This window comes from Ptychodera flava, chromosome 8, assembly GCF_041260155.1.
Source record: "Ptychodera flava strain L36383 chromosome 8, AS_Pfla_20210202, whole genome shotgun sequence".
NCBI classification, from domain to species: Eukaryota; Metazoa; Hemichordata; class Enteropneusta; family Ptychoderidae; genus Ptychodera; species Ptychodera flava.
This window is the reverse complement of record NC_091935.1, coordinates 7,611,137-7,683,225: the sequence shown is the minus strand read 5'-3', so window position 1 is coordinate 7,683,225 and position 72,089 is coordinate 7,611,137. Positions and strand designations below refer to the sequence as shown.

Here is a 72,089-nt window from a genome sequence, read left to right as displayed (position 1 = left end):
AGAGGAAAATGAAAAATTGGAACAATCGCCCTACTGCATGTAGCACATGACTATTACACTCGAGCTAATGTGACACATGAGTATTACATTGTTTCTAGCTCATGGCCAATTTATTACTTGAGTACACAATATTGACTCACCCTTTGTTGACATCGGTATGCTCTTACAAATGTTTGTTTCCAGCACACTATAATATGAATTCCGGAAATTCCATCAACACTATAACAGTCACAAAGCTTACAAAGCTAATCGTAAAAAAAATGTTTAGAATGGGTTGCTGGGAGAGTATACAGGTATTTCCCATGTATCAACTGGTGGACAGAGGGCAGAAGGACACTTTACCATTCATTAGTGGGTGGGATAGTTTTATTCGCTTCATCAGCAGAAAAATGAAAAAGAAAGCCCAAGGACAAAGATAGAGGGTTCATCTTTTCGGTAGTCTGGAGGTAGGGAAGCGAAAGCACATAGTGGGCACAGGACAACGAGTAGCTTTGTAGTGCACAGGTGACAGTAGAGACCTGCTGTATTGCGGACTAGAATCAGCGAAGAGTTTTACTTTCGGGAAAAGGGAACAATTTCAGGGGAACATTTTCTTATCTCAGCAAAAGGGTAATTGGAAATAATTAAATTGAGTCCCTCAAATTACCAATTTGATCAAAATTTCTAAGAGTAGTATCACGTAACACTATCGATTAGTACTTCATTTCCAAAAATTAGCAAGTTGCTGGATAGAGCTGTCATCCCTTTGGCTGTAGGCGCCACCGGAAAGGCCGGCATTCCATCATGCTGCTAAATTGTTGCAGTGGTCCTAGCCTAAACGTTATAGTGCAATCCCACCTGAGTGTGAAAATTACACCTCACGATTGCAGTTATGAAAATGGTAACCATAGGAAAGGTGGATATGTATAGCTCTGAATAGTATTGAAGTTACAACGTTATCATCGATTATCCTGCGTCCATTCAAGATATGTGATTCACCTATTGCAAAAAAATGTGCAAAGGATAAAAATATTGAAGGAAAGGGGTTTGCAACGATATGACTTCGTCGTCTATACTGTGAACACAACGCGAAGTTGGCCTTATTTTTAGAAGTCCTCAATGTGGCAATAACAGGAAGTTTCGCTGTTGTGATGTCATAAATTTATGTTCCCTATACCTTGCAATTGTCAACACGTTGTAATATTCACTGATTGGTACATGTACTTATTTAAGACAAGATAAAAGCCGTTATATTTTTAAGTCTTTTGTTATGCGGGTTTCTTTGATGGTCCTTATCAATCGGATAGGATTTTCAGTGACATATGCAGATTTTCATGAGGAATAAAATTGCCAAAGGTTATCGTTACTTCGTCATAATGTCAGTTCTTTGTTGATTGTTGCTATTTTTGATATATGGCTGTATCGGGCAGTGTATATATTCAACTATGCAACTTCTCTGCCGATATCTAACTTCTCTGTTTGTTCATCTTATTTCTTTTAACTTTGTAAAGAGTATTTCTGTATTTTATAGCAGCATTTTAATCTTGAGATGTGTTGAACAACAGCTGTTGTCATAGGTTTAAAATCATGTAACAATGTTCAATACTAGCTGACCTTAAACTTGAAATAATGCCAGCTTCAAGAGCAATAGTTACACCCTCCAATGTACATGTGTTTCATTTAGACATTCACAGCTCTCATGTGCCCCCGAGAGTCAAGCTGCATAGAATTCACAACTTTTGTAGTTTTACTACTTATACTTTCTATGCTTACCAACACGTATTGTAGAAATTGAGTTCCCACATCAGAGAACATATTTGACTTGTTTTTTTCTCATTCAATGCCTTTTCATAAGAAAATAGATGTATACAAGTTTAATATAACTATGAGCAGAATTCATTAAAAGTAATCAAAAGTGCCATCAATATTTGTACACGTATGTTAATGTATCTCTGATGTAGCATTGAAGTGAATGTAAATTATTGCTTTCCGCCTGCACAAATCATGCATTCATGTATCAATGAATATTGTCAATACCAAATAGAAATAATGAAAATAACCACCTCGCTTTGCTTGGTGATTATTTCCCGCCAAAAATGCTAATTTTCAACACAGAGGTCTACATCCGCAACCAAATACCCTCGCTTGCCGTTAATAACTTCATAATGGAAAAAAAAATTGTATGTTTCATTGCAGATATGCCCAGTTGCAAGCTAAACGCATGAATGATTGCTTCTATCTTCAAACTTTCAACTTTATATGTGCTTTTATGTTCATTGGTATTCGGAATATAGTGTTATCTATCACGCTTTTTATCTATTTGCATCGTACTGGATTTGACGTTGGTGACACTTTATGTATCTCGATATAGCCTACCACTGAGGATGCATAATTTCACTTTGAGAAGTAACTGTAACAGCGTGTCATTGTCAATTTACTATAGTACTTCGGAATGATATTTTGTAATTTTTTGTTGTTGTTTTGTTGCCCATTGTTGTGTATTATAGCTTTGTCAAAACCAGTAAATTGTGTGACGTCATACCTCAGATTATTACTGATAATGTATCCGATTATACAGTACTGTGGCGCAAGATGTTTAACTACATCTATAAATTCACTGGCATCGCCAAAACTATAAAACAATAGCAATTTGTACCCTCTCCCGGCCCATAATAGACTCAAGTAAACTTTCAACTCCATGATTTGCTGGTACATTATGTCGTGTAAAGTTTCATTTCGTCCACTATGGGCCGGGAGGGGTACATTATTGCTTATAAATGATTTTTGTTTCCTTGAATGCTTGTAGCGCTAACTTCGACAGTTAGAAGTAAATTCCAAGACATAATCTTGCATAGAGATACATACTTTAGCAATAAATGTCAAAACAATGTGCATCCGAATACTAGAATATGTTTTGGCTTATGTTTGCATTTCATAAAGTTGCTAGTTCGATGTGAATATATCTTTTGATGTTCTGTTTTATTTTATCCAAAATTAATAAATGATTGTGCTTGGTAAACATATAAAAAAGTAAAGTCGTAAATCTATTGTGTGCTGCTGTTCCTCATACTGAACCAAGTTCGCGTAATGTTTTCATTGATGTAATAAACTATTTACGCAATGTGGCAAACATTTATGTAACAGCTTCAAAAGGGAGAGATAGTGCAATGACGTAAGTTGTGGCGTCTGATTTACTAATGTAAGATTCGACTCCACATTTTCTTGCAGTGTTTGAAAAACAGCAATTCTGCAATCATTAAAGATGAACAACTTAGAAGTTGTGCTGTATGGATTTCCGAACCTAGGGCGATGCTACAACTTCGGAGTACTAGCACACGACGATGACGTTAAACAACTCTATGAGCAGTACAAGCACAGTGGTAGACTGCCATTCAATCGAAGTAAAGTTATGTTTGTCGGTGATACAAGGGTTGGAAAAACTAGTCTGTTGCGTCTCTTGACCGGCGAAAAGTTTCAAATTGACGAGCCGAGTACTGAAGGAATTGAAAGAAAGATGTATGAAACCAAAGATGTAGACTCTACATGGAAAGAATGTAAGACGTCGACTTCAGATGAGTTTGAGAGATGTGTATCTTGGTGTACAGCAAAAATTGCGATTAAGGCACCGACTGCACCGTTCCAGGAAAGATCAACAGAATGTTATATTACAGGCGATTTGGAAGAATCCATGGAATTCATTACATGGCCCTTTCAGAAAATAATCAAAGTTGCCGCAAAGTTTTTCTTTCTGGGACTTCTATTGTTCTCTTACCTTGAGAATCTTAGTCTACACTATGGCTACGGCCTTCTCCAACTAGCTTGTTATATTTGCTGTATGATATGGAATAGTGATTTCATGATTGCATACCGTTATGGAACTGGTGCTGCTATAATGATATACGTAACTACAATGATATACCTTCGAACTAATTTGACACTGTCTTCAAGTACAGATATATTAATGAACGATGTTTTCCTCAATGTCTTGTTATCTTACTTTCAACCATCATCACTTCCATATGTTCTCTCCTTGATGATGTATCACTGGACATTTTATGTGGTTGGCTACGCCGTGGGCGCATGCTACGGGTTCGGTTTTAAAAATGGTGTTGCCTGGGGTTTATGTATGCTGGTACCTGCAAGAAACATGACCATCACGTTACCTGTATGGTACACTGACCGGACTGTTGTCTCCTCCTATCAAGTATGCTATCCCTTTGTTTTCCTGGGGCTGGCTTTTGGTTGTGTATTGTATACGTACAGACATAAACTGGAAGCTGCGTTTGAATTCACGAATGTCTTGCCACTCTCGATGGTTATCGTTTCTCTTCTGGCTTGCATTCAAACAATTCAATATCTGTCTGTCTTTTTCGTGTTCGGCGTCTTCATCTGGATCAGTACATTTTCGGGTATGACATGTGGAAGGACTGCCGGTCTTCCTCTCAGTCTGGGATATATACACAAGAGACTTGGAGGAATGGTGATCGGGATAGCCATAGGCCATTTGCTTGGCTTGGGCTTTCCTACACATGGACTTCAAACGTTGCCACTGTTCGTGTACGTGATTTCTGTTTTAACTCAGCCAGCTGCAGATCTTTACATGTATTACAAAGTGAAGCAACATACCATTCCTATTGTACACGTCCGAGAAGCAATTATACAGCAGTTGCAGGGTGACAAACGCCTTGCAATTCGTCTCAGTTTATGGGATTTTGCTGGTCAAGAGTTGTATTATTCAACGCATCACATCTTTATTTCTACGCACTCAGTTTATTTAATGGTATTCAGTCTTCTAGACGCTGTGAAGAACAAAGAAGAACAGCTTAAAAGTATTGTGTTTTGGCTAAATTCCATATGTACACACACGGACAGTAAGGAAACTGCCATATTTGTAGTTGGGACACATCGAAAAAGTATTAATTCAAATCAACGTTCAGAAGTGATTAGTTATCTAACAGAGAAGCTGGACGTACAAAGATTTCGTGATCGCTTTGTGAAAAACCCTGACGGCATGCTTGTTTTTGCAATCGAGAATTCAGTTCCATTAGACAAAGATTCTCATAATCTCCAGAGGTGTATATTGAAAGAAATAGAAGATATGATGTACGTGCGTGAAGAATTTCCTGTACCATTCATGAACTTTTACAAACTAATCAATGAACGCAAATTTCCAAACTGTGGCAAACAAGCAATATCTCTTTATGATGACGTTAAAGTCCTCGTAAAACATCAGTTTTTAGTCGAAGAAATTGAGCTTCGGCAAATGCTCTGCTTTTTTCACAAAGCAGGCGAAATTATATATCAACCAGACGATGAACATCTTAGTAAGTATGTAATCTTTGATCCAAACGTGCTTGTCAGTTTGATGAAAGTATTGATAACCATTCCGCCTGCAAAGCTGAGACACCGTCATTTAGCAAACTCATGGGACATGATGGATAAACGAGGACTTGCGGACACCAATCTTATCAATAATATCGCAAAATCACTCTGTATGTCAAAAACGCTGGTCCTATCCTTGTTGCTTGCCTATGATCTGGTGTGCATAGTACCAAGAGAATTCAAAGAAGATAAAGAATTGTACATGGTGCCGAGTATTCTACCTGAGTACCAAACTAATGGCCAATATGACTCTATGCCAAGATGGCAGACTTTTCAAAACGGCGATGACGTTTATTACTTCGATTTTGGATCTTTTCTTCCTGACGTTGTATTTTGGCGTTTGTTGGCTCGTTGCATGAAGTCTCCAACAGTTTTGAAATCGTCACTGAAGAGACATGTCTACCATTACGTCGCAAGATTTTATTTCGACCGTCACATTACGTACATACTACAACTTGTCAATCACATTCCCTTAGAGCAGAATTTGATTAAAGTTACGGTCCGAAAGGCTTTTGGCACTCATTCTAAAGGTTTGCTCAAGTGGCTTTTGGAACAGCTATACATTATAAGGAGACGAGATTTCAAGTTTATGGAATTTACGCTGGGGTTGTTATGTCCTCACAAGACCCACGAGGAATATAACAACGCCAGTTACCTCCATATCATAGAGTTGGTGAATCTTGATGGCAAACTATATAATGATCCAAAGCTTGAATTGTTGTGTTAGGGCAGACGCAAGACAATAACACCGTATCCAGTGTCGACATCGGTGAGTTTCAATATTTTACGAATTTCTACATGACAGCTTATCCCAGCACAGATCTAGACGTGGTCAGATGTAACCGTCAGAGCCAATAGTCTCAACTGGCCACGTCTATTAATATTCATTAGTTTATTTCACCTCTCCGCTCTCAAAATAATGACACCCTTTATAGATAGCTCTTTATCGGTAAATAGTATATGTAGCAGGATAGAAACACTGTTAACGTACTTTCAGTACGTAATAAACAGTGGCAGTGAGGTAGCATTTTCGTTTGACAGTCAGTATGTTTTATTGTTTCTGTTGTTTATTTTTTCTATCAGATAATATACATTTACAAAGACTAAGGCCCAAATCATTCAATCACTAGAGGAAATTACAGACCCGTAAATAAATTAAAAATCATTGCCCATGACCAGTCGCCGCATGTTGTGATTCAACTGGACTGACGTACTGAATGAAAGAAAATATCGTGTGCTTATGAGTATGTCATAGTAAATTATCCTTAACAAGTCTGTTTATAGTCTGATGACTTGAAAATAATCAGCATGCATTGCACATATATGATATAGAATTTGTATTTTGTTCTTGCACCAAGTTTTAAAGAGACCAGATCAGACACTACTATTTTAAGCGCTTGTTAGAACAGGGCGCATTAAACAAAGTAATTCACAAACATACCGACGGGATGTTTCTTTGTGGCAAATGTAAAATAAATTGTTTTTGGGTGGCTCCCTGATGCCACTTGATATTGTAAAACCTTAATATGAGTGGCTACAGTTCACGCTTCTAAGATAATACGTGACAAAAATCAAACAACATATGTCTTACGGAGGAGGGTTCTTTGTTTTTACCAAGTTTGAAAGAAATCGATTAAAGTTATATATTGAAATACCTCTCTGGACATGAATTGAATTACAGCTCAGCATGACGCAATCTAAAAAGGCTGCTTGGTGGCAATATAGGATAATGTCGAGAAATAAGTAGAGTAATATATATATATATCATCAGATTGTTTCTTTATACAAACATTAAAACAAACTAGTCTAAGTTACAGCTCGAAATACAAAAGAGAAATAGGCAACCTTACAATCATATTGGATTGTATGTGCTGCACATTGACATGCACATGTACAATATAGCATTGTTTTCTTGTACCAACTTTGAGACAAATCAGCTCGAACGTGTCTGAGTTACAGCTCTAGACATGTCCGCCAGACAGCCATATTTAGACATGTCCGCCAGACAGCCATATTTGGGAGTCGCACAAAGCATATCGACATGTATATCTATGACAAAGGGTTATGTCTTTGCACAAACTGGAAACAAATGGGTACTGGCATACAATTTCCTTACGGCTCTAAACATGAGAAAGTTTAAACAAAATGGCCGCCTGTTGGTCGGTGAGACTGCTCGATCACTTTATGACAAAGGGTTATTATGTCCTGTAACAACTTTGAAACAACTCGGTCAAGGCAGCCTGTTGTTTGTTACAACTCTTACAATAAAAAATCAAAGAATAGCTACCTGGTGGCCACAAATCCTTTTTCATTGTATGGCATAGACAAGTGCTTGTAGCAGCCTCGAAAAAATCGATCCATGCATCTCCGAGAAAAATCTTGAGCACAGACAGACGCTAGGAAGGAAGCACGGACAGACATGACAGAAACAGAAGTCTCCACACAGAAGTCTCCACGACTAAAAACAACATCTCGCCACTTCTCTGGTCATAAAGAGTACTAACTCAACTTTCTCTGTCATATATTATTACAGCTTGAAGAGACGGAGCCAATACTACCGAGACAGCTAATCTTGACACTTGAGACTCACATATCTGATATGCCACCAAACCTTTACCGGGACATCTGCAATCATCTAAACGTTGACAGCATGAAAGGTGATTGGCGATCTCTAGCCAGTGAGTAATCCAAGACCTTAATTATTGTACAAGAGCTGTTATTAGGGCCCGATACAGATAATCGCCTATGATTCATTTGGTGACGTGTCGATTCCTGCCCGCTGTCAAGCAGACAGCCTTGGAGCAACTCTAGATTTCTTCCTTCCACACCATATAGCCCTACGTCAGTAAGATTTGTCGTTCTTCCAAGTATCATACTCGCCCCATTGCTGTCGTTCACAAACATTTGCTAATTCACGTGCCAATTTGTCTCGCATAGATTCATTAATTCACTGCTTCATGGTATACCTCAGCACTCTATAAACCGCGTTCAACATGTACATGTACCAAATATTGCAGCAAGTATTATGACACGTTCAAAGCGTCGTGTTCACACCATTCCACCTTTAAAGGAATAACAGTGTTATATGTACGCCAACTAATAATGTATAAGATTATGATCGTTACACTTATATGCAGTTAATCGGTCAGTCTCTACATTCAAAGTGTGATCCATGTGCCACGGACGATTCAAACTTCCTATCGCTGTGGCTGGCGCCGACAGGGCTTTTGTTGTTGTTTTCGAAGTATTAGGAATGTTCTCCCTCTCCAAATCCGTCTTTTCGATAAATTTTATGGTTTCAACGTTTGCTGAAAAATCATCTTTCAAACTTTCTTTTAAAAATCTCACACATCTCGATTTTGCTTGCTCTCTTCACTCTTTTTTGTGTGTTATTAAACTTATGGATCTGGAATTTATTTCTTACTTCTATGCTTGTCTTGCATTTTAAGCTGCTTTGATCACTGTCGCAGCGGAATTTAGTCGTTATATGAAATAAACAATAATAGTAATATTTATTATTATCATCTTTATTAATGTTGTTGGTGGTGGTATTGGTGGTGGTTTGTATTGTTATGTTGTCGATAACTGTTTGAGAATAGTTGGAGTGACTACTAGAAAACGGTTGCGTCATTGCTTCACGATGGTGACGGATAAATATCTGACCACGATCACTTTACTTTTGCACATGTTGAGGTCGACAAGTGACGTTTTCGAAGAAAGGTAGCTGCCATCCTTTCTTAATAGTAGTTTTTTCTCATTTTTTTATTATTTTGATTGATTTCTTTCATATCCTATAAAGGTGAACTGGGACATTCGGCTGGGCAAGTCCAGATTTATAATCGGAAGAATAACCCGACTGGCGAAATTCTTCAACAATGGTCAAGATATCATCATGCGACCGTAAAGAATCTTCTTGAACTATTACAAAGGCCATCTCTTGAGCGATATGATATTATGGGTACCATCTTGGAACATATCAGCCAGGCAACCCAAGGAGAAATATCTAATCATACCGAATCGTATGACGTATAACCAAATAAATCAAAGCACCTTTAAACTGGAGGTGAAAAAACACTATCACCAAGACTATGTCGTGCAAGGCCATGCAAATATTAATGAAAGGGTTTCTTAGAAAAATACAAATATTTATATATCATGATCATATACAGTACTAAAAGCAAACCTTGTGTGCCAAAGATTAATGCAGATAAATACCAATCGGTAGGAATGAATTACATCTACTATGTGTTTCCTGATGACGCTTATCATTCAAACTAAACCTTCCCCTGAAGATATATCCGAAGGGATGATAAAAATTATAAGGCCTTGCTACTGCAGGTATTACCTCTATTTTCTGCCTTCCAGATATGTCTTATTCCACTCTCATGTTACGGTTACAGTATTCCGACCAAGTAATATAGTAATGGATTGTGTTGCCTTGCCACACTCTAAAGCGATTAATCTGAATTCTGGTGGGATAGTGTTTAAAGTCTATGCAATCCCAGACATCAATCGCTTGTTTGAGTGAAAATACATCGAGTGCGAGATAGTGAGCTGTCTCTAAGCTCTCTGAACCACTCTACAAATCAATCAATCAATCAATCAGCAAAAGTTTATATAGCGCCAAAATCCAAAACGGGTTTTGCTCTGTGACGCTCAATGATTAAGCCACAATGTATGCTCTGGTGAACATGTGAGTTTTCAGCTTTCTTTTGGAAGTTTCTAAGTTTGTAGATTCTCTGATGTCATGTGGTAGTGCATTCCATAGTTTAGGGCCAGCGTGAGAGAAGGCACGGCCACCATAGGTTATGTTTTTGTAGGTTGTGCAAGTTAAAAGTTTCTTGGTAGATGAGCGCAGTGTGCGTGTGGGAATATAAGGCTGGAGTAGATCACTGATGTATGCAGGCGTTTGGTTGTGAATAGCTTTGAACGTTAAGGTGAAAAATGTTGCATAATAGTTTTTAAAATACATTTATGGAAATGGTGAACTCACAAAGCAGTATGTTATCATGTACACATGGCACAGTGGTATTCTTGAACACGCGTACGGCATTACGTCAAGCTCTGCAGTTTTGCATTTTGAATGCCATCACTTCATTATCGAATAGCAAACCGCTAAACTTGCATTATAGTCTTTCAACATGTTACTGGGTCATAATGACCACAAAGCGGCGCGCCGCATTAAAGTGTTCCAGTATCTCGTCATGCCACTATGTAATAATGATACTCTTGAATCGTTCAAGCATTTAGTGTTAAATTTTTATTGCATCATGTCATTCTCGCATTGCATCATCACACAAGGGAGTTTTAGCAGGCATTCGAATCTACGCCATAATGCACAGTGTGCGGCAGTTTTGTTTGGATGTAAATTCCTTTCTCTACCCTCGACACTATAACAATTTAACAACGAACTTCAAGTTAAATTGCGCCACCTGGTTTTATATTCGTTATTTAATCTTTTTAAGTTTAGAAATGTTTAAAAGTATAAATTCAGAAAAATGTAGAATGCAGACGATGTCAATTAAACATTGCGTTTTTTAACAACATTCTCTTAAGACTCTACAAATATCATCCTCGATATAACATTCTATCATTTAGACTTTACTTACCAGCATATACCAAGGATATCTTGATAATAATCACAGAGTAACATATAGACAGAGTCGCAACACTTGCATGTCTTTTGTTCCATGGTCGTCTCGGTAGACTATTGGCTTTTCATATTAAAATGAGCTCCAAAGGTGTTAAACTTTTTGGAGGCTTTGTTTGTGGTTGATAATTACACGAGATTATGCGAAAAATACGACGAGATGGCATCGTACTGCCAGTCGCGTAGCAACCATAGTTACTTCGTGAGCTCTCAGGCCAGAAACACTGCTTCACGCCAATCAAAACATAACACGCCAGCAGTTTCATAAACATGTCCTTCCTTGACGCACGTATAAAAGAGGGTATGACTGACCGTAAACCATTGAGTAAAACCAGTCAGTATCGATAAAAGACTTTCAAATTTGGTTCAAACACACACATTATATATTCATAAAAATATGAGAGGAATTTTTAAAACGGTAAAACTCATTTTCCTGAAGCTCAAAACACTCCCGTTTTCGCCAGCACGTCAATTCTGCTCAGCACCACACGACAACAACAACACAAACTTTGCCGAACATACTTTCGCTTAACAATTGGCGAAAATCCGAAAATTACCGAAGGATTCATGGTCGGCACTCTTCGGAAAAGAGAGGTGAGAGCAACCTTAGGCGAGGCGAACATGGATGGGTTACGTAACCGCTTCACGCCTTAAACAATACCTGTTGCCACTCTATCTATCTTTCTCTATGTAATAATCAAGGTATCTAGGCTGTACAGTAACATGGTAATTAACTCTCGACTACTTAACATTGTATGTAGCAGCCAGTCAAAAGCTTCCGAGGCTTCTTGGCATGAAAACGTACTCACTTCACGTTGTATTTTTTCTCCTGTACAAATGTTATTTTAACTGTTATTTTCAATAAGCATATTTTATTTGTTGATTTACTAGAACATTTGGGGTAAATGTTATCCATTAGTCATTATCTTTACATCGTTCTAAATCAGTTCTTTTCTTTAGTCTAACCACCATGAATTTACAGATTCTGAAGTATTTTTTACCTTTTGAAATATTTGTATCTATCTCGTATCACCCAAAGAACACTTGGACGATCTTTATCATCATGGCATCTATTTTTCGTTTGGGGCCGTCGCGTCACTCTTTATCGATATACCCCTATTTAGATACTTAAGGTAGAATGCGCCTCCAGGACAGATATTTAGACTTAAAAACTTTTACAGTTCTTTTCCGATCTACCACATGTGAGAGTTCAACTGGAGGTGGAGATTGAAATTCTTGCTGCATGTTGGTCGGTTTGAAATCTTCACCTTCGTCTACATTTACCGATGGCAAAAACGTTCCAAATGCCAGTGGATTTCCAAGTTAAGTTTAGAAGAATGAGCTTCCATGATTATGGTGATAAAATCGCAGCGCAAATAGTGAGGGCGATATCTATTTTTTGCTCGAACTAATATAGTTTGACTGTGACGTCGTCGTGCGTCGGTGTTTTACCTGACTTAAAGCCCCACCCCCAAAATAACCATAACCGCTATTTCCCGTTAACCTTTTCATGCTCTTACTATAACTACCCTCTAGTGTATTAATACTTGGACCCTTTCGAAAACACATAACCTTATTCCCACTTCACAAGTGTATAAACATAAATCTCGTGGAATATTGGGCGAAGATCAAAACTAAGATTTTATAATAATCAGCCCATGTACCTGCTACCTGTTGCATTACCGTTTGTTGATGACTTTCAATATTGCTTTGTATTCTTCAATGGGCCAGAGATAAAAATGTGTCACGGTCTATGTTGTGCGAACGACAACGTTTGTAGTTAAAGCTTAAAGGTAGGAAAGTGACAAGAGAACCTGAATTTGAACAGAGGCGAGCAAATGTTGATATCTTAATTGCTTAACACATCTGAATTTAGAAGACGAATTTTGAAGGATGAATTACTTAAGGATATTCTGATCAAACCCTAACATAGCCTAAGTATAGACACAGACCCACGCCAAATTATATTGAAACTTGTATAAGACCTACATCGAATCACATAAATGAAATGTAATATTACAATAAATTCAGAGCTTCCGTTAACGCAAAATCCTTCGTATTTCACGCATAATTACTTTGAATTATGCAAAATAAATGAACGTCCGCGTAATCCGATAAGCATTGAAAATAACGCAGTCTCCGTAACAAAGACACGAACAAACATGGTTTCCCTCCAATGCGTAGTTTATCAAGGACTAAAACTGAAATGCTTGTTGATAGAAAAATGTTCATGATTTTGCAACATTTTGTCCTACATCGTGTCAATTACATCCCGTTAATTGTTTCCTTCAAGGCTGTACAATAAATTTCGTCGTAATTTCAAAAAATATTCTTTTTTCCGTCACGCCCGATGCGTACAGATCTATACTTTTGATCAGAGTGGTCCGGTAGTTTTTTACAATTGCTGTTTATGGTTTAGCTGACTTCCAAAGTATGTCAAGACCGTCGATAGTTTCTTTGCACCATCAAAAGAAGTGGAAGCAGAAATGATGTCGAGCAAGCAAACCATCGACGGTAGCCAGCCATCGAATAGCAGTGAGTTTCCATGTTTCCATCGTGACAAAATTGGCCATCGCGACAAAATTGGCCATAAGCAGCTATGATTCCAGTCTTACCTGTCCAATGTGAACGTGCGTTCAGTACCCACAACAGGATTATAACATCGAAACGTAGTTTGTCTGAGTGAAGATGTCATAAACGATCTGATGGTGATAACAATGGAAGGGCCAAGATTAGGCGAATTTGACTTCAGAGCAGCGATGATAGAGTTCATGAAGCAAAAATATCGTCGGAAGTAGTAGACAGGAAAAGTAAAGAAATGAATACTGTCGACAGAGAATTTATAGCTAATTTATAGGTAGTTGTACGCGTTTTTGATACATTTTACGCAAATAAAAACACATTTGCGTACAGCCTTGCGTGGGTTTGAAAATACCAGCGGAAGCTCTGGATATACAGGTCGAGCGTGTTTTTGATATATTGGGTATCACATATGCATATTACATGTATTGCACTATGTGTTTACTGGTTAGTGTCTGGTTAATGAAGTCTTATCCCTATACATATAGAGCAGGACCTGTTGCTTGTCAGCAAGGCCCCTACAAGTAACTGTGATATCATGGAGTTCGGAAATATATGGCCTTGTTTACTGCAATTTGGTAATACTAAAGAACAGACATTTGCTGTAATAGGTCCCTGCTGCCAATAGTCACATATATCTTTCGGCATGTCGTTTGGCATAAATGCTTATCATCATTCAGGAATCCAGTGCAGTTGGGTACTTTTGCAAGCAAGTTTTAAATCTTTCTATGACTAATATCGCCTTATCTCTTGTGATCGAAGTGTGTTAAAAATAGCGGCAGCAACAATGGGGTAGCTCGTTTCTTGGTTCACATGAGGGTCACTCAATTCTGATTGGCAAATGCAATGCAGCATAAATTTCATTTCGGCCATTACTTCTTGTATAACTGAAAAGGGCTGCCAGCGAACGCTACAGACGTCGTGTGGATGCTTCTCTCTTCGAGGTAAGTACAGAAAAATAGAACTGAAAATGAAAATTTACGAAAATGACAGTGAATATATCAGTTTGACCAATATTTCTTGGCTTCAGAACTGTCTTGTACACTCGTCTATGCTTGAATTCATTATGAGACAATTTTTGCTTTTAGTAGTGGCATGTACGTGAATATAAAGGCTCTCCAAAAAGAGGCAGACTCGTGTTAAAGCCCTTCCTAAAACGTTATACAACTGGAGATTTCGCATAACAATGGCAAATTTAAACTGTGAATCACTGAGAGGGACTAATTTCTCAATGATGAAATAATGAATAAAGATAATTTTATACAAAGTTTGACATAAAACGATCATTGCATAACAATCAAATTTTGATCGGTAATACATTAAATACAAAGAAGCAGAAAAATGCTTTTGAAATTGAAGTTTCATATGTCTTTTGGTGTAAACAATGATACATTTAAACAACTGAAAAATGTTAACAACATATAAATACAAAAATATGTCATGAGTCGGAATGTAGCTAAAATAGGTGACATTGACAGTTTATGGAAATTTATTTTTGCAAGCGGCGGCTGATAACTACTACATTGTTTATATTTAGTTACAATCAATACGTCATAGAGTAACGTGAAAGCAAAAGATTTACATGCACGCTGAAACCTTTCTTCAATGGAATATAACTGAAGCATAACCGAAGATTTGGAGGGAAATGAGAGCAAATGTTGCCGTACATGACTTTGACGGAAGTTTAGACCGCCAAGTAATGTCATCTCCATTGACAGGGCCATGGCGTCACAATTTCAAGGCGTTATTCATCCGTTCCTGCGCCTGCTCGCGTTCTAACTTTTAGACTGAAAAATTAAACAAAATTGGTCGCCTGCCGTCTCTTAACAATAAACAATGAAAACGGTAATTGACGAGAGCGTGAATAGCATGCGTCAGGGCAATTGTTCATGAGATTAAAGTTCATTCAATTTCTTTTTATATATCCTACACGAACCACTGATAAAAAGCGTTCTAGTTTCAGATCACTTTTGACGCAACGTTGACCCATTTTTTTCTGTTCAAGCCCGCCAAAGTTTCTCGATAGGTCCCTACTGAGAGCCGCAATGATTAATATCATTCACCTAGCCTGCGCATTACTTATCCGTGCGGTTTAGGTGTCGTTCTTTTCATAGAATACTCAACATCGTCGAAACAAGCAGAGAAATAATTTTGACATTGAAGTTTGATTAATCTTTTCTGTAAACAATGCAACATACGTTTTATCTGTTTATTTATCGAGAAAACACACTTCCTCTTTCGATATTCAGAAGAATAAAATATACTAGAGGCAAGCGACTGCAGTGTTGCAGCCAGCAACTTTAAACTAGGGGACATTCTGTCCCTCTTCCGTTAGTTTTGGGAAATTTTGCACATTTTGGGGAAAACATGCATCAGTTGCTATCAAATGTTGTGATATATTTTAACAAATTAGTTTCACAAAATATAATTCAAGCTACCGGGACCGCTTCACTATGCTTAAATTTCAGGCAAGTAACCTGTAAGTAATTAGCAGCTAGTATAGCTAGTATACCGTATCTGCGGCCAATCAGATAGCTCAGTCGGACTTCAAGCAAGTTATACTATAATATCAAGTTCAGCATTTTAATAGACAATCTGTGCTCCTAAAATACGAAAATATAAGCCTCAAAATAATCATGCAACACGAAAGTAATGGTCAGTATTAGATATTACTTACAGACTACACAAACACTGTGCACAGTCGATTCATGAGTGCTCCCGAGGTGACCCGCAGTATGCGACAATGCGGGACAAGTGCTTTGAATTTGAAGGTGTATCCTGATTATATAATTTCAGGCGTAAGGATGAGAAACTGTAGCAGAAGCACAACAGATGAATAATGATACAGGATGTTTCAAATGTTTTCTCTGTTTTTATCATGTGAATGTTTGATGATCGTTTTTTTCTGTTTGTCGTTGTCCTTACATTTTTTCCATTTTTGATGGATGTATGGTGGGACAGTGCTAGAGGTGTTCGATACCTGTTTGTCTCTACCATTTACTGGCTTCCGTTTTTATTCTTGACTTTCTTTGTATTGCTCAACTGTGGTGCAAAGAGGTTTTCTCTTGCAGTCTAGTTGGGTTTTTTGGAGGGGTGTATATGTTCAGTCTTGGAATCTTTGAATGCCAGTGAGGATGTAAAATAAATAAAATAAATAAATAGAAACACTTGTTACAGCAAATGGGAGTTGTAAATCCAGTAACTAGCAATAACGACCAGTAACGACCAGAAGTAGCAAAGATCAATAACGAGCTAGAACAAGACAGAGCGAGCTAATAAAGAGCAGTAACAGGCCAAAAATATTATCCAGCCATAAATTTACCTACAAGCGGCAGTTCTCGGCAATCCTGGAAATAACGCCCTCTACGACATGTTGCTTCCCATTACCAGTAACGAGTTGAACCATGGAATAAAACGTCAACAGCATAAACTATCGTCAGAATAAATAAAAAACAACTTGCTAGAATTCTCTGGAATAAGGCATCGTCAGCTAATTATATCAAATAAAAACAGTATTTGAATTAGAACGACAGAATAGATATTTTTAATGAAGCACCCTCTATGACAGAATTGGCTTCTCAGTTCAGTTCAGTTCAGGTGCACGTTTATTTGTATTTCAAGACCACCGGCCCATATACAAAGGGGGTTAGCAAAATGGAAATACATATTTGCACAGTGGAGTGAATGGCAAAAACAACAACAGCGCACAAAAAGCAAAGGAACATCGCTCTTGCATTCATTTGTTGTCGGCTCTAAATTGAGCGAATAAAACCAGCATATTTCAGTCATTTTTTAAACTTTCTTCTCTTAGCTTAAATGCCTTAAATACAAAGTTACAGAAATTGAGTATCTTTGTCGACCTTTTTTCTCTCATAATGTTCAAAAATCTACGGAAGTGTGGATCTCTAACGTCAACTTCTGGAAGGTACTGTTTTTCCAGGTTGTCATACAGAGGGCATACTAACAAAAAGTGATATTCGTCCTCAACTTGACCTCTAGAATACAACTCACATACCTTTTCTGTGGGGTCAATTTTGTGATGTCTCCCTTCTTCTATTGCAAGTGGTAAAACACAACGACGAAAGCAAGCAATTAATCTTAAATTTCAGAAAAGACAGAAAATTACAGAAAATATATCTTTTCTGTAACAATTGGCTTCTCATTCGTTTTTACAAGTTATCAGCGGCTGTGAATACTTCTACTGTCTTTTTTCCCGCCAAAGGCACACAGCAGTCTTCCCCAGATGATTCACTCATGCTTAATTAATATCAAAATGACATTTTGTAAAAATATGATATTTTTTCCAAATTATAATAAGGGATATTAGACCAAGACAACCTTGACTGAGCAAGTGCCATTAACCGTAGAGGGCAAAACACCACAAAAACAATAAGCATCCAAGATAATCACCTTGTTTTCGCAAAATCATTTTCTCCCCATGCTCTTCTCATGTGAAAAAGTCAAGTCCTTAAGGGGTTGATTTCAGGTGGCGGGGAAGGAGGATTTTCGAGAAAAAAGTGTGCTGGTCATTATTTTATTGGAAAAAAATTGTCTGTTCAGTGGGCAGGAAAATATTTGCTTCAAGGAAGACTATAAGAAAATAAATATGTTGCCTTGTATACTGAATCGACTGTGTTTTCAGGAGTCTGGCGTTTAATTATGACAAAACTTTCATAGTGGAAAAATACAAGTTAGCGGAAATATATTAGCAGAGATCTGAGAATATATAGATGTGTACTTGTATTCTGTTTATTTGCAAGCAGTTTACAAAAGCATTTACAGCTAACTTTCTCAAATCTTAAAAAGCTAACTACTTCAAGAAAAACGAGAGGGGACTTTATCCCTTTAAAAACTTCAAACACGATTGGAACTAATTTGGGATAATTGGATCTTCATATTTATTTATGAATTTAAACTTTTCCCACGTTTGAAATTTCAGTCATAAAATATCAAAGGTCATTAAATATACAAAAATGTAATTAGCTAAAATAAAATTACTAAATTTCTTTGACTGCTGTCATTGTATCATCACTTTATATAGCAAGTGTAATTGCCGTTGGTCAAGTCCTTCAAGCTATTTATGCGAAACTGAGAAAGCTCATTAGATATGGAAATTATATATTAGCTGACATGAAAATGTAAAATGACTTTCAATATTGTTATAACCTGGTGTAATCATCAATGTATTTAGCCTGTTTTGCCAACTTTGAGCAAGTAAATCCCAGTATATATGCCTATTAGAAAACTTCATTAGATATGCAAATTAGAAATTGATTGCAATGATAGCATTAAATATGCAAATTACGAATTGTCTAAAGTAAAAATGCTTAATGACTTTCAACAATGTTGTAGCATAGTATTGTATATGTAGCAAATTTCATAAACTTTGGTGGAGTAAATTCAGATATATCCCTAATCAGGAAAGTTCATTAAATATGCAAATTAGGAATTGGCTGAAGTTAAAATGCTTAATGACTTTCAATAATTATTTTAAATCATACTACCTTCAATATACATACAATACACCAATATGCATACTTTTCATGGCTGATATATCTTTGTGTGATCACATTTGTAGCAAATCTCGTCGAATTGCGTGCAGTCGTTCCCAATTTATATCCGTTTTTTCTAAAATCATTTATTATGCAAATGAGCAAAAAGTAAGCAAGCCAAATCCACAAAAAAACTAATCAGTTCCTGCCAAAGAGAATCTCTGCAAAGTGAATCTATGTACCGAATTTGATTCTGATCTGATGAAGAAACAAAATAAAAATCGCGCAAATGGGAACTTTTACGATATAGTTGTGTAATACATATCTATCTATCTATCTTTCTATCTATCTATATATCTATCTATCTATCTATCTATCTATCTATCTATCTATCTATGTCTCTCTCTCTCTCTCTCTCTCTCTCTCTCTCTCTCTCTCTCTCTCTCTATATATATATATATATATATATATATATATATATATATATATATATATATATATACACGAATTACTTCAAGTACGAAGTAATATTATCGGTTACTTAAGTTTCATGCATCCTACAATCTTCAAACAGAAGTGAAACTATTCTTACCTCTACAATATAATTTATATGGTTGGGACGTACCGTTCTTTTTATAGGTGGTGTTAAAATTTGATTAATATTATTTGTTTTGGTAGCGGCATTTTGAAACAAACTAAGAGCGTTTGTTTAACAGCGTAGTTTTTCTGATATCCAAAGATTACATTGCTTGCTTATGTTAGAGTAACGTAATGCCTTGTCAATAATTGACCACTAGACGTCAAAGACCTCATATATATATATATATATATATATATATATATATATATATATATATATATATATATATATATATATATATATATATATATATATATATATATATATTACTTTGACGGTTAGGAGCGAATCAAAGACAAAATCTGGCATTGATATACATACTTAAGCAATTAGCAAATGTTACGAAAACGTTCAAAACAATATGCATCCGGATATTAGGAAAGGTTTGCCTTCAGTTTGCAATTCGTAAAGTTGCTGCCTCGAGGTAAGGATAGGTCTTGACTTTCTGTTTTATTTGACACGTTTACAAGGGCGCCCAAAATATACTTTTATATACCAAGTTCGTGTAGTCTTGTCATTAATAGCAAAGGTTTTGACGCAATACGGCAAACATTCGCATTGTAACTTCAAGGAAAAGATAGTGCAATGACGTTAATAGTTTTAGCGTTTGATTTACTGATGTGATTTCGTTTCCACATTTTTGTAGAGTTTAAAAAAGAGCAGTTCTACAATCATGATGATGAACGAATTAGAAGTAGTTCTCTACGGATTTCCGAACCAAGGGAGATGCTACAACTTCGGAGTACTAGCCCATGACGAAGAAATTAAACAGATATACAAGAACTGCAAGCACAGTGGTAAACTGCCATTCAATCGAAGTAAAGTTATGTTTGTCGGTGATACAAGGGTCGGAAAAACTAGTCTGCTACGTCTCTTGACTGGTGAAAGGTTTCAAATTGATGAGCCGAGTACTGAAGGAATTGAAAGAAAGATGTATGAAACCAAAGATGTAGACTCCACATGGAAAGAATGTAAGACTTCGACATCAGACGAGTTTGAGAGGTGTTCATCTTGGTGCACAGCAAACATTGCGATTAAATCACCAAATACATCGGTCCAGGAACGATCAAAGAAGTGTGATATTAAAGGTAAAGAATCCATGGAATTCATTAAATGGCCTTTTCGGAAAATAATCAAAGTTGCAGCAAAGTTTTTCTTTCTGGGACTTCTATTATTCTCTTACCTTGAGAATCTTAGTCTACACTATGGCTACGGCCTTCTCCAACTAGCTTGTTATATTTGCTGTATGATATGGAGTGGTGACTTCATGATCGCATACCGTTATGGTACTGGTGCTGCGATAATGATATATGTAACTGCAATGATATACCTTCGAACTAATTTGACACTGTCTTCAAGAACAGATACACTTATGAATGATGTTTTCCTCAATGTCTTGTTATCTTACTTTCAACCATCATCACCCATTTACGTTCTCTCCTTGATGACGTACCACTGGACATTTTATGTCGTTGGCTACGCCGTTGGCACATCCTATGGTCTCGGTTTTAAAAATGGTGTTGCCTGGGGTTTATGTATGCTGGTACCTGCAAGAAACATGACAATACAGTTACCTGTATGGTACACTGACCGGACTGACGTCTTGTCCTATCAAGTATGTTTCCCCTGTGTTTTCCTAGGGTTGGTATTTGGCTGTATATTGTATACGTACAGACGTAAACTGGAAGCTGCGTTTGCATTCACGAATGTCTTGCCACTTTTGATGGTTATTATTTCTTTCCTGGCTTGCATTCCTACCATTCAATATACATCTGTCTTTTTCATGTTCGGCGTCTTCATTTGGATAAGTACGTTTTCGGGTATGACATATGGAAGAACCGCCGGTCTTCCTCTCAGTCTAGGATACATACACAAGAGACTTGGAGGAATGGTGATTGGGATAGCCATAGGTCATTTGCTTGGCTTGGGCTTTCCTACATATGGCCTTCAAACTTTGCCACTGTTTGTGTACGTGATCTCTGTTTTAACTCAGCCAGCTGCAGATCTTTACATGTATTACAAAGTGAAGCAACAAACCATTCCTATTGCTTACTTGCGTGATGCAATCAGACAGCAGTTGCGGGGTGACAAACACCTCGCAACTCGTCTCAGTTTATGGGATTTTGCCGGTCAAGAACTGTATTATTCAACGCATCACATCTTTATTTCTACGCACTCAGTTTATTTAATGGTATTCAGTCTTCTAGACGCTGTGAAGAACAAAGAAAAACAACTCAAAAGAATTGTGTTTTGGCTAAATTCCATTTGTACACACACGGACAGTCAGGACACTGCCATATTTGTAGTTGGGACACATCGGAATAGTATTAATTCAAATCAACGTTCCGAAGTGATTAGTTATCTAACAGAGAAGCTGGACGTACAAAGATTTCGTGATCGCTTTGTGAAAAACCCTGACGGAATGCTTGTTTTTACAATCGAGAATTCAGTTCCATTAGACGAAGATTCTCATAATCTCCGGAGGTATATATTGAAAGAAATAGACGATATGATGTACGTGCGTGAAGAGTTTCCTGTACCATTCATGAACTTCTACAAACTAATCAATGAACGTAAATTTCAAAACGGTGGCAAACAAGCAATTTCTCTCTATGATGATGTTAAAGTCCTTGTAAAACATCAGTTTTTAGTCGAAGAAATTGAACTTCGGCAAATGCTCTGTTTTTTTCACAAAGCAGGCGAAATTATATATCAACCAGATGATGATCATCTCCGTAAGTACGTAATCTTTGATCCAAATATGCTTGTCAGTTTGATGACAGCATTGATAACCATTCCGCCTGCAAAGTTGAGACCCCGTAATTTGGCAAACTCCTGGGACATGTTGGATAAACGAGGACTTGCGGACACCAATCTCATCAGTCATGTTGCAAAATCAGTCTGTATGTCTAAGAAGCTGGCCTTATCCTTGTTGCTTGCCTATGATCTGGTATGTCAAATACTAACAGAATCCAAAGAAGATAAAGAGATGTACATGGTCCCAAGTATTCTACCCGCGTACGAAACTGGTAGCCAATATGACTATTTGCCAAGATGGCGTTTTTTTCAAAACGACGATGACGTGTATTACTTCGACTTTGGATCTTTCCTACCAGACGTTGTATTTTGGCGCTTGTTAGCTCGTTGCATGAAGTCTCCAACAGTTTTGAAATCGTCACTGAAGAGACATGTCTACAGTGACGTCGCAAGATTTTCTTTCGACAGTCATATCACGTACATACTACAACTTGTCCATAACATTCCCTTGGAGCAGAATTTGATTAAAGTTACGGTCCAAAAGGCTTCTGGTGCTCATTCTAAAGGTTTTCTCAGGTGGCTTTTGGAACAGCTCAACATCATACGACGACGAGATTTCAAGTTTATGGAATTTACGCTGGGGTTGTTATGTCCTCACAAGACCCACGAGGAATATAACAACGCCAGTTACCTCCATATCGTAGAGTTGGTAAATCTTGATGGCAAACTTTATGACAATCCAAAGCTTGAATTGTTGTGTGAGGGCAGACGCAAGACAATAACACCGTATCCAGTGTCGACATCGGTGAGTTTAAAATTTTACGTATTTCTAGGGTTTTACACCCAAAATCTTTGATAGACGTCCCCTTATCGGTATATAGTATACTTTGCAGGATAGAAAAGATGTCGGCGCATGAAAATGCGTCAGACAACTGGTGTGAACAGACCTGTAAAATCCTGTCCCTTATCAGCATTTTCTGAATCGCACCGTGGAATAAACATTTTGCTTTTACGGAGTTTGAAATTAGGTTTCCAAAACGTTGCAAAGTCAACTTCAAATACTTGGTACTGGCAAACATTTTCCACAGGGCTCTTAAAATGAAAAAGTTTAGGCAAAATTGGTGCCGGGTGGTTTGATCGGATCACACTATTAGACTGATCTATCACTATATGACAAAGGGTTATGTCCTCTAACAACTTTGAAACAACTCGGTCCAGGCATGTTTGGTTACAGCTATCGACATAAAAAAATGAAAGAATAGCTGCCTGGTGGCCATATTGGATAGCTTTGCAAGATAAATCGATATGCATGTGTATGACATACACAAGTGTTTGTAGCAACCTTGAAAAATCGGTCCAGGTATCTCCGAGAAAAAGCTTGCGCACAGAGAGACGCTAGGAAGGAAGCAAGAGCAGACATGACAGAAACAGGAGTCTCCACGACCAAAAACAACATCTCGCCACTTCTCTGCTCATTAAGAACACCCAGCTCATACTTACTCAATCAACTCTCTCTGTTTTAAATTATAACAGCTTGAAGAGGCGGAGCCAATACTACCCAGACAGCTATCCTTGACACATAATACTCACATATCTAATATGCCACCAACCCTTTATCAGGACATCTGTAATCATCTCAACGTTGATAGCATGAAAGGTGATTGGCGATCTCTAGCAAGTGAGTAATGCAAGACTATAATTGTTGTCCAATAGCTGTTGTTAGGCTCCGATACAGATAATCACCTATAATTCGTTTTAGTGACCTGTTGATTCCTATCCAGTGTGAGGCAAACAGCCTCGGGCCAACTCTTGATTCCTTTCTATACCTCAAAATAAAGCCTTACGTTAGTCAGATTTGTCGTTCTTCCCCGTTTCATACTCGCCGCATTGCTGTTTATAAATATTTTCTAATTTATTTGTCAATTTGCTCTCGCATTGATTCGTCAATTCACTGCTTTATGGTATACGTCAGCACTCTATAAAACGCATTCAGCATGTACATGTACCAAATATTGCAGCCAGTATTATTACACGTTCAAAGCGTCGTGTTGAGACCACTTCACTTTTATGTCAACGTATAATGTATAAGATTGTGATCGTTACATTTAAATGCCTTCGTTTAGGTCCTCCTCATCTCAGTTAATCGGTCAGTCTCAACGTTCCAATGCGTGAGCCATGTTAAACTGACGATTCGAACTTCGTACAACTATGGATAATAATAATAATAATTTATTGCCATATGCATTAAAATACAATGGAAATTGATTTTTCACGTGCGCATCAGAGAAAGAATTAAGAATATCATAAACTTGAATAAAAATACTAAAAATAAACACAGGTTAAAATACAAAGACTAAAAATACGAAATGTGAAACAAATATATTACATTTGATTTAAAATTCGAACTGCTGATGGATAAAAAAATCTTGCGAAAGCGTTCAGATTTTGTTCTGATGCATCGATAGCGTCGCTCAGAAGGTTAAAGTTCAAAATGTTTATGGGCTGGATGATTTTCATCATGCATGATAGATGTGGTTTTCCGAATGGTCCTGGATCGATAAATTGATGGCAATGAAGGTAAATCTGAACCAATGATCTTCTCTGCAGTGCTAACGACTTTTACTAGTGAATGAAACTCTGCAATAGTGATATTTCCAAACCAGACTGTTATAGCATATGTTAAAATACTCTCAATTGTAGTGTGGTAAAAGTTAATCAAAATGACACGACTCATGCCAAATTTCTTCAGGCGTCTCAAAAAATACAGGCGTTGCTGAGCTTTCTTAATTAAAGACTGTATTTGTCTGCCAAGACAAAGTATTAGAGAGTTGAATTCCAAGATATTTAAAAACAGACACAATTTCAACCTCACTGCCTTGAATCACGATGGGAATAGTTGGCTGACTGACTTTCCTAAAGTCGATAATGATTTCTTTTGTTTTACTGACATTGAGTTCAAGATAAAGGATGGCACAGAAAAGCATGGTGACAGGACTTTTGTTCTTGCTTCCGAAGTTTTAAGAAAAGTTCTCCCTCTCCAAATCTGTCGTTGCGATAATTTTTAATGTTTTCAACGTTTGCTGAAAAGGATCTTTTTCAATTATTCTTTAAATTCTAAAATTTCTTTTATAAAAGCTCACATCTGACGTTTTTGTAGAAGGATAATTGCTATGCTTTTTAATATTTATCACGATTTCTGTAGTTTTTGTTATTTTTTATTATTTTGATCGATTTCTTTCATTGCCTATGAAGGTGAACTGGGACATTCGGCTGGGCAAGTCCAGATATATAATCACAAGAGTAATCCGGCAGGCGAAATTCTTCAACAATGGTCAAGATATCATCATGCAACGATAAAGAATCTTCTTGAACTATTACAAAGGCCATCTCTTGAGCGATATGATATTACGGGTATCATTTTGGAATACATCAGCCAGACAGACCAGGGAGAATTATCCTAAACATGCCAAACTTTATGACGTGTAGCCTTAATAAATCAAAACGCCTTTACTGCCGATGAGCAAACGTATTACAAAGACTATGGTATGCCATGCAAAGTCATGCAAAGAAAGATAAATGAAAGGATTTCTTTGAAAACACAAAAATCATCATGTTACTGAAAGAAAACCATGTGTAGGAAAGGTGAAATGCCAATCGGCGTGCTGAATTACTTCTGTTGTGTGTTCCAATATGTTTGTACTTCAGTATCAAAGTTTGGAGAGAGTATCAAAGGTTGGAGAGAGAGAGACAGAGACAGAGACAGACAGACAGACAGACAGACAGACAGACAGAAAGACAGACAGACAGAGATAGAGACAGACAGACAGAGAAAGAGAGAGACAGACAGAGACAGAAAGAGAAAGAGAGAGACAGAGACAGACAGACAGAGACAAGGACAGACAGAGACAAACAGACAGAAACAGACAGAGACAGACAGCGAAAGAGAGACAGACAGAGACGGACAGACAGACAGACAGATGGAAGGACGGGTTGGCGGTCGTTTATCCAAGAAATGCTAGAAGCTCCCCTGAACATGATCCGAACAGGACGAAGGCAAATGATCATAATTATAAGGTCTTGTTTCTGCATTAATATGACTACTTTCTGCTTTCCGTACAATCCTTATTAATCATGTCGATCAGTAAGTCAAAATGACAGAGAAGCGACGTATGACATTAAAGTATTGTAGTATCTCACCATACCAATATTTGATAATGACACTCTTGAATCGTTCAAGCATTTTAGTGTTTCATTTTGTTATTGCATCATGTAATTCTCGCATTGTATCATCAGACAAGGGAGTTTTAGCAGGAATTCTATACCATAATGCAGAGTTTGCAGCAATCGTATTAAGATGTTCTTTCCCTTCCCTACCCTCGACACTATATCAATGTGACAACAATGCTGCTTAAGTTGCGTCACCTAGTTTGATAATTTGCGTCTCTTTAAGTTTTAGAAATTTTGAAACGTATATAAACTCAGAAATTGTAGAATTTACACGATGTCAACTCAAGTGTTGCCATCTTTGAACAACAGACTCTATATGTCACGAGATAATGTTCTATCATTTAGATTTTACCGCCATGTGTGATTTAGGAAATAGAAAATCAAAGGTTGTGAATTTATCAATAGACAAAGTCGATACACTTTGTCATCACAGCAGCCAGGTGATTCTTTATAAATGTGTAATACATACTTCTGATATCTATCATTTCGAAAACCTTCATTGTATGGAAAACCTGTTTGCTTCGAACATTGTATTTTAGTATTGTTTTCTAATGATATTCTCAATTATTTCCTTAGAAGTTTTGTTACCTTAATTAATAACTCTCATACGTTAATACACATCAAGCTTCAGAGATTGTATTCTACGTTATATCACTAAACTTGCTGTTGGTTTCATTCTCAAACTTCCAACGAATTTCTTATTTTTGTGATCAATCAGATTTATTGCATACGTCTCCACGATTCCAAGGGTCTTTGTAAATATCCTTGGGTTTTTATTCCATGTGTTTTGCTTCTAAATCAATTCGGGGCACATTTCAGCCTCCCAATAAACCAATTTGCACCTTCGAAAAAGAAAATCGAAATGGAGCTAATTTTCAATCTTCAAATAGTTTTGTCATCTTAATTATTCAATTTTTAAATCTTTGGTCTGAGATTGCAATACAGGAGGATGGCACTTTGCAGCCATTCAAATTTGTCTCTGACAAACTGTTTCTCACAATGCATTTTTCCGGTTTTCCCAATTTTTAATTTACCAAGATCTCATTTTCCTATTTTATTTTTGGCTTGGCAGCTGATTATATCTATCTTTTGCCCCGGAATGCATCAAATTGTGAGTTATTTGCGCGGGCAAGTTGTTTTCAATGGATCGAGTGACGAACATACAAAGAACAATTGTGTTGCCGCCGTAAAGAAAGTTCGATATAATCAGTTTGACCTGACATCAGCCATCAGCCTAATCAGAGCGCGGCATCCACATTTTATTTTTATCTGATTAATTTATTCAGCTGTCAATCTTTGTACGCAATGATGTTCTCCGCATAATAGTCTAAGTACCCCGTCATAGTTTTTAACCGTCTGCCGGCTCACTTTTAATATGAATTGCATCCGTTACAACCCGATCCAAATCTTGACCTTTAGGGTGTTTGATTTCATGTTGGAGACAATATCGGCTTACAGTTCGTTCAGAGATACCGCTTTCACCGGGCAAAATATTTTGGAGATGAGCACTTATTTGGAGGTGACTTCTTCCTTTATCGACCATTTTTTGAATTTTTTTATTGCTGAACGACCAACTTAAATTCATTGCCTGAAGTACAAGCACTCTACCAACCAAAGAACAGTGTTGGCATCTCTTCCAGTATAACTTTGTTTCTCGTGTGACGATGTTCTTCCCGCTAATTTTTAAAATTATCTTATGCAATTATCTTCATCGAGCCCCCCCCCCCCAAGTATATTTGGTCACGCAGAGACAAATGTTACACGTTAATTCCAAATCGATACAGTTATTTCCCTCATAGTGATAAAAGATACTGCACCACGCCCAAAATGAAATGGGAAAATTGGACAATTCAGTATATCGGAAATTGAAAACACGGAAATAGTGCATTGTTGGAAAGAGATTTGTCCGAGGGAAATTTGGATGGCCGGACAGTGCCATCTTCACAGCAGTACATACCAATTTCCTATATTTCAATCTCAGCCCAAAATTTTAAATTTAGAAATAGGCCTAAAAGTTAATAATCAAGATTATAACACCATTTGAAAATTGAAAAATAACTCCATTTCGATTTTCTTTCTTGAAGGTGCAAATTAGTTTCTTGGTTGGCCGAAATGTGCCACGGATTATTTAAATCCGTTTCACAGTGGAGGGTTTCGGTAATTGCACAAAATAATTATAAACGTTAGCGGGAATAACATCGTCTCGCGACCGACATAGTTATTCTGGAAGAGAAGCAAACACTGTCCTTTGGTTGGTAGAATACGTGACAGTACTTTAGGCAATGAATTTAAGTCGGTGCTTTCAGCTGCAAGAAATTCAAGAACGCCATAATGTTTTGCTCAATACAAGTGGTATATCTGAATAAAGTGTAAGACGATACTGTCTCCAACATGAAATCAAACACCCTAAAAGTCAAGATTTGGATCGGGTTGTAACGGATGCAATTCATAAAATGGGCCGGCATACGGTTTAAAAACTATGACGGGGTACTTAGGTCATTATGCAGAGAACATCATTGCGTACAAAGATTGACAGCTAAATACATTAATCAGATAAAATTAAATGTGGATAACGCAATCTGATTGGGCCGATGGCTGTCACTATTCTTTACAACGTAAAAGTTTACGACATTGACGAGGAGCGCGTAGAACTGTAGTAGGTCAGGTCAAACTGATCGGACTTTCCTTTCCGGCGGCGACACAATTTTTCTTTGTATGTTCGTTAGTAGGTCCATTGAAAACAACTTGCCCGCGCAAATAACTATCAAAATTTGATGCATTCCTTGGCTAAAGATAGATACTATCAGCTGCCAAGCCAAAAATAAAATAGGAAAATGAGATCTTTGGTAAATTCAAAATTGGGAAAACGGAAAAAGTGCATTGTTGAAAATAAAGTTTTGTCAGAGGGAAATATTGATTGCCGCAATATGTCAGCCTCACAGCAGTATATCTATTTCCTGTATTCAAATCTACCGTCAAAGATTTTGAATTTAAAGATAGACCTAAAAATTTATAATCAAGATGATAAAACCATTTGAAAATTTAAAATAAGCTCTTTCGATGTTCTTTTTTGAAGATGCAAATTGGGTTATTGGGTGGTCAAAATGTGCCACCGTGACTGATTCTTCTACTTCTGAAAACAATAATTTGTACACTTACATATATATTTCTACTATTTCCCCATGAAGAAAATTGTAAGATAAAGTCATTGACAAATCAGGATTCACATACGAACGTGGAGTGGTCCATATTTTGTGAATAACTCTTATATTTTATTTAAAGCTACAAGATTATCATTTCAGATTTTACTGTTGTCATTAATTACTGAACAGTTGTATAATACACTGGAGACGGAATTTGACCGATCTATGGCTGGAGGCAATATAAAATGACATCACAATGTCAGTTTTATTTATGGATATTGCCTAGGGAGGTTTGATAATACCCCAATGAAGGCATCTAGGTCTTTACAATAACATGGTAATGACTAGTACGTAAGTTTTATGGAATACGTCCGTCAAAAGCTATCGAGGCCTCTTGGCATGAAAAATTTCTCACTTCACCCATTTTTCTCATGTACATATAATATTTTTTAATATTTCCATTGTTATAGTCAACAAATTGGAATTTATTTACTACAGCATTTTGGATAAATGTTGTTCATTATTCATTATCTTTACATCGTTCCAAATCATATACTTTCTTTAGTCAAACTATCATGAACTTTAAGAAGTATTTTTTCCAAAAGAAATATTCGTCTCTATATTGTCACAAAGGAAGAACATTATGACAAATTTCTACCACCATAACATCTGATTTTCGTTGGGGGGGGCCGTCCTGTCACTCTTTAATACGATTGTACCTATACCTCATTTACATACCTAGATTTTCGTACGAATTCAGCATTGTTAACAAGACGCTTAATATTATTTAATATGTAATAGGCTTTACCTGAAAGTGAGCGCAGTTTATTTTTTCTCTTTAATTTTTCAGGTGGGAAGTTCGCCCAAATTATGAACCCGATACCAATTTGAAAGTAAACTTTGAAGCAGGAATCTGTGTAGTGTCCAGGTAGAAGGCTTAACTTTATGTTTTAAGTCAAATAAAAAAAATAGAAAAAAAAATGATTTTGAAAGAAAACGTGACGGAAAGAACAAAAACCATGACACCAGAGCACCATAAAAACTGTCTTGAGTGAGCTGCAGTGCCGATGTTTGTCCACACGCTATTAGATTGAATATGTTTTATTCATTCTCTCAAACAAGGTTGTACATTTCTTTTATCCAACACTAAGTATACTTCTCTGTCTAGTAAAATAAGCGCTGGGACAAAATCCTAAGATACGAAGGTTGCGGTGCCAGAATGGAATGTCTCTCGAGATAATTCCCGATTACACTACCTTTTGTCTTGTCACTATTTTTGAAACTTGCTGCTTACCCTCTGAGTCAATAAATCGCAATCATACCAATCAATAATCCAATGACAGTAGGTCAGAATTTGCAAGACAATAGTTGTAAACATAGACACAAAACAGCACAGAACAGACATTAAATAGACGGTATACAAACAAAGTCATATTCATGAAAGAAAGATATATGGACCTCTGGACCTCAATATTCGGCAGTTCACAAGACAAATCTCTTAATTATGCATCCCAGTTAACCAGGACTGTTTTGCTATGTGTTTTGCAGACAAGAAGTGCATAGATGAAATGCTTAACAAGTGCTGTTTTAGACAAAGAAACAGCATGTTGTTGGTAAAGCCGTTCCAAAGAAGAGTCGACAACTTGATAACTCATACATTGGTGAAGCTTTAAATATTCGTGAAGTCATTCATGTAAAGTAATCGATACTGTTTACGGAAGTGCACGTAATAAATGTAGACAAGCTTATCAATGTATGTTAAAAATAGCACAGCAATAATGGGTCAGGTCGTCAGTAGGTTCACATGCAGGTCACTCAATTCTGATTGGCGAATGTGATGTAGCATAAATTTCATTTCGGTCGTTCTTCTTGTATAACAGAAAAGGGCTGCCAGCGGACAGAGACGTTGTGAATGCTTCTCTTTTCGAGGTAAGTAGAGGTAGATAGAACTGAAAATGCAAATTAACGAAAAAGACATTGAATACACCACAGTTTGACACATAGCTCAAGGCTTTAGAATTATGTCGCACACTCGTCTATGCTTGAATTCACTATGAGACAATTTTTGCTTTCACTGATGGCATGTACGCGAACATAAAGGCGCTCCCAAAAGAGGCAGACTCGTGTTAAAGCCGTGGCTAAAACGTTACACAACTGGAGATTTCGCATAACAGTGGCGAATTTAAACTGTGAATCACTGAGACGGATTAATTTCTCAATGATGAAAGAAGGAATAAAGATGATTTTATAGAAAATTTGACATTAAATGATCATTGCAAAACATTCAAATTTGTATCGGTAATACATTTGAATACAAAGAAGCAGAGAAAGACTTTTGAAATTAAATTTTTCATAATCCTTTGGTGTAAAAAATGATACATTTAAACAACTAAAAATGTTCACAACATTAAAAATGGAAAGTATGTTACTTGTCCCAGTAGTTGAAATTGGCGACATTGACGGTTTATGGAATCTACTTTTGCAAACGGCAGCTGATAACTGCAACATTGTTTATATTTAGTCCCAATCAATACGTCATACAGAAAAGTGAAAGCGAAAGATGTTCATGCAGGCTAAAGGTTTTCTTCATTGGAATAGAACTTTAAGCCTAACAGAAGATTTGCAGTGGAGGGGAATGAAAACATATATTGCCATGCCAGAAAATCCCGAGAGAGTTTGACCGGTTGACCTCGCTGTTAATTTTATGCAGGAAATTACAATAACAATGCTTGGTCGAATGACGCAGTGCCTTGAGGGTGGGATCGCCAGTGGTATAGGGGGAGGAGTACCTTCCCGATGGTGATAAGTGGTGCGGATTACCGTCGCCTAGGTGACTGGCGTTGCAAATACCTGGACTGAACCCACGCGTGGACTGAACCATTTGGTTTTTTTGGGGTGTCGATGGTACTTTGACAATAAAAGTAAAGATGCACAGATATCGAGTTTATTGTCTTGTTTATGAGCGGCCAGTATTTCCAACAGCATGAATTACGTGCATTTGCCCTAGAAGAAATAAATAATTTCGAATAAAACATCGCGAATATAACCACATTCCTTAAGCTCGACGTACCCAAAGAACCATGAAATCGCCCGACTTTCGATTGAAGAGATGAGTTTTGCCAAACCGCGTATACAGAAAAAGTGGCAGATGACTTAATTTTAGAATCATAGACAGTATAGCGAGATGTAAAAAATGTGAAAGAGGCTCCCCATCTAACTATCCTAAATGTTTTTGTGTCGAGTTTGTGTTTGATTCGTTTCGAAAATGTGTTCCTACATTCTTATCCGATTGTGTGTGTTAATAAAAATGTTTGTTTCGCTTTGGATATTTGTAGAGAAGTTTGGATTAGTGTGTACGGTAATGTTTTGTTTGTGTGGGGAAAGCTTTTGGCGAGACGCAGCCGGACCTATGTTGTTACAAAAGTTGATAGAGTCGCCCTTTGACGCTTGCGTTTCGAAACCCGGGTGTGGTTTCTCATCAGTCGCGGTGTAGATTCTTTCCTTAGTTTGTGTTTGTGAAAATTTATTTTAATGCATTTTAGTGGTCTTGCTTTTCGATTAGCGAGGCAAGTATATTAATTTTTGGTCACGTTGTGAGTCCGTTTGGTGGTTCGGTTTGTTTGTTCTATGTTTCTTTACTTCGGTAAATTTTGTTTTGACTGGTGTGTCTTTTAGATTTTTGCGGAGGTTTGTGAATTTTTAGGCAATAAGTCCACTGGGGTACGGATTTTATGTTTATTGGATCAAGATACTCACAAGTATCCTGGTTGATGTGCTTGTTCTCGTACATTTTGATTCATAGTTCGTTTACTTTGTTTACTGTTTGTTCTGGCTTGTTGTGTATAATACTGAGTGTTGCGTAATTGCCTTTCGCATTCGAGTACGTAATCGTTTGTGTTGACAATGACGAAAACCCGACCCTTGTCGAGGGTTTTTTCCCCCGAAATTTGTCTATTGTTTGCAAGCTGGTTTATCGCGATTCTTTTAGCACGCGACATGATTTGTTTCCTTGTTTGAAAGGGTATCTCTAGAAGTGCGAGTTTAGCAGCTTCAGATAGCTTTCAAGTTTTTGGTGTTTGTTGTTTGTGGAGCCCAATTTGACTTTTCTTTGAATTTGTGTTGTTGCGATTGTTTGTGTCTCACGATGTAGCGTAGTCACATTTTACGACTTTATTTGTTGAAATCCTGAGGTGGTTTTATTCTGTTTGGTTTTGTTGGCGTCCGAATTAATTTTAAGGCCTTTGCCTAGTACTATTTTTCGGAGTTTCATAGTTTGAGCGATGATAGGTTGTTGTTGAATTTCATGTTGTTGTCGGCTTTTCTTTGGAAATAGCTGATTTATTTCCACGGCCATGTTTTCTGTTACGTTATTTTTATGTGTACGATTTTTGTTATTTCTTTTAAGTGTTTGTGTGTTCTATGTCATTTTATGTTGGTTTTTTTTGGTAGTTCTCTTTTTGGAGTGTTTGGTGGCCCTGAAAAGGGCCGCTTGGTATGGGTTTTTGTTAGCGCTTGGCGCGTTTGTTTTGGCGATGAGCCTATAGCTTTTTTATGCTTCTTTTCGCCGATTCGATGTGCTTGGTAAGTAGGTGTTTGCCGCCTTCTTGTCACTGTGTGTGCGTACATGGACAGTCTGCATAGCCCTTGAATGTGGTCTCGATTTTGATCAAACCATGGAGGTACCTCCATGATCAAACTTACAATTTAGGAGTATATATCAAAACTGATAAATGATTTATGTTTTCACATGGGTTCACAAAAAGTTTCGCCCCGGTGTTCATTTTTGGCCCAGGAATTGCATCTACCCACCCTTTACAGAGTAGTAAGCTTATGGGGCAAGTAAATATGGATGCGCCGGTGCGATTCAACGATCAACCTGTATATCGCATCGAAAGTCAACAATTTTACGGCAGGGACTATGATTTTATAAGTTTATACACAGTCCCTCTTGGATAGAGAGACTGTGGTTTATATAAAAATTATAAGGCGCGGGGTATTATATATTGACTGATTACTGTAGCTATAGATAGGCTACATTCAGGACGGGCAGCGACGGGCAGTAATTAGTAGGCAAAACCACGGTCCCTCCACAGAGGGACCGTGGCAAAACAGGTGGTTTTCACCGTGGGCAGAACTCGGTGCAATGATACTGAACATTAATAGTAAGCCTGTCACCTTGAAGGTAATGCTGTAGGTGAAACAAGTAAGCTTACTTCAAACGCACGATGGTACAAACATTCCTACCTCCATGGTACAAACAACACCATAAGTAAAACCATGGTGAAACGTACACATAGAAATACACGCGTTCCTACGTTGTGCCCACCCGGGCCACGCGATTAAAATATGACTGATACTGCTGGATAGTGTTAATTGGGTCGGTAAACAGTCAATTAATAGTTTAATTGACTACCTGGGTGATTGGCAGGTCGTGTCCAACGACGCATATGCAAAGCAGGCCAAAAGACAAAAGCCCCCAAAGATATTGACAGCTAGCCAGAGGTCACCATGAATACGTAATGACGCTTCACTACGCAGAAACTGCGTAGTCAAGCCCTTCTTAACCGGTCAAACTCTCTCGGCATTTTCCCTCATGGCCTTACATGAGTTTGACGGAAGTGTTCATGGGGTTAAAGTTCATTCAATTTCCTTTAATATATCCTCCAAATTCGACTGATAAAAAGCGTTCTAGTTTCAGATCACTTTTGACGCAACTTTGAGTCATTTTTTTTCTCTCAAGGCCTGCCGATTTTCATCAATGGGACCCTACCGAGAGCCGCAATGATTAAGATTATTCACCAGGCTTAAGTATTATTTATTCCAATGGTTTAGGTGTTGTCTTTTTCATAGAACACTCAATATCGTCAAAACAAGCAGAGAAATGCTTTTGAAATTGAAATTTGATTAATCTTTTATGTAAATGATGCAACATACGTTTTTCCGTTTATTTGTCGAGAAGACACACTTCCTCTAAATTATATTTTACGAATTTTCCGGAAGTAACATCACGATAGGACTCAACCAACAGTCTCGCGCAGCCATGATATTTCAACAAAGTGACAGTTAACTATTCATAGTAAACGGGATTTTTGACACGGATACTTTCATACTCCTTTTCGTCATAGGTGTGACCTCGCGTCCTTAGTGGCTACGCGTTCGGTAGCTCGAGTCGCCGAGTGCGCCAACAGGGCCGTGTAACCTTTCGAAACATACGACGTGATGCGCTTCGTTGGTAACATGAATATTGAGTACTCACTTTCGAACACAATGACTTGATCTTTTACTCAACAATTGTTCTCAATGTTTGCTTGTTTATGATAGCATATTAATTATTAACTAATATTTATGTTTCCATTTGATTAAGTATATTGCCGCTGTTCTTATTCAAAACATTAAGGGTGGACACGAACCGGACATCCGAAAGAAAACTGCTCTGTACTTCAATCAAATTCAAACGGCAACTCTCTGTACGTTACCGTGTTGGGCTCGGGCTCCAATCTTAGTAAAATTCACTGAAATATCAGCCTTGTGCTGCTGCAGAAAATTTACTTGGTCTTTCATCAGAGCCACTGATGGAGACACAACCACGGCGATGGTTGTGTTGCAGTGCAAGTCTCCTTTGTAATGTATCGTATAGTAGAACGGTGCAATGTGAAAGACAACTGACTTTCTGTATCAGTGTACATCTTTACTTCGCTAAAAAAAAGAGGCAATTGCTTCAACCTGCTTGTCTCTCAGACACTCTATAGCAATGATTAGTCACACTCCCCAACGCCTATGGCGCAGCAACAGCGAAGCTGCTGAGGTCTGGAAGTCGAGACTAGATTTTGACCTAATTTTGGTAAGCCTCGTAACTTTCATGAAGGGCTGTGTGTATTTTTCAGAGTACGAAGAATTACTCACTTTACACACTCACTTTACACGCTCCAGCCTATGTTTCACAACCTATGTTATATATAAATATAAATATAAATATCCTTCAAATTATGAAAACTCGTATTGACATCTTAAAAATTAAATTTTTCGCTCTAAATTTGTACCACAACCACCCAGTGAGGTGGAATAGCCCAATAGCGGAATAATATCGATAACTGAAAGGTTTGCGCCATCACTCCTTCGCAACCAACTTTCTATTGGGTACAGCGCGAATAAGCAAGGGCCCATTTCTATCGATTTAGTATCAAATATCGGAACGTCGCCAGGAAAATGATCATAACCAATTTATGCATGTACGATAAAGGGGTTATTACACATGGTGTGTCAGCATTTTTGAAACATAACTACAATACAACGTGATATCGACCAAACTTCTCAAGATTCTAAAAAAAGATTGGATTAATCTTTATCGACGACAAGCTTGCCCGAAGAGCATTGGCAAACTTTCACGCAAGTTTAATAGAGTACCGCTAAGCTTGGGCTAAGGTACTGCACAATCTCGTGTGTTGTACTACAACTCCATCCAATAAGAAACGCGGAAATTTCCACAGACCTACAGTGCACGGAAACTGTTGCCGAATCTTTCCTTATCTCATGGAAACGTTACCATAGTCTGGCTTCCTTCTCATCAGCGATGCTATTTATGGTATCGAAATGGTCGACAGTGTATACTTTAGCCTGAAAATCAACGATTTGTAACGACTCTGAACGAAGCTTTCCTTCATATCCGCCGTCATCTTGCACGTTTCCATGATCTCGCCGAATGTGACCACAGACAGACGCCAGACTACTGTCTGTGACTCATTTTCCAGTCGAAAATACACAGTGTCGACTGTTTCCTTAGCGTAGATGACATCGCTTTTGATCAGGAAGCAAGACCATGGCAAAATTTCTATGGGAAAAGGGAGCGTTCGTTTTTACGGGGGGGGGGGTCGGTGGAACTTGAGCGACAAATGAAATGTAAAAAGCTACCCTACTCCAAATCAAATTCTTAAAGTTTGACCCCTAAATTCATCAATCGTAAAATGTGACACCCCCCCCCCCAAGAAAACAAAAACTGTGGATTTATGAACCCTTCGCACCCTATGGCCCTGAAGTGAAAAATTGGACCCTTCAAAGGTGTTTGAAAGAAAAAGAGTGACCCCTAAATTTTCATCTACAAAAAAACGGCGACCCTCCCCAGATGCCACAGTCCGTATCAATAATATCTTAAATGACTTATAATTTCCCATTTGACCTTTGAACTTTCAAAGAATCCTTTTTGAACTTTACAAATAATCACTTGGGTGAAATTCCAAAATCATATGTTTTTTTCAGATCTGCTCTTTCAAACATATTCTCATCACATACATTTATATCAAATGTCAAACGTCTTTAAAGCTCAGATTTAGCCAGTTTTTATCATAAAAGAAATATTCAAAGTTTCCTCACAGACCTAAATGTACAGAGGATCAACCTTTTTTGTGAAATTCCAACATCGAATCTCTTGCACACACACTTTTATTTGCTAGAGTCTATTCAAGTACACTAATATCAATAAGAGTAAATAAATACACAGATTTACCTAGTTTGTATCGGAAAAAAAAATATTTATAGTTTCATCATAGACCACTATGTATAGTGAATCAACACTTCGGTGAAATTCAAAAATTCAAATGGGTAGCCCGGCGTTGCCCGGCTACACGGCCAACAAGACAGAAAAGGCGGCGCACGTCCCTTCAGCTACAATTATTGCTGCTGTTAGCGTCATTCCTCCTGCGGAATGAGCTTGTCTAAAGCAAGCTGTTGGCCTTACTCAGTGCCTGACGTTTGTGAGGGTGGATTGATTATTAGCATTTATAAAGTATGCTGACGCCATTGACAAAACGGCCTATAACCCCTGAATTGTGCAGTATGTGCAGCCTAAATGAAGGTTGACAAAAACGTGACATAAGATCAAGGGACTTGCTTTTAAGTACATATACTGCAAATGTCGACATCTGCTCAACAAACTGAAAATGATAGCGAACGTATATAACAGTCTTTCACACTCAGAGGAAAGTGAAATTTAGGCGCTAGGCTAGGGAGATACACAATTTATGATAATGAGATAGAAATGTGAACACGATTCAAAGATATAAAAGCTAACAAAATCAGTGAACAAAATGAAAATACTAACACATCGGAATAATAAAGAAAAAAGTGCACGAGTAGAAATGCAAACATAATTACGTTGAAATTCAAGTACAATGGGTAAACTAAATAAAAAGCACAATGGGTAAACTAAAAATTGTTTAACAAATGACATTTTTATCATGTTTATATTTTTATTTCATTTCTCAACTTTTTTGCATTTTTATTTTATTATGCTTGAATTTTTTAAAAATTTTGTCTGCATTTTTATTTCGTTATGTTTACATTTTTATTCCATTTTCGCATTTTATTTCCATTTTTCTTTCATTATGTTTGCATTTTTATGTAGCAGTGGCAGTGGGGACTGTACATATGTATTTCTGGACCAGTGTTATCGTTTACTTGCTCACGTTTCCATGTAATTTCCCTGATATTTACAACATTATGTTGATTCTAGAATTGAATCAGACTATCAACCTGTAGCTATTGATATAAAGACTTTTTCAAACATGTGGGTAATACAGACTCAGATGTTACATAAAGTAACTCAAATACCGGTCCCACCTCATCATTTACTAGTTTAATATGGATTAACGGTCTGATTTTATTGATTATTGGAATTTAATAGAAACAAGTTACAACCGAGTTTGACACTCTTGTGACGAAGTTGAATATTGATCAGGCTGTGCATTGTTTGTTTGCATTGTTTGTTGGAAATATTAAAATCTGCGAAACAACAGATCTGTGTACAACTTACATGAGTCAAAATAGTTGAAATGTGAGTATAAAGAGTTATTGAAGAGAAAAAAGAAGGATTATAATCTTTGCAATCAAGAAAGATTGGAGATAGCAGCGAAAAAACCTCCAAGTATTTCTGGTCACTGCTAAAGAAAATCAATTTCCCCATCAAGTAATATTGATAATGATAGTTATTTCCACTACTTTGCAAATCTATTGAATGCAGCTGGAATTGAACACGACGATGTTCGTGACCTTTATGATGAAATCAAGGATTTTGTTGACAATTCAAATGAGAGTGAAAGTGCAACTGTTGATTTTTTTAGAATTTAGATGTAATTATTTGGAAGTAGACTCTAGTATAAATAAGCTCAAAATGGGTAAAGTTCCTGGTAAAGATGGTGTCACCCTTGATAATGTAAACATTGTCAACTTATTTTCCGGAGAATGTTTTGTAGACTTTTCAATGCCATTTGGGATTGTGGCATTTCCTATCTCATTGGGTTCAAGGAATCATTGCTCCAATCTACAAAAAAGTGATAAGGATTGTGTCGACAACTACAGGGCAATTACAATGTTACCAATACTGGGGAAACTACTATGCGATATTCTTGAACTATTAAGGAAGAGCGTACATCGCCTATTTTGATTTTGAGATGGCATTTGATCGTATTGATAACTGCTGTCTCTTCTATAAGTTGTTAAATTGTGGAGTAAAGTGAAAAATGTACAAAGTTATTTATTCAGTGTATCAAAATGTAAAATCTTGCGTAAGAAACAAAACAAGTTTTTTACCGACTTCTTTGATTGTAGTTTTGGTGTTCAACAAGGCTCAATACGGTCTCCTCTGTAATTCAGTATTTTCATCAATAACATTAATAAAACACTGAGTATTCCGGTGTTGAGATTGTTTGATTAAAATCATCTTATGTGCTGATTATCTAACTCATGTCAGCGATTCTAGAAAAGGGCTACAACGATTACTCAACAAATTGCATGAATAGTGTTGTCAATGGAGACTCAGCGTTAACACTTATAAAACTAAAATTGTTGTCTTTAGGAAAAGTGGACGCTTAAAGCATTATGAGATATGGTTTATGGTGAGCAACAGCTTATGGTAACCTCTTTTCAGAGTTATACCACGAATGGCCATATGACTCTTTGTCCTGGACGTGCATATAATTGAGAAAATCAACTGCAGACCTTTTGTTCTCATCCAAATTAGTAAACCGCCACACTTTTATTCATATGTAAAATAATAAACCCAACACTTGTCTGAATAGAAGTGTTGGGTTTGCTAAAATACATATGAATAAAAGTGTGGTGGTTTACTAATTTGCATATATAACATCATACACCCAAATAACTCATACAATACACTAAAAAAATTTGCACAAATTGCACTTTTATATAATGTAACATTCAAGTTATCACACAGTCATATTCCCTGTTTTTGAACCTTTCTGTATTGATATACAAAAATACCATCGCATGAACATTTGTCACGGTCTCCCGATACTTGAGCTTCTACTGGGGCTGTATCTTTCGGTTGGCGAGATATTATGGCCACTTTTGTGGCGGCGGCGGTGGTGGTGGTGGTGGTGGCAGCATCGTCGTCATCGGCGTCAGGGGGCTTTGGTGGTTGTAATGCATCAGATATATTCTGTAGGGAGCTGCAAGTGCGTTTGTAGGCGTGGAGACCGTCGTCTGATCTATGACCAGTTCTTTCTTTTATCAGTTGCTCATCAAACCCTGCTTGTATAGAGAAGTTGCTGCTGTAACCTGAATAATATAATGAAAGGGATGTCTCAGTATATAAGCTTATATTTTGAAAATGGTGTAGGCAAACATTAAATAGAGAAATAAATTTATGACTTTCATACATTGTTGAATGAAACATGTTGCAAAAATTTGCAGACACTTGCAATAAAATACAGAAATTTACCTTGCCAGAATGCCCAGTGTGGTATCAATCTATGCCAGCAATCTCACACATTTTCTTTGTATACTGTCGCATTAACTCATTTGCCTCAATATCTCCGGTAAGAGCAGGCACGAGTGTATGTATTTCAATGCTTTTCACTCCTGAATTTGTTATGCGTTGGTTTCTGTTTCGACCCCAGGATTCCCGCACGTTGACGCTTCAATTAGTAGACTTGATTTTTTTTCTCGGTACATGTGAACGTTGTATTTCAGCTAATTCCTCTGCACCCATAGGTTCGGCAAAACGGGACAGTTCTTGTGCTTTTGTAAGTTTGAAATCTTGCAACCTGCAACCTGCTAATCTTGTTCAACAGAGGCAGTGGCGGTATCAAACTTGAAAAGGTCGAATTGGGAAACGTACCGGCTCGACGTCGCTATCATATTCGCCTTCTGAAATGTCAGAGAAGCTGTCCGTCACGTCCATCCTCCACGAGGGCTTGACACAAATGAACTTCCACGTGTACAAATAATTAATTCAACCAGGTGTGAATGTTTCAGAATGGGCCATTCAGACCACAAACATTGCGTAGAACGCAGATGGTTTCTCGCCAAACCACCGCTGATTCATATGTAAATAGGTATCGATCATCGTTTACTTCATGGTCGTTCAGTACCAGCATTGATAAGAATCAATTTGATTTCAAAATTCATTATATTTCGTGGTATAAGTCGGAAATACCACTCGTTGTTGAGGCCTACGGCCTCGTGACGTGTACAAGCTTCTGACCGAAACTGTACTGTTTCCATTGTTATACCACTCTTCGCCTTGTGCCCGTTGTTCTAACCATGCTCTCTAATTTCCATAACCGAATATTTTATAATTACCACCTGGCTTTCTTTTGTTTAAAAAGTGTCTGATTTACAAGTTCTTTTGTTTAAAAAGTGTCCGATTTACTAGTAAATCGGACAGTTCTTTTGTTAAAAACTGTCCGGTTTACTGGTAAATCGGACACTTTTAAACAAAAGAACTTGTAAAATGGACACTTTTTAAACAAAAGAAAGTCACGTGGCGACGAGTAAAAAAAACAAATGCGAGACATTATACCAGAAGAAATTTATTTCACCATTAAGTACAGAGGAAAGACACTTTAAAAGAATCACCGGACTGAATTAATTTTGCACGACTGTACATCTCAAAATGAATTACAGGTCACCGTGAAATAACGGAATTGATCGCAAATATCACTTCTGTGTTAAGGTTATTGTTATCACGATCATTCGAAGCTGAAATTTAAGACTTCAAAGTCAGTTGTCAAACACTGAATGTGGAGATTTCAGTCGCCTTCGGTAAAGTTAAATCTAGCTACAGGCAAACACACACGCAGTACCACAGTCATTGTGGATCTAAACATATTGTTTTTTTGTACTTGCAGTTTCTGTTGCGCCTTTCTCTGACGTGTAGCATGGTCTTCCGATCGTGGCCGTTAGCACTGGCATGACAGGGGACTTTTCTTTTCCATCTTTGGCTTTGGTAGTTGAAGTGCACCGGATACAGCTTTCATTTGTACTTCATCCGCCATATCGATATACGTAGAGCGACTCGGCAATTGTGTGTATGCTGCTCAAAGTTTTCGACCCAAATGAGCAAAACGTGACTCTAACGTCGATCTGCAAACACCTTTTCACTTCATTCAACCAACCAATCAATCAAATATAATCCATACAATTCAAATCAAACCAGGTGCTCAACCACGTCATCGCACTACAATAGCAACACATGTCAACTTTGTTTTATCCAATCATGCGTTATTTTTTTTTATACTTTCGTTCAACAAGGTGTCAAAACGCGTCAATGTTTTCCTGCCAAAGTTTCAACTTGCACTGCACTAAAATTACAAATAAAAACTTTCGGCGTGCAAACAAGGCTCTAAAACTCGGCAAATTCGTGGTATAACACGGTCAGCGAACTCGTAGTCGGCGGTTTACGGAATTTAACGGTACAGTTTGCCATAAAACTCCTCGGCCCTGCGGGCCTCGGAGTTTTACTGGCAAACTGTACCGTTAAATTCCGTAAACCGCCTCCTTCTCGTCCGCTTACCTATAGTAAACCCACTCCAACGAGTGGCATTTCCTATACTTATCTTGGTGTTACATTTTCTTGGACTGGTCAGTGGTACCAAGCCCAAAAATGTCTCAGTGAACAGCTAACAAAGGCTTTCAGCACAGCACAACATATTGAATGCCCAGCACAATATATTGAATGCCCAGCACAACATATTGAATGGCCAGCACAACATGATATTAGACCACTAAAGTCAGTCATGGCTTTCCATAGAATACTTCATTTATTATATATGGGCGTACAGTTCATTTACTTTGGCTGGAACACGCATACTTTCAAACTAAAGGAGGATATTATTTGAAGTCGATTACACATGAAAAGGAAAACTACAAAATACCGCGTTTTTGTTTTCTTTTCCCCGGGTATTGACACTCGAAAATCTTTTTTTCTAATGTCTAGGCTTTAAGTAATATATCGGCCGTCAAGATGAAACGAATGGACGCAATTAGACCCCCGTTTGAGGAGAGGGGTACCCTCGCTTTGTTATAGCCTTTTTGGAATCTTTCGTGTTAAGTTTTAATGCACGGATTGTAGGTTAACAGATGTTGCATAAACCGACTAAGGATTTGAAAGATTACAAAATTAATGCAGAGAGGCAGTGACACAATTAATCCTATGTTTCGGGTGGTTAACAAGCAATGTCCCCCGCCTGGTACAGAATTTACATAATTATCAAAATGGGGTTTTATTGAGTGTTTTAACAGAGTTTTCGTGAAGACTCAAAATGTATATTTTAAGCAATAACGAACTAGATTTAGACAGAACGAGCGAATGACGAGCAGTAACGAGCCAAAAAATATGTTCCATCCATTTACCTTACCTACAAACCGCAGTTTCCGTCAATCCTGGAAATAACGCCCCCTACGACATGTTGCATCCCGATACCAGTAACGAGCCGAACCATGGAATACAACATCGACAGCATTAATTATTCGTCACAATAAATAACGAACAAATCGCTAGAATTATCTTGAATAAGGGAAATCGTCAGCTAAGGATATCAAACAAAAACAGTATTTGAATTAGAGTGACAGAACAAATGCTACTACTTCAGGAAAACGAAAGGGACTTTAACAAATATTAAGCTTAAACTTTATCTTTATTTATTTTCTATAACGTTTTCTATATTATAGCTTTGTCAATACCAGTGAATTCTATGACGTCATACCCACTGATTATTATTGATATTGTATTAGCATTGTGTTCCCGTAGCGAGCACAAAATACATAGTTTTTGTTTGTAACGAATAAAGGATTGGGCATTTAAAAAGGAGGGACATTATGGGGTAAATCATGTAATTCACAAAACGATAAATCTTGATAATGGTGCACAATATCGATAATAATGCCTAACTGTACAGTTTATCAAATGATTTGTCTTTCCGCATACATTTGTCGCCTGCTAAAATTTGTCTGCCTCACGCTCTGCTGTCGCCGTCTGATACGCTGCAGTGTGCAGTATTACGTTGTTTGCAACATGGCTAACTTCGTTGATGTATAGCCTAGGTGAAACAGAACTCAGTACGCTTGCAAACTCTTAGATTATGCTGGGTTTGACACACGGCACTATAATGTAAGTCATGCAGTGACCATGTAAACGAGGCAAGCTTGAAAACTACTCGAACCAACCATCAATGGCAAGGGAGCGTTCAGTTATTACGGCCGGGGCCGGCAAAATCTGGGGGTCACCTTAATTTGAAAACTGCAAGGGGTGGGTTCATGTATTTTTCAAACAGCTCAGCGGGGTAGTCACTTAATTTTCATAAGTATCCGTCCCATCAAAAAGCAATTTCAGTGTTCAGTTAACTGTAAATCTGAACAAATTTATCTTTCGAATGAATATCTTGACTTGGCAACTCTGAGGCTTGTCTTATTGTAAATCGAGCTCACTGAGGGCAATGAACAATTCCTATTACTTACATATTAGAAATATAGCAAGTTTTGTCAGAGAAATAACAGTTACCTGTAGACTACTAGTACCATGAAAAGTGAAATTACACTTTTAGGTGAAATTCCAATATCATAATTGTTGTCAACATCTGAACTTTCAAATTCCCTATTTGAGTCAAGTACATAATTTTGTATCAATTATCAAACACCTATATAAGCACCAATTAACTTAGTTTAGCATTGTAAAAAAGTATTCATAGTTTTCTCATAGACTCAAATGTATAGTGAATCAACGTTTTGGTGAAATTCTAAAATCCAATTTCTTGCACACATATAAACCTTTAACCATCCTAGTCTAAGTACTTTAAAATGAATTATCAAACGTCCATAAATACACAGATTTAGATAGTTTTGAAAAAAAAATTATACTTTCCTCATAGACTATCATGTATAGTGAATCTACATTTCGGTGAAATTGTAAAATCCAATTTCTTGCACATATATCCATTTGTAACCACCCTAGTCTAATCAAGTGAATTAATATTGACGGCATCAGTGACATTGGACCTTAGTTGGTGACCACTACCTATTTGACTTACAGATTGATATATGGCGGGTGCCACATGTGGGGCAGGATGCGCTTACTATTTTCGATACACCTGACATCACTTCTTTGCCTTTTGCCCAGAGGTCCATATATCTTTCTTTCATGAATTTGACTTTGTTTTGTGTACTGGTGCTTTAATGTCTGTTCTGTGCTGTTTTGTGTCGATGTTTATAACTAGTGTATTACGAAATTTGACCTAGTGTTATGGATTACTGATAGGTATGATTGCGATTATTAATAATCGAGAGTGCATAAATACACAGATTTACCTATTTTTGTATTGGAAAGAAATTATTCACAGTTTCCTCATAGACTCCCATGTACAGATAGCACACAACTGGTGTCGTCTGCAATAACCTTTGACCAAAACGCAATCTTTATTTCGAAGGTAACATGACCAATACGAGTGACCGTTTTGGAATACAAATATATATATATATATATATATATATATATATATATATATATATATATATATATATAATATATATATATATATATATATATATATATATATATATATATATATATATATATATATATATATATATATGACATATATGATATATATGACATATATGACATAACCAAATACGTGTATTCTTGTCATTAATAGCAAAGGTTTTGACGCAATATCGCAAACATTCGCATTGGCGTCTGATTTACTTATGTGATTTCGTTTCCACATTTTTGTAGGGTTTGAAAATCAGCAATTCTACAATCATAATGATGAACGAATTAGAAGTAGTTCTCTACGGATTTCCGAACCAAGGGAGATGCTACAACTTTGGAGTACTAGCCCATGACGATGAAGTTAAACAAATATACAATAACTGCAAGCACAGTGGTAAACTGCCATTCAATCGAAGTAAAGTCCTGTTTGTCGGTGATACGAGGGTTGGCAAAACTAGTCTGCTGCGTCTCTTGACAGGCGAAAAGTTTCAAATTGATGAGCCGAGTACTGAAGGAATTGAAAGAAAGATGTATGAAACCAAAGATGTCGATTCCGAGTGGAAAGAATGTAAGGCTTCGACGTCAGACGAGTTCGAGAGGTGTTCATCTTGGTGTACGGCAAAAATTGCCATTAAGTCACCGACTATATCGTTCCAGGAACGATCAACAAAATGTGATGATAAATGCCAAGAATCCATGGAATTCATTAAATGGCCCTTCCGCAAAATTATAAAAGTTGCCGCAAAGTTTTTCTTTCTAGGACTACTGCTGTTCTCTTTCCTTGACAACCTTTGTCCACACTACGGCTACGGCCTTCTCCAACTAGCTTGTTATATTTGCTGTTTGATATGGAGTGGTGACTTCATGATCGCATATCGTTATGGTACTGGTGCTGCTATAATGATATACGTGACTATAATGATATATCTAAGAACTAATTTGACACTTTCTTCAAGTACAGATACATTCATGAATGATGTGTTCCTCAATGTCTTGTTATCTTACTTTCAACCATCATCACCTGTATACGTTCTCACCTTGATGACGTACCACTGGACATTTTATGTGGTTGGCTACGCTGTTGGCGCATCCTATGGTCTCGGTTTTAAAAATGGTGTAGCCTGGGGTTTGTGTATGCTTGTGCCTGCAAGAAACATGACAATACAGTTACCTGTATGGTACACTAATAGCACTGACGTCACGTCCTATCAAGTATGTTTTCCCTCTATTTTCCTTGGGATGGCATTTGGCTGTGTACTGTATACGTACAGACGTAAACTGGAAGCTGCGTTTACATTCACGAAGTTCTTGCCAATTTCGATGGTTATCATTTCTTTTCTGGCTTGCATTTCTACCATTCAATATCTATCTGTCTTTTTCGTGCTCGGCGTCTTCATCTGGATCGGTACGTTTTCGGGTATGACATGTGGAAGGACTGCCGGTCTTCCTCTTTGCCTGGGATATATACACAAGAGACTTGGAGGAATGGTGATCGGGATAGTCATAGGTCATTTGCTTGGCCTGGGCTTTCCTTCACACGACCTTCAAACTTTGCCCCTGTTCGTGTACGTGATTTCTGTTTTAACTCAGCCAACTGCAGATCTTTACATGTATTACAAAGTGAAACAACAAACCATTCCTATTTTACATGTGCGTGAAGCAATTAGACAGCAGTTGCGGGGTGACAAACACCTTGCAACTCGTCTCAGTTTATGGGATTTTGCTGGTCAAGAGTTGTATTATTCAACGCATCACATCTTTATTTCTACACACTCAGTTTATTTAATGATCTTCAGTCTTCTAGACGCCGTAAAGAACAAAGAGAAACAACTCGAAAGAATTGTGTTTTGGCTAAATTCCATTTGTACTCACACGGACAGTCAGGACACGGCCATATTTGTAGTTGGGACACATCGAAATAGTATTAATTCAAATCAACGTTCCGAAGTGATTGCTTATCTTACAGAGAAGCTGGACGTACACAGGTTTCGTGATCGCTTTGTGAAAAATCCTGACGGCCTGCTTGTTTTTGCAATCGAGAATTCGGTTCCATTAGACGAAGATTCTCATAATCTCCAGAGGTGTATATTGAAAGAAATAGAAGATATGATGTACGTGCGTGAAGAGTTTCCTGTACCATTCATGAACTTTTACAAACTAATCAATGAACGTAAATTTCAAAACGGTGGCAAACGAGCAATATCTCTCTATGATGACGTTAAGGTCCTCGTGAAACATCAGTTTTTAGTTGAAGAAATTGAGCTTCGACAAATGCTATGCTTTTTTCACAAAGCAGGCGAAATTATATATCAACCAGATGATGATCATCTGAGTAAGTACGTAATCTTTGATCCAAATGTGCTTGTCAGTTTGATGACAGCATTGATAACCATTCCGCCTGCAAAGCTGAGACCCCGTCATTTGGCAAACTCCTGGGACATGTTGGATAAACGAGGACTTGCGGACACCAATCTCATCAGTCATATTGCAAAATCAGTCTGTATGTCAGAAAAGCTGGCCCTTTCCTTGTTGCTTGCCTATGATCTTGTGTGTCAAATACTAAGAGAATCCAAAGAAGATAAAGAGTTGTACATGGTCCCAAGCATTCTACCCGCGTACGAAACTGGTAGCCCCTATGACTCTATGCCAAGATGGCATTTTTTTCAAAATGACGATGACGTGTATTACTTCGATTTTGGATCTTTTCTACCAGATGTTGTATTTTGGCGTTTGTTGGCTCGTTGCATGAAGTCTCCAACAGTTTTTAAATCTTCACTGAAGAGACATATCTACCGTGACGTGGCAAGATTTTCTTTCGACCGTCACATCACGTACATACTACAACTTGTCCATAACATTCCCTTGGAGCAGAATTTGATTAAAGTTACGGTCCAAAAGGCTTCTGGTGCTCATTCTAAAAGTTTGCTCAGGTGGCTTTTGGAACAGCTCAACATCATACGACGACGAGATTTCAAGTTTATGGAATTTACGCTAGGGTTGTTATGTCCTCACAAGACCCACGAGGAATATAACAACGCCAGTTACCTCCATATCGTAGAGTTGGTAAATCTTGATGGCAAACTTTATGACAATCCAAAGCTTGAATTGTTGTGTGAGGGTAGACGCAAGACAATAACACCGTATCCAGTGTCGACATCGGTGAGTTTCAATATTTTACGAATTTTTAGGTTTTCTAGATATCCCCTTATCGGCAAAGAGTATATTTTTGCACTATGGAAAAACTATGCGACGCATGAAAATGCGTTAGAAATTTTATTCTCAATTGGGTTTGAACAGACTTATTGAATTTTACAATATCCTGTCCCTTTTCAGCAATTCTCGAATCGCACTTCGGAATAAACCTTTTGCTTTTTCCTAGTTTGAAGTGTGTTTTCCAAAATGTTGCAAAGTCAATCTTAGCCCAGGCGTGTCTTTCTGACAGCTCTAGACATAATAAAGTAGATTCAAAATGTCAGTCAGAAAGCCATATTGGAGCGTCTCACAAAACATATCGACATGTGTGTATGACAAAGTGGTATGTCTTTCCACAAACTTGAAACTAATTGGTACTGGAATACAATTGCCTTTAAAAAAAGGAGAAAGCATGCGCACAGACAGACGCTAGGAAGGAATCACAGACAGACGTCTCCACGACTAAAAACATCATCTTGCCACTTTTTTGGTCATAAAGAAGACGCGGCTCATACTTACTCAACCAACTCTCTCTGTTTTAAATTAAAGCAGCTTGAAGAGACGGAGCCAATACTACCCAGACAGCTATCCTTGACGCATAATACTCACATATCTGATATGCCACCAACACTTTACCAGGACATCTGCAATCATCTCAACGTGGATAGCATGATAGGTGATTGGCGATCTCTAGCCAGTGAGTAATCCAAGACTATAATTGTTGTCCAAGAGCTGTTGTTAGGCTCCGATACAGATAATCACCTATGATTCGTTTTAGTGACCTGTCGATTCCTACCCATCGTCAGACAAAGAACCTCGGGCCAACTCTTGATTCCTTCCCGCCTCACAATGAAGCCTCACAGTCAGATTTGTCGTTCTTCCTAGTTTCATATTCGCTACATTGCTGTCGTTCATAAATATTTGCTAATTCATGAGCCAGTGTGCTCTCGCATTGATTCGTCAATTCACTGCTTTATGGTATACCTCAGCACTCTAAACGCATTCAGCATGTGCTTTGTACATGTACCAAATATTGCAGCCAGTATTATTACACGTTCAAAGCGTCGTGTTGAGACCACTTCACTTTTATGGCAACGTATAATGTATAAGATTGTGATCGTTACATTTAAATGCCTTCGTTTAGGTCCTCCTCATCTCACTTAATCGGCCGGTCTCTACGTTCTACTGCGTGATCCATGTTAAGCTGACATTTCAAAACTTCGTATAACTATGGCTGGCACTTAAAGCATGGTAACAGGACTTTTGTTGCTGCTTCCGAAGTTTTAAGTAATGTTCTCCCTTTCCAAATCTGTCGTCATGTTTCATGTTTTCAATGTTTGCTGAAAGACATATTTTTAAAGTTTCTTTTAAATTTTAAAATTTATTCTAAAAAATCTATTACCTTACATTTCCGTAGGAGGGTAGCTGTCATGCTTTCTAAATATTTATCACGATTTCTGTAGTTTTTGTCGATTCTTTATTATTTTGATCGATTTCTTTTATTGCCTATGAAGGTGAACTTGGACATACGGCTGGGCAAGTCCAGATATATAATCACAAGAGTAATCCGGCAGGCGAAATTCTTCAACAATGGTCAAGATATCATCATGCAACGATAAAGAATCTTCTTGAATTACTACAAAGGCCATCTCTTGAGCGATATGATATTACGGGTATCATTTTGGAATACATCAGCCAGACACCCGAGGGAGAATGATCCTAAACATGCCAAATTGTGTGACGTGTTGCATAATAAATTAAAACGCCTTTAAACTGTAGATGAACAAACGCCATCACAAAGACTACGGTATGCCGTGCAAACGTCATACAAAGAAAGATAAATAAATGAAAGGATTTCTTAGAAAACACAAAAATCATCATGATAATATATAGTTACCGAAAGAAAACCATGTTTCGGAAAGGTAAAATGCCAATCGGCAGGCTGAATTACTTCTGCTGTGTTTTCCCATATATTTGTACTTCAGTATCAAAGAGAAAAAGAGAGAGAGAGAGAGAGAGAGAGAGAGAGAGAGAGTCAGACAGACAGACAGACAGACAGGCGGACAGACAGGCGGACGAATGGACGTTTATCCGAAGGGGACGGCAGCAATTGACCATAATTATTGTAACATTCTATACGCCACGATGCAGATTGTGCGACAATCGTATTTAGATGTTCTTTCCCTTCCCTTGCCTTCCCTACCCTTGAAACTATAACAACGTAACAACAACACTATTTAAGTTGCATCACCTAGTTTTATAATTTAATTTAACCTCTGAGGTTTGGAAATTTTGAAACTTATGTAAACTCAGAAAATTGTAAAATGAATACGATGTCAACAAAAGTGTACTCATCTTTGAACAACATCTTTATCCGAAGGGGACGGCAGCAATTGACCATAATTATTGTAACATTCTATACGCCACGATGCAGATTGTGCGACAATCGTATTTAGATGTTCTTTCCCTTCCCTTGCCTTCCCTACCCTTGAAACTATAACAACGTAACAACAACGCTATTTAAGTTGCATCACCTAGTTTTATAATTTAATTTAACCTCTGAGGTTTAGAAATTTTGAAACTTATGTAAACTCAGAAAATTGTAGAATGAATACGATGTCAACAAAAGTGTACTCATCTTTGAACAACAGACTCTATATTTATCATTCTCGAGATAATGTTCTATCTTTTAGACTTTACCACCATGTGTGATTTAGGAAATAGAAAATAGAAAGGTGTAAATTTATTAATGGACAAAGCCGATACACTTGTCATTACAGCTGCCAAGTGATTCTGTATAATTGTTATCTACATACTTCTGATATCTCTCATTTCGAATACCTTCATTGTATGGAAAACCTGCTTTTTTAACATTGTACCTTGGTATTGTTTTCTGATAATGTTCGTAATTATTTCCTTGGAAATCTTGGTACCTTCATTAATATCTCTCTTACGTTCACTGAATACACACCGAGCTTCAGAGATTGAATTCTACGTTATATCACTAAACTTCCTGTTGTTCTCAAACTTCCAACGACTTTCTTATTTTTGTGACCAATCAGTTTTATCGAATACGTCTCTACGATTCCAATGGTGTTTGTTGATATCCTTGGGTTATTTCATGTACTTTGCTTTTACTTCTGAGAACAAAAATTTGTACACTTTCATATATGCTTCCATTATTTACTTGAGAATAATATTGTACGATAAAGTCATTGACAATATGCGAATGTGGAGTGATCCATATTTTGTGAATAACACTTCTAATAGATTTTATTTAAAGCTACAAGGTTTTCATTTGAGATTTTACTGTTGTAAATAAGTACTTAAGATTTATATAATACACTGGAGACGGAATTTCGGGAGGCAACAGAAACTGACATGACAATGCCAGTTTTTTTAGCGATTACCTCAAGATGTTAAGAATCAAGGCGTCTAGGTCTATTAACATGGTAATGAACTCTCGACTACGTAAATTTTATGTGGTACGCCCGCCATAAGCTATCGAGGCCTCTTGACATGAACAATTACTCACTTCACGCTGTTTTTCTCATGTACATAGCATATAATCATTGTTATTTTCAACAAACGTATTTTGGCATTGATTTACTACAGCATTTTGAATAAATGTTGTCATTATCTTTACATCGTTATAAATTATATATTTTCTTTAATCAAACCATCATTAACTTTTGAGAAGTATTTTACCAAATGAAGTATTGTCTCTATTTTGTCAATAACGACGAATACTGTGACAAATCTCTAAAATCACAACATCTGATTGTTCGTTTGGGGCCGTCCTGTCACTCTTTACGGATGTACCTATACCTCATTTAGGCACTTAAATTTTCGTATGAAGTTAGCATTGTGAGGGCGGTGTTCTAATCGACAGTTGGTCTGTTTTTACGTATTTTCGGTTATTTTGCAACTCGCAGCCTTCATTATTATTTATTATACCCGAATGTGCTTAAAATCCTTGAATTCTACATTTTGGTACAGAGGTAGTCTTTTCGCAAACTGTTTCACATCACACCACTACATTAAGGCATGGTGGAACTCGTGCATATTTTCCAGTGTCTACTGCACAGGTCTGTCGCTATATGCATTTCAGATCGTAGCCCCCCCCCCCTAAATCCACTTTGCTTAATTACTTTCGTTAGAACCTAATATGGCCGATGACTGTTTGCGTGTAGTTTGCCTGTGTCGCAGAAATGCTCGTGTCTAGGTCTCCTTTATTCCAATGAAGTCATTTAGTATAATCTCAGATTATACTCAATGACTTTACGCATATAATATTTGATAAACTATCAAACATAATTTTTCCAGTGGCAGATTTGGGATCTGAAGTTGGGGTTCCATGTTGTTAGGACAGGTATACGTGTGTGGGGATGTCTATGAACATCAGAGAGACCAAAACCTTGCCAAATATATCCAAATTGGACCAAAACGACCCTTACAAGTAGGAGACGAAAGCAAACGTACTATCTCGGTCACAAGCAACATATAGAAAAGTGCCGAGATAGAGCACAGCCCAGGTGGAAAACATGTCGTCGGCTGACTACTTGTGTCTCCAAGAGACCAATTGTGACTCAAGAAGCATTAACATATTCAGTTTTGGTTTGTTTGTAATTATTTTGGTTGATAATTAGTGTTTTTTATTTCTGCATTAAAATCGTTTAATATGTAGTAGGTTTTACCTGAATGCAAGCGAAGTTTAATTTTGCTGTTTAAATTTTCAGGCTGGAAGTTCGCCCACATTATGGACAGATACAAATTTAAAAGTAAACTTTGAAGCGGGAAATCTGTGTAGTGTCGAGGTAGAAGGTGTAAATTTATGTTTTAAGTGAAATAAAAAAAATTGGAAAGAATGACTTTGAAAGAAAACATGTGAGGGACAAACAAAAGCCATGACACCATACCACCATAAAATTCTTTGGAGTGAAGTAAAGTGTCGATGAATGTCCACATGCTATAAGGTTCTTTAAAATTCTTTGTTTGCCGTCTGGGTGCGGGTAGGTTTTAGGGCGAAAGCTAAAACACAAATACAGATCGTCTGCTCGAAAATACGGCGCGTTTTGCCCTTCCTTTGTCCGCAATGACACATTCAGAGCGCCATCAGGTAGCAGTCGACTTAAATGTCGGAAAAACGCAAATGTTTTACGATCGTTTCAATACAAATCCGACTCGGCTACCTATCGTACATGGGTACTTCAGCCGCTTTACGTAAAGTGTACATGTGCACCTCCTATTGTAGTGGACTGCAGTGTACTGACGATCGATTAACATTTTCACGACAACTTGATTGCTACCTCAAAGATTTTATGTCCGCGAAAACACACATTACCGTCGTAACACACATTTGGTACATTTTGTACTGGTATGATGTTTATTGCCATTGTTTTTTACTATGGATTTTTGTTCAGACTCACGGTTACCTAACTATAATTATATATGTCTGTTATAGTTATACACGTATAATTGTGTTTCCAAGCATTGTTTTAAACGTGCTTAAAGAGGCACCACCATTTGGTAACATTTTTAAAACACATTTTTTTAATGCCAACGGTCGATATTTGACGTGGCGACTGCACGCGGATCGCGAGATATCGATAAAAACATGTCATTTCCCGAGCGTATTTTTCACATCCCGAAGTTTTACGATCGTTTCTGATTATGACGCGAAATCCACGGAAGGTTTGTTGTTGTGCTGATTGACGATATTCTAGGGAGTCCATAATAAGTTCGAACGACGCAATTTTACCTCCCACTGCGAAGACTTTATATACAGCATTATGCCTTTACCACAGGTCAGTTTTTGAAAACTTCTTCTTAGCTTTGTCGTTGTCATTATTCTAAATCAGTTGTATTATATTTTTAACAAATACCACATAAACATAAGTTTTTACGTGTTAAATATTAGCCGCCTCCGATGACTACATTTTGTCGTCTGCCACACAGTACGTGTGGTTCGCCGCGCGCGTGGTATGCGTCTATGCATACCACGCGGTGGCCGCTATGTATCAACCGCACGTAACTGGGCTAGTCACCTATGCGAATTCTGGTAGAATCAGTAAAAATTGTTTTTCGTTTTATCACCAAGTCAGTAAGACTCAACTTTCTCCCACGGGGCATGACCGATCACCGAGGCAAGTGGTACCGTGGCGTACAGCAGTGTCAGTGTAGACTCGTACATCATAGCTTAGTTGACAATGGCCCCAGTGCCGAACGTTCGATGTTCGGAAGCTGAATTTAGGTGGGCCACCGGAATTCACACTTTTACTTTTTTTTTGAAGACATGTTTTTATCGATATCTCGCGATCCGCGCGCAGTCGCCACGTCAAATATCGACCGTTGGCACTAAAAAAATGTGTTTTCAAAATGTTACCAAATGGGAGTGCCACTTTAAGGTGAAGTACTACGAATTACATCAAAATTAAGTTGTGGTGTCATTTTCTTGAAACTTTGCACAAATATTCTTGGAAGTTGTGCAAGTGCAAAAATGAAATAAAAAATGGGGGTTACCACGCTCGTTTCCATGGAAACGGACCTTAAAATGGCGTCGTTAGAAATAAATAAAAATGATATAATTCATTTAAACTAAAGAAAGCAATTATAAAACGCTTAGCAAACGAGTTAATTTTAATAAATACCAAGACTTAAGATCCATATCTATCGAATGTATAGTTTTCATGATGTTTGTGAAGAAATTTTAACATAAGTATCGATTACAAAATGACGATATCGAAATTATATCACTACATAATTTTCGAACTTTCTTCCTGTCACTTTGAATGGTGTCATTTTGACCAAACTTGGCGAATAAACTCCTGACATAATACCATTTAGTTTACACTTTAATAAAAGGGTGTCACCACGCTACTTTTTACAATATCTCCAGGTGAATGGGTAATTTGCGCCACATAAATGGGAGAGAAATGTTAATTTTTCGCTCATATTGAATAAAAACCAGCTTCCTAGGGGATTAAAATATGACAAGGTTATAGGTCACATGTATTTCTAAGACACTGGGTCAAAAAATTAGGTAAAAGCGCAATTTCAACAATGACAGGTGATGTTAAATATATGCGCTACAAAATAACCCATTTGCGGCAGGCTGGAGTTAAATCTGCGCAGAAACGTTCTAAAGCGTGTGCGTGTCCGAATTTGTCGCCCTTTACCTTAATAAAGATCACAGGAAACACTGCATTGTAAATGTAAATAGTTGAGTTTCTTATACTTGTGACCAATAAACTGATTAGAAAGTTAGAGTTAAAGTGATTGGTCTATGTATTGTTTCTGTTTTTTTGTTTGTTTGGTTTTTTGGGTTTTTGGGGGTGTTTTGGCTGGCTGGCTTGTAGGTTTTTCAAAAATCCAAGGACGGCAAACAAAGAATTTTCATTAAATGGCCTAATATTGAATCTGTTTTATAAATTCTGTCAAACAAGGTTGTACATTTTTTTGTTGTTTTTTTCAATACTAAATATACCTATATCTACCAACATAAGCGCTAGGACAGAATCCTAAGAAACGAAAGTTACAGTGCTACAAAGGGAATGTCACTGGATGGTACTCGTCTGTAACACGAAACAAATATTACTTTTTGTCTTGTCACTATTTTTTGAACCTTGCTGCTTACCCTTAATAATTGACAGTTCACCAGCCAAATCTCTTATGCATTCCAGTCAACCAGTACTGTTTTGCACAAAAGAAGTGCATAGATGAAATGCTTAGCTATTCTGTTGTAGAAAAACAAACTGTGTATTGTTGGTAAGCCCATTCAAAAGAAGTGTCAACAACTTGATAACTAATACAATGGAGAAAAATTTAAATATTCGTGAACTTATTCATGTAAAGAGATCGGTACAGCCATAAGCGTGCTGGATATGGAAGTGCACGCAATAAATGTGGATAAGCTTATCAATGTATGTTAAAAATAGCACAGCAATATGGGGCAGGTCGTCATTAGGTTCACATGCAGTTCACTCAATTCTGATTGGCGAATGCTATGTAGCATAAATTTCATTTTGGCCATTCTTCTTGTATAACAGTAAAGGGCTGCCAACGAACACAGACGTCGTGAATCCTTCTCTCCTTGAGGTAAGTACAGGTAGATAGAACTGAAAATGAAGATTGACGAAAAGACAGTGAATATACCACAGATTGACACATATTTCAGGGCTTTAGAATTGTCTTGCATTCTCATCTATGCTTGAATTCATTATGAGACAATATTTGCTTTCACCAATGCCATGTACGCGAATATAAAGTCTCTCCCAAAAGCGGAAGACTCGTGTTAAAGCCCTGGCTAAAAGGCTATACCTTTGGAGATTTCGCATAGCAGTGGATAATTTGAACTGTGAATCACTGAGGGGGATTAACTTTTAAATAGAAATAATCGGAAAAGTATTACACCAAATAAGTTGAATCTGGAAAATGGTCACGACACCGTAACAAATTCTAGCGATATTGCTGAAGCATTTTGCGATTATTTTACAAATATTGGCCCAAACCTTGCAGCTAAAATTACAGAGCATGTTGATTTTCATAAATACCTAAATCGTAAGCATAATGGGTCATTTTAACTGCATCCTGTTCATGAACAGGATATCAGGAGAGAATTACTTTTAATAGATCACAACAAAGCCACAGGTCATGATCTTATTCACCCCTTCTCGTTAAATATGCAGCCGATTACATTTCCACTCCACTGTCACACATTATAAATCTTTCAATTTCAACCGGAATTTTTCCAAGCGAGTTGAAGATTGCAAAAATAACATCTCTGTACAAGAAAGGTTCCCCCTTCGACCTTGGTAATTATAGACCGATTTCAGTTTTGCCTGTTTTTAGCAAAATTGTTGAAACTGTTGTAAACAAGCAACTCTGTTCATTTCTTGACAAACACAACATTCTTTTTGATATGCAATATGGGTTCAGAAAAAAGTACAGTACAAAATTGGCACTTGCTGATATTGTTGCTTATTTAACAGATAATATGAACAAGGGTAATTCCAGTCTAGGTATTTTCATTGATTTAAAGAAGGCATTCGATACTATCAATCATGACATTCTTATACAAAAACTTCATTATTATGGGGTTAGGGGTATTCCACTAGATTGGTTTCACAGTTACTTATCAGATAGAAATCAATTCGTGGTGGTTGATGGAGAACCCTCTACTCAAAGACAAATCAGGTGTGGAGTACCTCAAGGATCGATACTTGGTCCAACTTTATTTTTGATTTATATCAATGATATCTGTAATGCAACCACTTATTTTAATTTTAGGCTGTTTGCCGACGATACAAACATATTTAGATCTGTATGTGCCCAGCAAATAAATTTGAATGACGTCACTGTTCAACTTAATGAGATCGACAAATGGTGTAAGGGAAATAAATTAACCATAAATGCAGACAAAACAAGAAGGGTTACTTAGAAGGGTTACTTTTGAGGGTAACTTGCGTATCGGTACTACAGTTATTAAAAAAGTTTCTTCAGCAGGTTATCTTGGTGTAAATATTGATTCTTCATTTTCTTGGAAATCACACATTCAGAGAATTGTAAAAGCTATTACACCGAAAATTGGTATTATTTCAAAAATTCGACATTTTGTTCCAAAATCTGTTCTTCTTCATATTTACAACGCTTTTATTTTACCTCACTTATCCTACTGTATTGAAATTGGGGAAACACCTACCAGACTTACCTTGAGCCAATTTTCCTTCTTCAGAAAAAGCTAGTTCGCTTAATCACCTTCTCCGATTTCCATGCTCATTCTGAGCCTTTGTTCCGAAATTTACGTATTTTGAATATTTACAAGTTAAGTAAATATTACTCATGTATGTTTACTTTTGACTTAAAGCATAACAATTTACCCCATACAATTGATCGTTATTTTGACCTTGTCTCTCATGATTATCTAACACGTTCAGTTACTGACAATAATATTCGAGCCCCACATACAAGACTTAGAATTATTCAACATAACATGACGTATGCAGTTACCAAACATTGGAACTCTTTACCACTTTCATTAAAGAAACTAGAATCCAGAAGTTTATTCAAAACGGAATTGCATTCTTATTTACTAAATTAATTTACAAACTCTAGTGTCATATTTATTTTAGTGTTATATTTATATATTTGTTGTTGCTGATTGACACTTTATTTTTTTTATTATAATTACCACTCATTTGCTGACACCCGTCTGTCTCATATACGTACGTATGATTGCTTTGTTATACTTTTTCTTTGAGATTTGGGCCATGGACTAGATTAGTCTCTATGGACTATTTCCATGGTCCTCACCAGAAACATTGTAACGAGGTATACTTTGACATTTGTTTTTGTGTTGTAGTTATTTTTTTCTTTCTGGTGAAATAAATTTGATTGATTGATTTGATTGATTGAACTTCTCAATGATAGAAGAATGTATAAAGATGATGTTTATACAATGTTTGGCATTAAACTTTCATTGATCATTGCACATACATATTAACATCTGAAAAAAAGTTCACAACATATAAATAATGAACAGTGTGTAACGAGTCGGAATAAAGTCCAAATTGTTGAGATTGACAGTTTACGGAAATTTACTTATTGCAAGCGGCGGCTGATAACAACAACATTGTTTATATTTAGTTACAATCAATACGTCAAAGAGGCGCGTAAAAGCGAAAGATTTACAAGCAGGCTAAAGGTTTTCTTCATTTGAATAGAACAGAGGCATAACCGAAGATTTGGAGGGGAATGAGAACAAATCTTGCCGTATATGACTTAGGCGGAAGTGTAGACCGCCGTGTTACGTCATCTCCTTTGACAGGCGACGTCACCTTTTTAAGGTGTCATTCATCCATTCCTGCACGTGCTCGCATTCTGAATTTTAGGTTAAAAATTTAAAAAATAGGTTGCTGATCTTAACAAGAAGCAAAACGATAACTGAGAAGAGCGTGAATAGCATGCGCCAAGGCAACTGTTCATGGGGTTAAAGTTCATTCAATTTCTTTTTATATATCTTTCACATGTCACTGATAAAAAGTGTTCTAGTTTCAGATCATTTTGACGCAATCATGCGCCAACGTTGAGTAATTATTTTTCTGTCTAGGCCCGCCAACATTTGTCGATGGGGTCCTACTATCGATAGCCGCAGTGATTAAGATTGTTCACCAAGCTTGCGGATTATTTATCCCAACGGTTTAGGTGTTGTTATTTTCATTGAATACTCAACATCGTCGAAACAAGTAGGGGAATACTTTTGAAATTGAAGTTTGATTAATCTTTTGGTGTAAACGATGCAAATGCGCTTTTCCGTTTATTTATCGAGGAGACATACTTCCTCTTTCGATATTCAGAAGAATAAAATAAATATACTAGAGGCTAGTGACCTATGAGCATGATTTACAAATATTTATGTCTAAATTGCATAGAATTTTTCTGGATGAACATCACAATAGGGCTGAACCAAAAATCTTGCGCATCCATGATATTTAATAAAGTGACAGTTATCTATTCATAGTAAATGGGTTTTTAACAAAGATATATTCATACTCCTCTTCGTCAAAGGTGTGACCTCGCGCCCTTATTAACTACGCGTTCGATAGCTCGCTGAGTGCTCTCGACTAAGTACTACGGCGATGACCTTTGACACAAGTAATGACGCTTGCAAGTGCACGCGGCAGATATGCTATCGAACAATTTATTTTATAACACCCCTCATCCACAGTCTTGTGTTCGAATTCGTAAATTAATAGTCATGTTGGATGCTTCCCTTTGTGTTGATCCACGTAAACCACGTCATCAGGCATCATTTGTCGAAACTGTTTCCTGCATGCCTGGCATATAGTCACGTTGAATGCGTCCTTTTTGTGTTGGTCCAAGTAAACCACGTCGTCAGGCATCATTTGTCGAAACTGTTTTCTGCATGCCAGGCATGAGTTCTGAAAAATGATGCCCGCTGACTTCAAAAACGATATTTGCGCATGCGCAAAGTCAATGTAAACAAAGATGTTGTCTGCGGCCGAGCGAACGATAGTCGAGAAATTTATCAGTTTATCCTACTTTTTGAAGAAGAAATGAATGCTCTGGTTATTGCCAACAAGGACTTGAAATGGATGAAAACGATAATCGAAGGTCCACTGGACGTTTTGCAGAAGTATTGCGAAGCTGTCGGGAAATACTGTTTCTTGCCGAACCACTCAAACATATTACATGCAACAAGTTTTGTGTATGGTACGTTTTTATGCATGATTGCGGATGAGGTGTGTTATAAAACACATATTGACTGGCAAAAAGGGCAACAGCATACGTCTTTAACCCCTCGGGCCTGGAAGTCACCCACAAAAACAGACTGTTTCCCGTAATCTATGGCCCTCATGGCCAATCAATATGTGTATTTTCACCCCAAACGCGGTTTTTTTTCAAACTTTGTAAATTATTTTAGTAACTTTTTGACTTTATTACTTGCAAATCTGGGCGAAAGTAAACACTATTGTAATCGAAGCTGGGCCGTGACGCTCGATGATGCGATCACAAGTATTATTGCACTGTTGCAACAGCGGCGACTATGCGACCGGAAAATGTAAGGCAATTTTAAGTTCATTTCCATAGACAACTTATGTCCATGGACATTGTATAAAGTAAACTTTATGGGAGTGGTTCACCAAAGGCAGCCCTCCGGTTAAGAGGGTCATGGGCCATTACGTAAAAGTCAACTTTATTGTAGATGGCCGCCGAGGTCGGCCCGTCGGTAAAGAGGGTCGATCATGACCATTGCATGAAGTAAACCTAATCGGAGTGGGCCACCAAAGGCGTGTGTCCGTTAAGAGGGTCATGGGCTATTACATAAAGTAAATGTATTGTAGTGGGCCGCCGAAGGCGGCCCGCCGTTAAAGAGGGTCGATCATGACCATGGCATAAAGTGAACTTTATTGTAGGTATTATGTTTTTGAAAATGTGGTGACCCCCCTTTCCTACCAGTGAAAAAGCGATGACCCCCTCCGCGGATTCCAAAATTACAATGACCCCCTGGATTTTGCCGGCCTCCCGGCCGTAAAAACTGAACGGTCCCTAAGAATATCAAATGGTCCATCCTAAGTTTGATAGGTTCTCGTGTTGTTTCTGAGAAGAATTTGAACGGATAATGTTTCCCCGAGAGAGACGGGACACTGTACCCAGAATCGAACATGGCGCGCCAGGGGTTTCCCAATAGAGTGAAAGTGTGAAATATACTGTCGAGTGTGGTTTGTCATATTAGGGAAGCAGGTAAAGAAAATTGGGGGAGAGAGACACGAAAACAAACTTTGTGTTCTGTGGAGGACCTTGGCAGTTCGAGAGTACCGATTTGGGTGGATTGTCTTTCACCCTGTAAAGCGATGCATTCATTGCGCAGATAAAGTTTGTGTGCGACGTGCACGTGTGATAGCGAGTATATGAGTGCGAATGCTTTATGAACTCACAAAAATTGTAACCACTTAGCTCTGTTATTGAACCACTCTCAATAAGGGTGGGGATTTTGACCGAGCGGTTTTGACTGTGATGTCTTCGATGGGTGACTGGGTGCCGTACAATGAGAGCTCGAACCCGATCGAAAATCTACTGAATTTTCATCTAATGCATAATGACACGTCACTTTGAACGGGGCAGAAAACAATTCTTTCATAAACCAGTTTTCTGAGGTTACTAAAAGAAACAGCAGTACTTCGATTAACACTATAAAGTTGGATGTAAAATTGTGGGAATGAGAAATGACAGCTACAGCTGACTATGACGGGGGTAATGAAAAGGTGAACAATAGACACCTAAGGGGAAAATACGTTCAAGCAAATTAATCCATTAACAGATCTAGCTAGTTTTAAATTCAACATTTTTGAAACACAGCGCGGAAGACTTGTTTTTTATAAAAAATTTGATATCATTGAATTGAATATCAATATCATATTTGTTGCACACCTAAGCTCTTCTATGAGATGGTCCGTTAAACTTTGGTAGAGTGAAAACGTAAATATCATGTTGAAGCATTGGCGAACTCTGAACGAAATGGGCATAACTGTTCAGCAGTGACGGTGCAAGTTTTCTTGCTTTCAAAACGGGCATGAGCAGTACTTGGCAATATTGGTCCCACTTTGATAGCATGTCACCTGTCGTTAGACGCCTAGTCTTATTGTTACCTGATATGTGTTGCGACGTGGAACCGAATCCAGGATCCAAGCACGACACAACTAGTTAGCTAGCTAAGTTGACGGACACTTGGATTTGATGTACTTAAACAACTTATTCGAAGAGATTACGAAATTCTTGTTTATCTAGCAATGCTTCCCGTTGAGTTACTTAAAGAAATGAAGCAACTGAACGGTAAAACGGATAACTTACAAAAGCTTTGAATACAAAGATAGATAATCTAAATGAAGAAGTGCAGAACTTGGCGGACAGGCGAAAGTATAGAATTAATGAAATAGTAGTTTAGCAGCTTAAAATAGACGACTTTGAAAAGTTGATAACCCTGAAATGGAACTTGACAAACAACGCGGACAATCTACATGAGAAAATAATTTGATATTTTATGGGATAGAGCAGAGTGATGAAGAATCTCGGGAAGATTCAGAAAAAAAGTACTGGAGTTTATTAAAAGTAATCCACGTGTAGAAGAAAATATAGAAACTGAGAGAGTCTATAGAATATCTGTAACCTGTGCCAAACCACAGCCAATCGTTGCCAAATTTAGTCACCACAAAGATAAAGTGAAAGTAACGAAACAAGCTAGAAGTTTGAACATTTTGAACAATGTTGGTAGCAACGTAACAGTTAGATGAGGTTTTTTGGGGAAAACGAGGAAACTGTGGCTAATAATGAACCAGGCAACTAAAGATGGAAAGTGAGCAATAATGCATTATGACATAGTGATAATCGAATGTGACATCTACGTGTATGACACTAAAGCTCAGAAAGCTGTGCAGTTAAAGAACAGATAGTGAATAATTGAACAATACATATTATTAAAAGCATTTAGTTCTCATAACAATCCTGAAAAGCTATTCATACTGTAACATTTAATGCATGCAATCAACAGCATACTGTGTCTCAAATAAATCTGTTATTTCAAAAAGTGAATAAATGTACAATACTTTATAAAGTGGGTTTCATCTGTGCAGTGAAGATAGACGCTAACACGGTGTAGTGCAACTGCGGTCCTCACTATCCCGTTCTGCGCATGAATTTATACGATTTTATTTCAGTCACACTGCAGTTAATTCATGTCGTGATGTATATTTGCAAATTTTGAAATCAACATTATGGGTACATCGGAGGAAGGTGTGTGGAGCAGTGAGACAAATCCGTCAATCACTTAGCCTAAGTTAATATAGGTTCGTATTTTGTGAAAAACCCTATAAACTAATCTTTTTTCTGGTAAGTGTAGCGCGTCTTGAAGGTTTTATCAGTGAGGCCGATATAAACCTTCTCTGTGTTGCCCTATGTTGATACTTTGGCCTTGTAAACTACGTGCACGCCTTTGACCTGACGCTTACCCTTCAAGGGGCATGCCGACTTGATTGCCCCTGCAATTACAATCAGCTGAATGATCTCCGGTGATTACCCTATTATTATGCGATTTTATTATACTTGCCATATTCTTCATACAGGTATAACTCACTTTAATTGTGTTCCTATTGAAGATCTTAGAAGTTTAGACCCTTTTGGAAAGTGTTTGTCAACAAGTTCAAGAAATTTGTTGCTGATATTAGTTTTCACGTTCTTGCTGAAAGGGGGTCGAACCACGTGATGTGACGCTTAAGCAACAGATTTCATTACTTCGTACTTGAAGTAATTTGTGTTGTTTAATATATATGTGTTGTTTAATATATATATATATATATATATATATATATATATATATATATACATTGTTGTTTAATATAATATATGATATTATATATATATATATATATATATATATATATATATATATATAATGAATATTCGTTGAAAACAAGCACGCTGACACTCTGGTTATTTCGTCTAGACTTAGATGTATTTCTTGTGATGTTACGCTTTATAGCTTGAGCTTCTTCAGGTACATATAAAGAGAGTGAAGAAATATACAGATCTAAGTATACGTGTAAATTGTAAGATAACTTTTACATAGAAGTTAGGTGACTGTTTCTGAAAACTTCAAAAAAATACATTGCCTAGTATGTAGAAGACTTTGAAATGATATTGCTTGTTTAAAACTTTGAGAATGTTGTGAGTGGTGTGGGAAAGACGTGGATCTGACTGGAAAACATTGCATTGCAATCTTGATTGGAAAAAAATGCCAAGCATACACAAAAGAACGTAGTACTACCTGATAACTGTGTGTATATACACTTTCATTGTGCACACTGTTTTGCAGGGTTTGGAAATTGGAAGCCAACAATGACAAACAAATTGGAAGCTACGCTGTATGGATTTCAAAACTACGGGAGGTGCTACAACTTTGGGGCACTAGCACACGACGATGAAGTGAAACAACTTTACGAGAAGTACAAACACTCCGGTAAATTGCCGTTCAATCGAAGTAAAGTTATGTTTGTCGGCGATGCGCGGGTTGGGAAAACTAGTCTGTTGCGTCTCTTGACCGGCGAAAAGTTTCAAATTGACGAGCCAAGTACTGAAGGAATTGAAACAAAGATGTATGAGACCAAAGATGTAGACTCCAGATGGAAAGAATGTAAGACGTCGACTTCGGATGAGTTTGAAAGATGTGTATCTTGGTGTACGGCAGAAAGTGCGATTCAGTCATCGACAACGCAGACTCAGGAACAATCAAAGCAATGTGTTCTTGGAGGTGAAGAATCCATGGACTTCCTTAAATGGCCCTGTCGGAAAATTATCAAAGTTGTCGCGAAGTTTTTCGTTTTTGGACTACTGTTGTTCTGTTTTCTTGAAAAACTTAGCCTACAATATGGCTACGGCCTTCTCCAACTAGCTTGTTATTTTTGCTGTTTGATGTGGGGTGGTGACTTCATGATCACATACCGTTATGGTACTGGTCTAGCTGTATTGGCATATGTTACTCTAATGACATATCTTCGAACTAATTTGACAATTTCTTCAAGTACAGATGCACTTATGAATGATGTTTTGCTTAATGTTGTGCAATCTTATATCCAACCATCATCACTTACATATTTCCCCTCCTTGATAATGTACCAATGGACATTTTATGTCGTTGGCTACGCTATAGGTGCGTCCTATGGAATCGGTTTTAGAAATGGTATTGCATGGGGTTTATGTATGCTCGTTCCTGCAAGAAACATGACCATAGAAATACCAGTATGGTGCATTGACAGGACTGATGTCTCTTCTTACCATGTGGGTTTCCCCTTCATTTTCCTAGGAGTGGCACTTGGTTGTATAATGCACACGTACAGAAGTAAGCTTCAAGCTGTGTTTCAATTCACAAAAATCTTGCCAGTTTTGTTAGTCATCATGTCTCTTCTCGCTTGTATTCCTACAATTAGCTGTTTTGCTGTCTTTTTCGTCTTTGGTGCCTTCATCTGGGTTGGTACTTTTTCAGGTATAATCTGGGGAAGAACAGCCAGTCTTTCACTTTGTTTCGGATATATAACAAAGAGACTTAGTGGACTGATGATCGGATTAGTTATTGGTCATTCGCTTGGCCTAGCCTTCCCATCGCATGGCCTCCAACAATATCTTTGTTTGTGTATGTTATGTCCATTTTAACGCAACCAATTGTAGATCTGTACATATATTGTAAGGTCAGGCGACAAACCATTCCTATAGTTCACGTGCGTGAAGCAATAAGACAGCAAATACGAGGAGATAAGCACCTTGCAACTCGTCTCAGTTTATGGGATTTTGCCGGTCAAGAGTTGTATTATTCAACGCATCATATTTTCATTTCTACGCATTCAGTTTATTTACTGGTCTTTAATCTTCAAGACGCCGTGAAAAATACAGAGAAACAGCTAGAAAGAATTGTGTTTTGGCTAAATTCCATTTGCGCCCACACAGAAAGTCAGGACACTGCTATATTTCTGGTTGGGACACATAGAAACAGCATCGATTCAAGTCAGCGTGACAAACTTAATAGCTATCTTTCAGCAAAACTTGACATACATCGGCTTAGTGATCGCTTTGTTAAAAACCCTGAAGGCATGCTTGTCTTTTCGGTTGAGAATTCAAATGCTTTAGACGAAACCTCTTACAGCCTGCAGAGGTATATTTTAAAAGAAATAGAAGATATGCTCTATGTGCAAGAAAAGTTTCCTGTACCGTACATGAACTTTTATAAACTAATAAATGAGCGTAAAAGTCACTCCGATGGCGAACAAGCAATATCCCTTTATGATGATGTTAAACATCTTGTGAAAAAACAGTTTTCCGTTGAAGAAATCGAGTTTCGTAAAATGCTCAGGTTTTTTCACAAAGCAGGCGAAATTATATATCAACCTTTTGATGAACATTTAAGTAAGTATGTCATCTTTGAACCAAACGTTCTTGTTACTTTAATGAAAGTTCTGATTACAATTCCACCTCCAATCCTGAGACCACGTCGTTTAACAAAATCGTGGGACATAATGGACAAACGAGGACTTGCAGACACTCACCTCATTAGCTATGTTGCAAAATCAGTCAGTATATCAAAAGAGTTGACTCTATCCTTACTACTTGCCTATGATTTACTGTGTCTGATACCGAGAGAATCCCAAGGCGATGAGGAGTTGTACATGGCCCCGAGCATTCTACCTGCGTACAATGTAGGTGGTCAATGTGACTCTGAGCCAAGATGGCAGGTTTTTCAAAATAACGATGACGTGTACTACTTCGATTTTGGATCTTTCCTGCCTGACGTAGTTTTTTGGCGCTTGTTGGCACGTTGTATGAGGTCTCAAATAGTTTTGAAATCATCCTTGAAGAGACATGTCTACAGTGACATCGCAAGGTTTTCCTTTGACCGTCACATCACGTACATACTACAACTTGTCCATCACATTCCTGTGGAACAGAATCTGATAAAAGTCACAGTCCAAAAGGCCCCTTGTGTTGACTCTAAATGTTTGCTCAAATGGCTTCTGAAACAGCTGAATATCATACGAAGACGAGATTTCAAGTTTATGGAATTCACATTGGGAATGCCATGTCCGTATAAGAATCATGGAGAATATAAGAACCCAAAATATCTCCATGTCATAGACTTAGCCAATCGTAGTGGAAAACTCTTTGACAATCTGCAGCTCAATCTTTTGTGTGAAGGAAGACGTAAGATACTGACACCATATCCCGTGTCAGTGGTGGTGAGTTCGAATGTTTCACGATATAGACATCCTTTTATGTGCACATTATCTATTTTGGAGAGAGGCAGTGACTATTAGAATATGAAAGTGCCTTAGATATGTGTTTCTCGCTTGAGCCTGTAAGGACATTGTAATTTTACTACATCCTTTGTAATTTTACAACATCTTTCCACTTAGGAACGCCATATTGAATTGTAATACTTTTACCGTATTCTGAATTTGGCTTTCAAAAATGTTTTCAAATCGACGACAAAACTTATCATGTGTTGCGTTTTCGCTTCAACATTGACAGTGTGCTAGTTTGTCTGCTCGACAGCTATTACGTTTGCTTTTCAGGTTTTTCCATCCAATTGCTTTACGTGAAAAACCGGGACAATGAAATGAATGAAGAACACTCCGGTTACTTGATTAAAACAATTAGCCAATTTTCTTGTCAGCAATGAAGCATTTTCTAATAAACCAGAATTTCTACATTTAATTTACCCATAACAGCGTGAAGATGTTGATCTAAGATTACCAGGACAACGATGTATAACGCTTGAGACTCACATATCTGAAATGCCACCAATCCTCTACAAGGATATCTGTGATCATCTAAATGTTGACCGCATGACAGGTGATTGGAGATTCCTAGCCGGTGAGTTATCCATGGTCGGTTGTGAAACTGTTACGTTGTATGATGATCACGTGAGACACATTGATTGATCACTGCCAAGCTGATCGATCAGCAGACTTTGTTTCTCAGTTTCCGCAGGAAAGAAGATATGAACCTGTTAATATTTATTTCATCTTCTTTAGTTTTTGCCTAAGATAGCTTGCCTAAGATAGGTTTTGTCCGTGGCTTCTCCGCTAGGTGACTTGGTACCGTACGCTGTGAGTTCGAGCCCGACTGAAAACACCATATTTTCTACCCTGGGTTGATAGCTTTGCTGGTGGACAGAATTGTCCCCAAGGCTGTCTTTTGCCTAGTTTAGGTGATGTATCCATTGCTTCGATAAAGTTTGTGTGCGATCTGTGATAGTGAGTGTATAAGTGTGAGTGCTTCACGAACTCTAGGGCTTGGTCATTGCACCACTCTTTTTTGAGAGTGGGGATTTGGCTGGATTTTTGCCTGTGGCTTCTCCGCTTGGTGACTGGGTACCGTACGTTGTGAGTTCGAACCAGATTGAAAACACCATATATTGCATTTATGTGAATTTGATCAACTTTATTACAAATGCAGGAGAACTTGGATATACGGCTGGGCAAGTCCAAATATATGGTCAGAAGAGTAATCCAACCGGTGAAATCCTAAAGGAATGGTCAAGATATCATCATGCAACGATCAAGAATCTTCTAGAACTACTACAAAGGCCATCTCTCGAGCGATATGACATCGTTATTATCATCAAAGAACACATAAACCAGGCGCCTCAGGACAACATATTCTGATATTGCAAAACTGTACGAAGCTTGGCATGTTCGATGAGCTAGCACATGTTAGTAAAAAAGATCAGCATTAATTAGCAAGGTGTCTGCAAATACATGCCAATTAAGAGGAATGAATTGCTTCCTGTTGTGCGTTCACAAGTCTGCATCTCAGAATCAAAAGACTGAGAGAGAGAATGTTTACCGCGGTTATAGTTGTAAAAAAAGGCTAACATGAGCCAGAATTCGAAACAGTCACTCGTATTATTTTTCTTATTTCCTGTAGAAGTTGACGTTTTGCTTGATTCATCTGTAGTATGAATACACACCTGAATTTTGTTGCAACAAAACTCTTTTAGTGCTGAAGAGCATTACATTTTCATCACGAACAACCACTGCGAAAGTTGACCTTCTCGGCTTAGGACATATCTACGTATGCTTTGTTGTAAAATGTACTCCGATTACTCAAACGAGGGCGTTTCCAATGAAATGAATTTGCATGTATAGATTTAATTAGAAAGCCAAATATACTATAGCTGACATATAATTCACTGTTGCTCTTTAAGGTCACGAGCCCAAATTGAAGTTCATAAGACAATACAGTACATACATTACAAGAGAAAGAATATATGGAATGTTACAACGTTCTGTTCTAAGTTCATCTGCTTTGTTCACAAATTCTGCCAAACTGAAAATTACTGAACTGTTACAGGGAGATTTCAGTGAATGCTATTTTGCGAGTAGTGGATGAGAAGAGGGTGTGAATATGACCAACAAGGTAAACATTTATGTATTAAATTTTGACAAAAGGGGCTAATACAAATAAAAACGTAGTCGTCCTCGATATGATTGGAACTAACAAATAAGTGAGTAATTGGTGAGATATATTAACGGATAGCGCAAAGGTGCTCGCCTTATGACCAATAATTGGTGCAATGTTGAAGTGGATAATGGTACACTGTATTATTTAGTAGGCAGAAGTTTACTTTCTTGCAATGAATGTAATCCCTCTCGTGTTTACTATTAAAATCAAAGACTGTATTTTGATTTGGTCGATGGTTCAACGAATGTTTAAATTCAGTGTTATAAGTTTGCTACATTCGCCAGGAAGAATTCAAAAACTTCATTTCTACTAGATTCGCTTTCCAGAACTCATTCGCTTCGATGATGTAGGCCTAATTTCAATGATCAACTAAAGTGCGCCGCCGGCGGTAGGGACAGAAATGTCGAGAAGCGAAACGACCGAGGGTCAGGAGACCGCTACTGCATTCCATTGTGATGATGTCAACTTGGCAGGCGGAGCACTAAATTTAAATATTTTTGCGTGACCATTGCCCTAGTTGAATATTCATTCAGCAAGACCACACTGAACGCACATGTCAGGCTGATTCCAACAGCACTGGACGAGGGGGATTTATGATTACATGTCAGTCACAGCGTTGGTACTCTCATCATGCTGAAAACTTCTGTGAAAATATACAGAGACTATGTTATAAGTGCGGTTTTATATTGCCGGCGTCACTTCCCGAACAAAATATTGGAAAATTGAAGGAGCATCAACCCTC

General features: G+C 37.5%; 3 protein-coding genes across 4 annotated transcripts; all 3 read left to right on the top strand.

The window, feature by feature from the left end:
• Nucleotides 1–20,371: 20,371 nt before the first annotated feature.
• On the top strand, nt 20,372–27,228 carry LOC139138359 (uncharacterized). Its single transcript, XM_070706697.1, has 3 exons — nt 20,372–23,285; nt 24,014–24,158; nt 25,733–27,228. Exons 1-3 carry the CDS (start codon nt 20,397–20,399, stop codon nt 25,939–25,941), a joined length of 3,243 nt encoding a protein of 1,080 aa, XP_070562798.1. The 5' UTR covers nt 20,372–20,396; the 3' UTR covers nt 25,942–27,228.
• A 19,651-nt stretch (nt 27,229–46,879) lies between these two features.
• On the top strand, nt 46,880–51,838 carry LOC139137880 (uncharacterized). Of its 2 annotated transcripts, none has more exons than XM_070706147.1 (3): nt 46,880–49,789; nt 50,372–50,519; nt 51,337–51,838. In XM_070706147.1, the coding sequence occupies exons 1-3, from the start codon at nt 46,904–46,906 to the stop codon at nt 51,537–51,539; spliced, it is 3,237 nt and encodes a 1,078-aa protein (XP_070562248.1). In that variant the 5' UTR covers nt 46,880–46,903; the 3' UTR covers nt 51,540–51,838. The 2 variants fall into 2 exon arrangements, with proteins under 2 accessions (XP_070562248.1, XP_070562249.1); XM_070706148.1 differs by having other exon boundaries at nt 46,889–49,789; nt 50,375–50,519.
• Nucleotides 51,839–57,852: 6,014 nt separating this feature from the next.
• On the top strand, nt 57,853–71,586 carry LOC139138358 (probable serine/threonine-protein kinase qkgA). Its single transcript, XM_070706696.1, has 4 exons — nt 57,853–57,919; nt 66,210–69,117; nt 69,610–69,754; nt 70,340–71,586. The coding sequence occupies exons 2-4, from the start codon at nt 67,531–67,533 to the stop codon at nt 70,546–70,548; spliced, it is 1,941 nt and encodes a 646-aa protein (XP_070562797.1). The 5' UTR covers nt 57,853–57,919; nt 66,210–67,530; the 3' UTR covers nt 70,549–71,586.
• The last annotated feature ends 503 nt before the right edge of the window (nt 71,587–72,089 follow it).

What these genes read in the sequence shown, in the direction of transcription:
- LOC139138358 (XM_070706696.1), top strand. Translation starts at nt 67,531, where the DNA reads ATGTCCATTTTAACGCAACCAATTGTAGATCTGTACATATATTGTAAG. An exon ending in CATATCCCGTGTCAGTGGTG is followed by an intron (nt 69,118 to 69,609) that starts GTGAGTTCGAAT and finishes TACCCATAACAG; the next exon opens with CGTGAAGATGTTGATCTAAG. An exon ending in TGATTGGAGATTCCTAGCCG is followed by an intron (nt 69,755 to 70,339) that starts GTGAGTTATCCA and finishes TTACAAATGCAG; the next exon opens with GAGAACTTGGATATACGGCT.
- LOC139138359 (XM_070706697.1), top strand. Translation starts at nt 20,397, where the DNA reads ATGATGATGAACGAATTAGAAGTAGTTCTCTACGGATTTCCGAACCAA. An exon ending in CGTATCCAGTGTCGACATCG is followed by an intron (nt 23,286 to 24,013) that starts GTGAGTTTAAAA and finishes AAATTATAACAG; the next exon opens with CTTGAAGAGGCGGAGCCAAT. An exon ending in TGATTGGCGATCTCTAGCAA is followed by an intron (nt 24,159 to 25,732) that starts GTGAGTAATGCA and finishes TTGCCTATGAAG; the next exon opens with GTGAACTGGGACATTCGGCT.
- LOC139137880 (XM_070706147.1), top strand. Translation starts at nt 46,904, where the DNA reads ATGATGAACGAATTAGAAGTAGTTCTCTACGGATTTCCGAACCAAGGG. An exon ending in CGTATCCAGTGTCGACATCG is followed by an intron (nt 49,790 to 50,371) that starts GTGAGTTTCAAT and finishes TTTAAATTAAAG; the next exon opens with CAGCTTGAAGAGACGGAGCC. An exon ending in TGATTGGCGATCTCTAGCCA is followed by an intron (nt 50,520 to 51,336) that starts GTGAGTAATCCA and finishes TTGCCTATGAAG; the next exon opens with GTGAACTTGGACATACGGCT.